Source organism: Sinohyriopsis cumingii, chromosome 5, assembly GCF_028554795.1.
Source record: "Sinohyriopsis cumingii isolate HCF-2022 chromosome 5, ASM2855479v2, whole genome shotgun sequence".
Lineage (NCBI taxonomy): Eukaryota > Metazoa > Mollusca > Bivalvia > Unionida > Unionidae > Sinohyriopsis > Sinohyriopsis cumingii.
In genome coordinates, this window is record NC_142965.1 from 95,979,639 (window position 1) to 96,051,727 (window position 72,089).

Here is a 72,089-nt window from a genome sequence, read left to right on the forward strand (position 1 = left end):
AGTTTGTTTTAAACACATTGACTAAATGATTTCAGTTCTAACATTTACTGAGACATTTAATAAAGCTTTATGAACACGCTTGAACTGATACAAGTTTCAAATATTTGACTCTAAATACCTCACAATTATCTGCTTAAAACCAAGTGTAAAGGGAACAGAAAATACTGTACTTGTAATCCATATATGTGAACATTTTAATATCATAATGCATATCCACAGTACCATGATCCTAAAATATGTGATCGGAGGGAATTTTACCAAAACAACTTTCCTGTATGCTTCCCGAGTAATTCTTTCTCTGTTTCTTTTCGGTCTTTGCATGTTAAATATAACTTGGATATTCCCTTCAATCACAATAATTTGCTGGATTTTCTGTACAATTAGCATCTTTGGGCCAATCACAATATCCATTACAATTGCCCCAATATTCAATCGTCTTCTGTTCACAGTGTCCTCCGCAGTCACCTTAATATAGAAAGTGAAGATTAGGAGGGCAATTTCGTTCGGACGGCCCTGTGGTACATGTTATGAACTTGTTGCAGAAAAACGGATGTTGATGGTGGCAACCACGTGTTTTATTCTGGCAAAAGTTAGCTGAAAGAAAAGAAAACTAGTAAACGTTTAAAATGAACACTATTTCATAGCCAATGAATGCTATCGAAATGTTTATATTTACTCCAAACTTTATAGACACTTGCCAGTAATATATATATATATATATATATATATATATATATATATATATATATATATATATATATATATATAGATATATATATATATATATAGAGAGACAGACAGACAGACAGACAGACAGACAGTCACAGAGAGAGACAGACAGAGAGACGGCAGACAGAGACCGACAAAGAGCCTGATAAGCAGACAGATAGAAATGATCTATTTCATCTATCAATGTATCTACTAAGAGATCGATACATTCTCGTTAATATATAGATATATAAATACTTGATCGATAAATGTCATTATATATATATATATATATATATATATATATATATATATATATATATATATATATATATATATATGCGTGTGTGTATGCAATATATACTATGTTTTAGAGGATATTTAAACTGAGAACTTGTTGCGTACAGATAATCATTTTCTAATGAATAGATTTTATCTATATTGTAAACTTGCGCATTCATTTTCTCTTAATTTCATGCTACTTATGAGCAGAAAAAAATTGTATCCTATTAATCATCATTATAAACAATCATATCGGCAAGCAATAACCTGGAATCACTCGGACGCAGAGAGTATTTGATATAATTGTTTTCCTGTTAGCCTTGTAGCTGCATCGAAATTTTTTTCTGTTCACAACATTAATTTTTGTCGTTCGTAACGTTTATTAGAGATTGTGTCTCCCATTCCTGGTCAGTTGCTTTATACTTAGTGCTGAAGTTAGGCCACTGAGTCCACTCCTCTGTTCCTTTTATCTGGTATTCAAGCATAATTGATGTGTTAGTACAGCCTGTAAAAGCTTCGCATGAGATCTGACCATGACTACCGCTGTGTTCAACTATTCCACCTTCAAGAACTCCCAGCAACGGCTCTTTCGGATAATCTGTAATTTAAAGAAACGACCATGACAGGGGTTTTGCGGATAATTATGAACACTGTAAACAGAAAAATATTTGATAAAAGTTTCTTACAAATTTCCAAAATTAATATGTCAACAATGAATTTTAATCAAACGCGCTTTTCAGTTATATTCATCGACTACTAGTTCCTAATAGACCAGTGTAGCGAACTTTGCTGTAATATAGACTGACCGAGATAATCACTACAAGAATGAGAAATAAACAAACTCATGCTGGTATTGCGTAATTATGTTTATTTACTACTTATTTCCTCCGTCGTATTATATCTATAGAATAAAGTAAGAATGTAATTAGAAATGAGTCTACTGCATAATGCAGATGTAATATTTGTTTAAATTCCTATATTAAAAGCATATAGAAATAAACATTATATACTCATTAAGACATTTTGACTTGTTTCCCCCCCCCCCTCAATTTCGAATGTGTTGCATTAAGACGGGGATATGTATTGCGTACGTAGACATATGAAAGGTAAATGTTATATAAAACAAAATGAGATTTAAATAAAGACAGATATATAAATAGATAAATACGGATAGATCTTCGCAACAATTGCAATGAAGAAAGAGAGAAAGGTAAGAATACAATATTTTGTAAGCATTGTGGAGTACCTATCACATGTACATAGACTTCATAAATTTGTGAGATGTCATTCATGGTTAGATTGATAATGTAGTATCCTTCATGAGCACAATGTATCTGTCCTAGGTGTATCTCAACAACAAGTGTGCCATTACTTAACCATGACGCTGAGAAACCGTTGGTATTAGGTAAGTCTATGGCTCGGATAATGTCACTCCAATTTACAAGAATTCGGGGACTGTCAACGGATGTTTTTTCGATCTTTAAGGATACATTGCTTGCGTTGGGGAAATTGCACCTCATATTTTGAAATGAGGTAATGTTGAATTCATACCGGCATGGACATTCCGCTGAAATTATGTATAGCTGCATAATTGATATCAACACCATAATTATGCAAAACAAACAATCTCTATTTGCTTCAGATGTATAATAGTCTTAAATGTCATCCTTCAATAAATAACATATGTGAAACATTAAGCCCAAGATAATTTACTAGTAATGCAAATTATTCAAACGAGAAAGAAATTATTAAACTGTACATTTTCATAAATTTCAATCATAGATAAACCTATAACTTTGTGTATGCACATATTTAAAATAATGTATTTATTGTAAGGAGAATTTCAATAAAACATGATTATTGTTGCATAATTTATTTTTAGTTACTGAATGTTTATTTAATAAGAAATTAACAGAAACGTGTATATATATATATATATATATATATATATATATATATATATATATATATATATATATATATATATATATATATATATATATATATATGTGTGTGTGTGTGTGTGTGTGTGTGTGTGTAATTGTATATATATATATACAAAGAGAGAAAAATAAATAATTGTGGAAAATTACATAAAACGTGAAGTTCTGAGCGATTGAACTTAAAACCGTTCTCGTCAGAGATAGCCTGAACATAATAGTTTCCTTCTAGATGACAATGGATTCTATAAATATAGACACTAGCTTGAATCTCTGTATCGTTTACGGAAACACTGAAGTTCATCTGGTCGTTGCCCACATTTTTCACTGTATCATCAGTCAGAACGCCTACTGTAAATAGGGTATCGTTCCCATACACCGTCTCTTTTAAAAGACGTATTTCCGTTGTGCTCGCTAGATATATCGTGTAATGCATATATCCGCTGTCTCCTCTTCGTATGTGATACACTGTAAATTAGATAAGTTTTGCATGGCTGTATCGTTTGTGATTAATACACTCTATTTCTTCAGATCGTGTTCTCTTGAAGATATGTAATTGTATATTATAATATGGGTTTTTCTTTATCACGCTATCAAATGAATAACTACCAAATCTCTTGCTTTCCATACGTTCTGTCAAAACACTCAGTGGTCTAAAGGATGTGTCATTCTGATTTGATGAGATGTATAATAGAGACGGAACAGATGTTTTAACAAATCTAAAAGGCTACTGAATTTTGCATGTCCTGATATATTTGTTAGTTCACACAATTTCATATCTTAATCACTGTTCTAACGTACTTGTGGCTCTGAACTTTATCATAGTATGTAGGGAATATAGACAAAACAATCATGCATTAAAAATAATTTATGAGATATGCACAAGGAATTATAAAATCAAAACGTTTCTGTTTATTTCTTCATCACTTGCAAAATCACTTGGCATATACGGATATGCTAAAGAAGCTTCACCTACATTAGTTCCTCTGCATGTAAATTATATATATATATATATATATATATATATATATATATATATATGTGTGTGTGTGTGTGTGTGTGTGTATACATACATACATACATACATACACGCAGAATTACTATAATTGCTATCATGATTAGTTTGATATACCAGAATAATATATATGTCCAAATGATGAAGTTGTTAAGACATATTAACATATTATACATGCTATGTTCAGTGACATGCATAAATACATTGTAATTAGGATCAAGAAAACGTTCATAATTCGCCAAAATCTGAATTGTGAAAGCAATATCATGTCTGAAGAAATAAGACACGCGTAATTAAATCCAAATTACATTTTATGTCAGGAAAATTACACCTCACATATGACTGAAACAATGAGTGGAAAACAATCTCTTTATGGATAACCTGACATGGTATAAACATGTGTTTCATGGCGGAATGATTATCATTGATATACAGAAGATGACATTAATTTGAATAAGATATATATAACATTGTGTCTAGATATAAGATTCGGTTCATCGTCTTATTTCATTCCTCGTACTTAATACTGCTAGACTACCGATGCTGCTAAAATGAGCATACATACATACATACATACAATTAGCCAGCCCTGGATAGCCTAGGTGGGCAGGGCCGCGGACATTGTGGGAAAACTAGGACGAAATTCAGGGGGACTACTGCTGTCAGGAAATTCACCGACGTTACAATTTGTCATTCATTGGGCTCTACTGGAATGTTTTTTCTAGGGCCCACTAAAGTCCTGTGCGCTGCCTTGTTGGTGGGTATAGACCCCACCACACATGAATTGCGAGTTCGACGCTCTACTAAGTGAGTAACAGCCGATGCCTCCAAATGAAATATTTTACTCGCACTCATACATATGTACATACAAACACACCGACAACAACACATGTAGGCACGTTCTTGCCTACTTGATAACTTATGCTTATTAAAGCATTCACGTTACTAATGGTATTCCTTTAAATACCTTGTGGTTCAGGCTCTGGTGTTTGAGGGTTACAACTGTTACAGTTTTCATCTGGAATGTAGATTTAGAATAGCGAAAATGACAGTTTTCCTGTATGATTAAACATTTAGGAAGTATAATAAGAAATTATGTAGTTTTAACACCCATTTTGCTAAATGTTATTGACGCATATCATTATTTAATAAATGGAGAAGCATTTGTATTTGCAAATACGAATTAAAGTTAAATATTGTTCTCATATGAAGGGTATCGCTGTTACTTGAAAATGCATAGATGTCGTATGTAAAGTTTAGATCTACCTTTTTCAACACTTAAGGTAAATGATAACATGTAAAATTTCAAAATGTCTTTAAACACTTAATACAAATATATGGTAACATGTACTTGTAATAAAGTAGAACTACTGTTGTGCGTGACTGGCAAAATAATACATACAAATAATAAATAACATTTCATATATATGTATTGGCCTTTTCATTGTAAAACAGCATGAACATTAAAGCATATAGAAATAAACATTAATTTGTTTTGAATTACATTAATAAAATCAAGAAATCATCATTTTCATACACAAAATTTGCCAGATGGCTATACCATTCCCAGCCAAAACAGCCAATGACAGAATCATTATTATGTAGATTCAGATTGCACAAGCAGTCTTTTTCTTGTCTTCCGGCAAAGGTTCTTCTATATGGGCATATTGTTCTTTGTCAGCCTAAGAATATATATATATATATATATATATATATATATATATATATATATATATATATATATATATATATATATATATATATATATATATAACATGGAACACATTATCGTCCGAAATCCATAAACAAGTAAAATGCATTATTTTAGAAAATGAGAACTTGGGTTCAACTGCAGGAAGAAAGAAAAATGTGAAAATTGCTATATACTTCCAGGTACAGTTTTAGCCTTGACTCTAATGTGTTCACATGGACTTCAAATTATTGTCATGCAAAGGATTTTCGTCATATTTCGAAATTGTTACAACATCAAAAGGCATGAAATCTTCTAAGTTTGAACAAGGTTCCTCTGAGACATTGTGTGCTTATATATCTTACATCGTCTAAATATATAGTTTGTCAGTTGATTTTTAATATAGCCACATATCAGGATAAGAGATTAAAACATAATAATTCCATTTATTTATTATGGTAATAGGTAAAATGGTCATGTTTATATTATTATTATTATTATTATTAATTCAGGAACGCTCTGGTGGCCTAGTGGTTAGAGCGTCCGCCTCGGATGCGGGAGGTAGTGGGTTCGATCCCCGGCCGAGTCATACCAAAGACTTACAAAAATGGTACTAACAGCTCCCTCGCTTGGCGCTCAGCATTAAGAGGTTAGTGTTAGGACTGGTCGGCCTGGTGTCAGGATAATGCGACTGGGTGGGACATGATGCTACATGTCTGCGGCATGATGCCCCAGTGCTAGACATCACTATAAAACTGCCACATTGTTTTGGAGCGGATAATTCAGTGATGTACGATTGAGACATTCTCCCATAATATCGTACCAAAATAAAAACTGATTTAGAAATACTAACCATTGCCGAATATAGAAAAATACAAATGTATCTAGTGAAAACGAATTTAGGATATGTTACGTTTGGTTCCTGATCTAAACATCTTATAGTTGTATCTAATATTAACAGCAAAACAGTTTGATAAAATATGAAAACTTACGTCGGCTTCACCTCCATTATCAGTTAAATAACCGCTACTGGAAGACATTGCAGACAGTATCAATTTTAACTGTAAAAAATAAATAAAGTTTTTGTTTGCATACATACCTACCTACCTACCTACTTACCTACCTACCTGCCTGCCTGCCAGCCTACCTTCCTACCTGCCTACCTATACATACATACATACATACATAGAGGCATGCATGCAGGCAGGCATGCAGAAAGACAGACAGACGGACGGGCGGACAGACCTACAGACACATGCATACACAAATAAATACTGTGAGGCAAACTGTTTTTAGTTGTCTGTGGCTTAAATGCAAAACATTATTGAAACACAACCACGTATCATTTCTTCAATAATATTGTGCAAAAGAAAACATACAAATAGTGAACCCCTGACCAAATAATTGTTGTAAAGTATATGGGGGTTCGAAAATTAAATGTTATCTTCGAAACACTTGAAAATCATGACATAATCAATAGTTATTTGTCATCATAGACAAATTCTGCACAGTAAGGCTAGACTTTGAGTATGCAAAATAAACTTGCAAAACGACGATAAAATTGTATTTAATTTATGTCCTCGATAAATTTAATTAAAATCAATAGTGGTTTTCAACAAACAGGAAATTCAACACTCTTTCCCATGCAGGTTTATCTCGGTTATTTACCAACCACTTGATAAGAATTGATAAATTTTTTAATACATTCAATGTCTTTGTATGTTGCTACGAAGCTCATTTATTGCAGTTTGCGTGCAGTTTATGCATAACATTCCAGACATTTAACTAGGACAAAATTGTCTCGTACGAGATAAACTTGACAATTCTGGGTTTTTAATTAATTAATGGATTTATTTTTGGAAAACCTACGGAGAACAAAGCATTGCAGTCATAGTGATTGAAGCTGTGCTGAAAGGATTTTCATAACCTCCATAGATACAGTCTGTGGGCTCTGAAATCAGTTGTCGTCGCAGCTCATTGAACGGACTAATGCAAAATAAGTGGGCAATACATACCATTTTCAGCAGAGTAAAACCATGACCTTGAGCCAGCACAAATAAAGACAAAATGTTAGGGCCTCGTCTCTCAGCAAAAATGAAGCTTTGGACTGCTACATTAGGCTGAGTACTCCCTGTAATTCATCGACTGCTTGATAAGATTGACATAGTTACTTTATGATTCTGCGTTGATTCGTGACAAAGCCTCCAAATCCTGAAGCTCTTGCCTCAGTCCGTTGCAGATAAATTTGCATGAAAATTACACAGAACGTTGGAGACATTCACATATAATGACCAATTGTCTTGAAATCGCTACATTTTGTATGAATGATGGGTTTCCTTTTTTAAAAATTCATCGCTATTTAAAGATTTTGCCCATATTATAAGAAGTTAAATAATATAAAATCCTTTCTATCGGGGATGGACGAAGGTAATGATAGAATATAAGACCGACGGATGATAGGAGATCACGAGAATCCTAATTTACGCATCACGATTTCAAAAGCAAATATTTCTCACAAAATATGTTAAACGGGAAAACCAGATATGCTCAACATTTGCTTATAAATCGAAATTCACGACGAAAGTTTTGTTTTGCACATTATTTACTCCAATATGAGAAATAAAGACCGTGAAATATTACCTCAATAAAATGTATTTGGACAAGGTATCAAATAAAGGAGATAATCTGCTATACGTAAATGGTTCTATTGCATATAAATGTTATTTATATTTCGAAATTTGTTTCTATTTACTATCGTTATGGTATAGCTTGTTATAAATTCGTAGAGTACCAATTGTCGTTGTTTTCGTGATTAAGCTAGACCGGGCAGTTAAAGTCGCAACGAAATGGGAAACAGTTATCCCTGTCGCCATTTTTAATGATAATCCACAGCCACCACCATTGGCCATGGTAAGGCATCAGCATGGTTTTTGGGGGGTTTCGTTCGGCCTTTGTGTTGTTTTTTTTGTTTTTTTACTGATCCTGTCCATAGTACAGCGTAATAGTTATTGATATACGTATCTGCATAATGAGGAACATTAAACTGATAAATTAATGATTAATCTGCTTGTAGACTTTCACGAACATGAAAGCTCTTAAAATTCGAAATATATGTGAAACGTGAAGATATTCAAAGTTCCAGAAAATGAAATGTTCTGCACATTTGCTTTTCAATTTATGCTTAATGTATCTCATGAAAATTCTTTCACCTTCCTTCATCGCATTATTGATAACGACACCATTCAACCGAAACTAAGTGTTCCATTGTGGGATTAAAGCATGTTTGTAGTGTTGTCTCTACTGGCTATTTCATTTGATTGTACTGGTAATAAACACTGTTCATTTTTGTCCTGAGCTCAGCGCCTCAGCGTTTGGAGGATAGGAGAATGGTATTTAGTCTATTAGAATTGGTTTAAACAGTACTTTCAAGACATAACTGGATATATATTCCGGGGAAAATAAGATCTAAGTGCCTTTCTCGAGGACACACCGTGGAGACGTCCCGGATTGGCCATGGCGGGTATCGATTTCGCGACCCTTAGTTTGCGAGTCTGACATTCTATCATCTTCCTCGGCTACCGAGACACTGTGTAGTCTATGGCACTTTAACATTACCGAACGGAAAGGTTTGAGATCTATGGAAATTTGAAATTAAGGCAAAGTTATGGAAGGTATGGGCTTTAATGGAAATTCAACATTAAGTCAACATTTTGGTGCGGTAATGAAACTATTGTCACACTGCTTTACAGAAAACTTTGGGGATGTATGGAACCTTTTGCAATTTAACGTTAAAGCGAGTACGCTATGGGATCAATAGAAATTTAACATACCGAATGGAACGGTAAGAGTTTTATGTGAATTAATCATTACGGAAATAGCGGTGGGTGTAATAGGGAGTTGGAATTAACGTTAGATTCTATATTAGGGTCAAGTGGGATTGAATATGGGGTAGCCAATACAGTTAATTATATAAACAACCAGGCATACAAGAAACGGCTGCGTGAAGATATGGAAATTGCAATTGTTGCTAACACGCCGTCGTACTTACCAAAGCACGTCCTTCCTGACCAAATACATATGGAAAAAAAATCAAATTAAAGGTGTTTCGATCTGATGTAGCCTGCGATATGGTCCATCATATCAGCTTTAATTAATGTGCTATTTAGTTTGCTGTCTTAGGTGCAAAGTTTTCAGCTTTCCTCAACAAAATGTAAACTCATAAATATCAAAATAAAATTTGGGAAAAATTAAAACCTGTTAATTTGGTATAACCTGGGGTTATTAGAACCACATGGAAATTAGTAACGGTAAAACATTTCAGCCCGAATTAACAATCCATTATTATGATTTACTAAAAACATCTAAAAACATCTAAGTAGTTTAGCAGGAAACTAATAGACTTCTTTACAGGTTTGTGTATCATGGATGTAAGGAAAAACCAAACGAAATTTTGCCCTGACGGATTGTCGTAACTGATGTGATTTATATATTTAATTTTGTTAATATTCTTAAACTTACATGGTTAAGAAAGATAAACCTGGCGTGATTATCTTGACTCCAAAATATATAATCTAATTATCTGGGGATACGTTTCTAAAGCAAATTTGAGAAATTGGGAATTATACATAGGCAGGGACACCCACATACTTAAATGTGGCAAACATGTAGTGATTAGGTATTAAGTTTAACGGATGTAGGCTAAAACATGTTTAAGATGTGAAATCCGGAGAGGTAGTAAGTGCGGACGCCCATGAAAATAAAGAATGTCTGCTATTGCTTTTTTTTTTCTTGGTGATCTTGGCTTTGTTTATATACGATTTAGACCAATAGATCAAAGTGTCTCTATGCAGAAGTGAATGTTGGTATTGTAATGGCAAGAGAGTGAAGAATATATGCTCAAGTAAAGAAAGCGTAACGATGACTATGACGATGACGGTAATTATCCAATTTCATATTAATTATAGTTTGTCCAATAACAAACAAACAAATACCTGCTACTTTTAAAGTAGTTAACACTCCATTGATGTATTCCTTAAGTAGATTCTAAAGAGAATTTCCACAAAACAAAATAACAGACAAAGGTTAACGATATATGTCTTTAAAATCTGCGTTAAAGCTTACACTAATTCATCTAATTAATGATACCAGCGATAAATAAGTTTAAATGAATCTTTTGTCAGATATTGAGCAGTGAGAAGTTTGTGCTGATAAGCCGTCTTTAATCCTGTCTAGCAATTTCCGCCACTGCCCGACATCGTTCATACCATGGGCAATCAAAAAGTTCCAGATGTAGCAGATCTAGTTCGTTCACTTAGCTGATGGGAAAATGTTATATAGCATTACTATCTTCATAAAATGTGTTATTCGACAGTACATTATTTAATAATAATAATAATAATAATAATAATAATAATAATAACATAATATATTAAGGAAAGAGAGCGAATAGTTTAGTCAAAACTTTCTTTCCCATCATGTGCAATATATAATAAATTCAAAACCTAAAATACAAATATAACAACCGAATCCCATTGCTTTTAGATGTCTGCACGTAATATTTACTCTCTGCTTAACTTACCTTCAAATGTATTCAGTAGCATAAATTTGCCACAAAACGTCTACCTGTTCTAATCATTATCCTCCAACATTCACCAGGAAGTCTAGCTTCACAAAGTTTGGTCGTGATATTAAGCTGAGGTAAGGGTCAAAGATCCAATGACTGGGTGACACACAATGCAGATAACATAACAAGTATTTCTTGGTTAAACGTTTGATGATAGGAGCGACACAGCCCTAGCACTGCACTCGTAATCAAGTATTATGCTAGTAGTCTTCGTGGAAACCAGTGTCTTCATATAAATAATCGTTCGTAATAGTAATATGCATATGCTGGTCACATCGATGACACAGCACGTTTGACCCTAGTACTCTATGCGGCATGTTGCAGTATAATCAAATGAAAACAAAACTGTATAGTCATCGATGCAAGTAGATGTGATTTAATTTAAGATAACCTATACTATATACTAACCATCATATTTAAAGGTCAGCTTCCTAAACCTAAAGAGATGTTTTTGCTATGACAAGAACTTAAATGTGATCATAGAAGTTATTTTGCAAGACATTATTTTTGGTGTCCTTTCAGATGCAGCCCATTATCGTATACAACTACTTTTTCATCTTGCACCTTTCTAGCAGCTGTCAGTTCATTGAGTGATTTGTTAGTATTATACACATTTATTTGTGTTTCTACTTTATTTTTCAGTACAATACTGATTAGTACTCATAATCCTACTTGGTAGTCAACATTTTAATTTAATTGATATTTATGTAGTAGTGACGATGGTAATTGTACGCTATAACGAAAATTTAAACCACAAATGTTCAATATAAGCTCTGTTTGCAACATTTGTAAATAGTCTTTGCATGCGTCGTTAAAGTTTACTTCTGTATGGTCGCATTAAAACAGGACGAGGGTAAACATGTCAAAACACATTTTACTGGAGTTACGAGTACAAGTGAGATCAGAAATATTTGCACAATGATTCATGTTACATAAAGAAGTGTTTAGCAATCAATGAAGATGTACTGTAGTGACCGTTTAGAGGGAGGGAAAACCCCATTGTTTGGTTAGAAAATATCTGTGTATATATATATGGATTAGTCAGTTACTCAACTGATCAAAATCAGATGGCAATCGGTTATGTGTCATGCCAGTGATGAAAAGAAACTCAAAACAGGTTATTGTTGTGACCAAGAACCAAAGCGTCACCTACCGCTCCGGTGGCCTAGTGGTTAGAGCGTCCGCCTCGGATGCGGGAGGTAGTGGGTTCTATCCCCGGCCGAGTCATACCAAAGACTTACAAAAATGGCACTAACAGCTGCCTCGCTTGGCGCTCAGCATTAAGAGGTTAGTGTTAGGACTGGTCGGCCTGGTGTCAGAATAATGTGACTGGGTGGGACATCATGCTACATGTCTGCGGCATGATGGCCCAGTGCTAGACATCACTATAAACTGCCACATTGCAGACATCGTAGCGATATGACTGAAAAATTGTTAAAGCTACGTTTAAAATCCAAATCACACACACACACAAAGCGTCACCTGCCATTAGATACAGTTTTGAATAGTGAATGACCCCTGACCCTAATAAAAAGGGATGAGACTCGTGTCGCTTCTCAAAGACACGCGCTTTTCTTCAAGGATAGCTTTAATTCACAAGGTAATAGCCGATAACAGTCACACTGGCGCAAAAGGCGACTTCAGTTTTTATGCTGCGGTAACAGAAATACTTTTCCCACCATCCAGCCAACTATTTGCTGCGACCCTCGCATAACGATAAAAACTGCATCGCTTTCGAAATTGATACATTCATACCTCCAAGTTATAATGTCATTTTACTGGAGTTACAAGTACAAGTGAGATAAGAAATATTTGCACAATGATTCATGTTACATAAAGAAGTGTTTAGCGATCAATGAAGATATACTGTATACTGCTGAAGGCAGGTGACCGTTACATGCAGGGAAATGGATTAGCAATAGTGACACAAGGTGACTTTTAACGAAATTTTATAACTCGTGAAATCTCTTTTTTTGGAATTTAAGTAAATTAGTATGTTTTGAAGTAAAGAGACTAAAATGGCAGTTACAGAATTAGCAGGAGTGGACTGTGGTTGAAAAAAAGTAGAATCACTGATATTATGAATAAATGATACGGTATTTAAAGTAACTGGTCATTAAATTAGTGTAATTCTTCTGTGATTGTGGCAGACTTGCTGTTGATTTGTGATAATGGAGATGATTTTTGGGCATTACACTCAGAAGACATATCAGCTCTAGTAATAGTAGTTGTAGTAGCAGAAACAGTAATAATGATGCAAGGTATATATATTTGTATTTTCGCACGTGATAAATTGATACCTGCCAACTTAATTAATAGCTCTCTGTGGTATAGTCCATCCCATATGAAAGATTGATTATCACTATACAACTATACAGGAGTTCAATGTACGTAGTAAAGAGTAAAGAAAAGGTACCATTCTGATATAAATATGCATACAACTTGATACGGTTATTCATTATTTTCAGGTGTAATAGACAATTATAAATATTTATTTGAATGTTTACACCACCTGGTAATTTGGTGTATCTATACACTGAATAAAATGTTTAACATTTTTGTATATGTACAGTTTCAAAACCGATAAAGATTAATAAACGTTCCTGCAATTTCAGATTACGTGAATTGGTTGACGATATTGGAAAACCATGGATATTTAAATAGGACGAACACAAACGCTGTGCAGTAACTAGCGATGGATTCCAAAGTGGTACGTTGACAACGTTGTATATAAGTATTGCACAAATATTGGGGTTTCTTTTAAAGTTGTTCTATCGACGTATATAGAGGTCGTTACAGGAGCCTTGTTCTATGTGTATGCAATATTTGCATTGACGAAGAAAAATATTTACAAATGAAACACTAAATATGAATAAAAACTTTAAAAATATTTTCTTCGTGCACTTCTAATGAGACGAAATGCTCATATAAAATAGAAAGAATTTTATTCTTTTAAGAACACGTCTTTCTTCGTATGCATGCACGCACGTGACGTTCATGGAAACAAAGATTATCATTCAGCTGCTTTGCCACAATAAGTTATGGCACAAGATGATATCTATTGATACTTAAAACTTTTATACATATTGGCGTTTCGTTGGATTTAGAGCAAAAATGATTAACGTACAATAACCTGGAATAACACTGCTTCATAAATTACTTCCTTAAATATATATTTATGCAAAGATATTTTTCAATATTCAAATCCGCAGATTTGACTTTAACCATTCATTTTACTTATCACTTTTGGAGAATACTTTTTCGATTATAATGCTAATATTTGCTTTATGATACTTCCTTGAAAGAGTGTGTGGCATTAGCATTGTTAGAATGTAAAACATAATATTATAAAATAAGAACTATTTGCTTCAATATTATATTATGTAACATTAATTCCTTTTTCTATACACATTGTTATTATTTCATGTAACGAGGTTAGTTCTTCGAGAATATAATAGCAAAAGGTAAAAGTCGTTTACAGATATCACGGGGTTTTGCAAAGCTCCATGTGATACGAATCAGAATGATTCTCAAAGAAAGAATCTTCTTTCTCTCTATTAATATATATGCATTCTTATATTTATACAACACTTTAAATGTTTATATAAAATTGGTTAATATGGTACTGCCTATCATTACTCTCCCGGCATTAAAGACATTAGTTGTTATTTGACTACTAACTGGCATTAACTTTTACACTTGTACTAACCGTCATTAACAGTTACTGCAGTAAAAAATGACATTAACTGTTTTTGAGGTACAAATGTTTAATATTGCTATTACGATGTTAATTTTATTTAGGCTGCACAAGGTTCATTTGGGGACTCCAATGACGGATCGGCCTATGTAAGCTGTCACAGATGGGTAATTTAATTTTTCATTATTTTTTTAGAATAGTAAGCTGTTGTTGTTGTTGTTGTTGCTGTAGGGTTTAACGCCATTTTTCAGCACACGATAGGCTATACATGGCGGCCAGTATTAATGGTGGAGGAACAACCCGGGAAAACCCGGCAAGAACCACCGACCCACGAGAAGCTACTGGCAAGCTTTCTCACATACCCACATTGGCCGAATCGGAGACTCGAACCCCCTCAGACAAAGGTGAGATGGCAATGATCTGTAACGGAGACCACTCGGCCACTCGGGGCCCCTAGAATAGTAAGCGAAACTGTAATATGATACACAAGTAGGTATAAGCAAATAAGTACATAATTTGCAATAAATGTAACGCACATGAACACTGAAAATAGGGGTGGTAAGATTATCAAGTTTCATCATAAATATTATTTGCATAAAAGCCATAAACTCTGTATTTTGTTATATATCAGTACTTGTATTTTACCAGATAAGTTTCTTTATCAGATATGAATAAAGAACATGCAGTTGATGGATTATGTTTACTAGCCGTTAAACAACGAAGAGAGATAATAACTTACCTCTCTTTCTCTGAAAAGGGGTGATACGTTATGTTAATAGGAAGACACAATAAAGCCAAAAATATATATCCTTAAGACTAGATTATTTTCTGTCGTTAGTTGAAGTCACGTGAGTAAATAAAATAAACTGCACATCAAAAATACGTTCAAACTAGACTTAAATCTTTATATTATTTATTTGGCTTTTTTCCAGAACTTCAAGCGGGAGGAGTCCTTAAATAAAAACTACGCCAGAAACTCATCTTTCGAAAACGTGAGCGATATATAACACTTTCCCTACTACATATTGCGCTAATAATTCACATGTACTACTTAATCGTCTGTTGGTGTGTTATGTATATATGATGCAAGCATATTAGTAGTGAATGGGGCCACCATAGCCTCAATGGGAATTAGCATTAAAAACACCCCCTGGGCCACTATAGCCTCAAGGGAAATTTAACACGGAGAAAAACCCTGGGCCACTATAGCCTCAAGGGGAATTGAACATGGGAAAAAGTCTTGGGCTACTCTAGCCTCAAGGGGAATTGAACATGGGAAAAAGTCTTGGGCCACTATAGCCTCATGGGGAATTGAACATGGGGGAATAAAGTGTGGGTCTATTTAGGGACAAGGGGAATTGAACATGGGATTTTTTTTTTAAGTTTAAAAAAAAAATTTAAATTTAAATTTAAATTTAAATGTAAAAAAGGGGTAGGCAATGGAAAGTCATTCTCTTTTCGAGAAATATGGGTGGCCCTGAAAAGGGCCTATGGGTTTATGTTAATGGATCCATTAACATAAAAGGCATCTGTGGCATCTTCTTGTCCTCAAGCTGCGTGTTACTCGAGGGCCATAAATCAGTGTCCTCTTGAGGCAAACTTGTCTTTCTACGTACACTCTTCGTATCCACAGACTGGTGTCTGACTTGTCGACAACGGTCCACTTGGACCGGACATACATGAGCATGTCCGTCCTAAACATCATGGAAGACACAAGGGTGGATGATTCGACTGTGGTCCACATCTTGAAGCGACGAGAACAGGTGAATCAATGCAGTGAACTGCGCTTATTTATAGGTAGAGGAAGGATTGAAACGGATTGAGTTCATTCACCAATCCGAACACGCGTTACAAAATTCAGTCAGCCCGCATCAATCCGAAGAGAGCAGTCTGTGACGTCACGTGGTCTATATAGATTCGCTAGCGCTTGTGTGCAGTCAATCTATGCGGCAGTGATTCAACATGACGGAAACTCAGAAAACGATCCATTGGGGTGCACCAGCAGGGGAGACTGCCCAAGGGAACCCGGACTTACTTTCAGAAGAGGTGAATTGGGATTTTGTGGATTTTCTTACCTCGCAAGAATTTGTTCCGGAACCTTCGTTACCTTCTTCATTACCGCAAGTGGAGAATTTTAGACAGAGACAGAAAGAAGAATTGGAGAAATTTATACAACGACAAAAGGAAGCGGAACAAGCTTTTCTCCTACAGCAGCAAGAAGAAGAGGTAAGAAAAAAACAACAGCAACAACAGCAAGAAGAAGTAGCAGCAAAGAAACAAGAGGGTAAAAATCAAACAGTCACGGTACTGTTGGACATTTTAGCGGAGTTAAGAAGTCTGAAACAAATGTATCAGACTTCTTTATCACGACCGAAGAGAATACGACCTTCCCGAGCTAAACACGTCAACCCTGTGACTAAGCCTACCGTACCACCCTTAGTGATTTCAACCCAATCATCATCAACATTACACAGTTCAGAAGTAGGCCTTGGCCGTGGCAAAGGCTTAATGCAGTTAAAGTTGATCGCTTGAACTCACCCCTACACCAAAATAAAAAGGCCCTTTTCAGGGCCACCCACATTTCTCGAAAAGAAATACAATTTCAATTTGCCAATAACTCAAAAAAAACAGCCCATTTTACCCCTATAGTACGTGTCTTTATATGAGTGCGTGAGTGTAGCTTCTTATTTTAAAATCAAAACTCAAAGACACTTACCTTATATCATTAATTTATTCTTTTATCCATTGTTACAATCCAATTCACAATTCATAACACAACACTTTAATAAAAAGTTCATTGACTTCTTCTGTTTCCTTGTTTAGTCTCTCTGTTTTTTGAATTTCTTCACCGTCACACTCTTTTCCTCTTCTTCTTCCTCCTCGCTTTCTTCCCTTCTTCATTTCTTCTCCTGTTTCTTTTTCCTCACCTGTCTGCTTTCTTCCTCTGAAGAATCCCTCTCTTCCTCTGAAGAATCCCTCTCTTCTTCTGAAGAATTCCTCTTTTCTTCTGACTCCTCTTGTTTCTTTTCTGGGCAATCTGGAGACCAATGTCCTTTTTCTTGACAATAATAACAGGTATCTTTACTTTTGTCTTTTTTAGTCCCTGTTTTTTTTTTCTTTTTTGACGGTCTGGACACTCTGAAGACCAATGCCCTTTCTTCTGACAGATATAGCAAGTATCTTGACTTTTATCTCGAAAGGATGGAGAGTAGTCCGTGGGCTGGTCTGAAGAGAATTTTCTAATGACCCCTCGCAAAGCTCTGACGAAACGTTCGATTTGGCTAGTCTCTTCCATCGTTGTGCTCGGCTTGAGAGTGAAATGAATAGTGAAAGGACAAGACACACACCCTTATATATACGCTGGTCTGCCATGACTATAAATTAGTCTATGGTGTTTAAACTTGAGTCATTTGACGTTTTGCACTCAAGATGAAACGATCCTATTCATTCGAGAAGAAAGATGAAGAAGAAAGTAAGAGGCAGAAACGTGATCTATCGCCTCGTACCAGGGCTGAAATCTTGGCACAAATTCATGCCAGTGATTTTGAAGAGGACATGAGTGAACCAGAATCCGAACCCTCTAAACCAAGTTCACCATCCTTAGTCAACCCTGAAAAATACTATTCCATTCGAGAGACCGAAAAGCGCTCCTCTAGAAAATTTAGAACCACGGCTTACACCTACACGGTGAAGTTTAAAGATTTCAAGTCCGACGTACCATTGGAGAAAGCAGAAGGGTTTATCACTGGTGTGTGGGATTCTTTGCTCACCGCACTCAAGCGACAATGTCAACCCAAAGAAGACGATCGCTTGACACTATCCATAGATCACGACGGTTTGAAATCCCCTGTTTGGATCGAGTTTAGCAGACCCGCAGAATTGACCGCTTCCAAAGTCATGGACAAGATTCAACACGTACAACAATCTAATGACCAGTTTGACATCACCGATGGTAAAGCCACACTGAAAATGGCCCACGTCTCTCCTCCTCAAGGGACCGGACGCAAAAAGATCTTATTGGTGAACGAGCTTCGCAGCATTAAGCGTAGCCTTGTCCAAATTCACAATCCAGATGTGTTTAGCTCGAGCCATCGTGGTGGGACGAACCTATGCCAACAAGAACGACAAGGCAGAATGGAAAAGAGCCTGGAAAACTATTCGACAATCGGACCGAGCCAAACAACGAAACGAAGCAGAACTCCTGTTGCAACAAGCTGGCCTGTCCAAAGACACACCCTGTGGCATTCCTGAGATGCAAAAATTGCAAGATGCCCTAGCTCCACGCTACACCTTGAAAGTGCACCCTCAAGAAGTGCGCGGACCTCTGTTGTTTCGAGGCCAAGATTTTAAGGACGGAAAATACATTCACCTTTATCATCACGATGACTATTTCGATACCATTACCACTATCACCGGATTCCTGGGATACAGATATTACTGTGAGAAATGTGACCGTGGTTATAATAATCGAGAGCAACACAAACATTGTGGAATGAAATGCCCAGGATGTTTGGCCTCTCCACCCTGTCTGAGCGAAGGACAAGTGCCTTGTTCAACTTGTCTGCGCACGTTTGTCAGCCCTACCTGTTACCAACAACATTTGAAAACACAAGGTTCACAGAAGAAATGTGCTTGTCAACTGCTGAGATTGTGCCCTACATGTGGACAAGGCATACGTACCAATAGTACCAAGGCACACGTATGTTCAGGGAAAAAAAATGTCACATTTGTCATTACATCGTGGACTTGAAACACCAATGCTACGTGCAAAAATACCAACCCCCACCAGAGAAAGAGGATGGTCACAAGAAGAAAAGCAATTTCATCTTTGTTGATTTCGAATGCATGCAAGAGACTGGCATTCACATTCCTAATTTCTGCGTGGCTCATCGAGCGTGCGAGAAGTGCATTCAAGAACCTATCTTCAGTCATTGCCCTCACTGCAGCAAGATTCCTGGAGTACGTGAAAAAATCTTTCGGGGACCGAACACGTTAGCCGATTTTGCACAATGGGTCTTAGACCCCATCGACAAGACGTGGAGCCAAGAGGACATCGAACGTTACGGAGATTGTCATCGTCATGCCACGGTGATGGCTCACAATTTCTCCGGATACGATGGACAGTTTCTTTTGAGATACTATACGGAACAAGGCACCGAGCGTCCTAAAGTGACTTTGAACGGAGCCAAAATCATTTTCATGCAAGTGGGACAAGTACAGTTTAAAGATTCGATGAGCTATTTGGCCATGCCATTGAGTCGAATGCCTAAAACGTTTGGAATGACAGAAATGGCTAAAGGGTACTTTCCACACTTTTTCAATACGGAAGCCAATCAACATGCCGTTCTACCCCATTTACCTGAGGCTCACTATTACGACCCCGACAACATGCGTACCGAACAACGAGAAGCTTTCTACGCTTGGTACCAGGCTCACGCCTCGGACCCTTTCGACTTTCAGGAAGAAATGCTAAAGTATTGTCGTTCCGACGTGGACATTTTACGGCGTTGCTGTGGAAAATTTCGAGAACTGTTCATGGAACACGGAGGGGTCGATCCTTTGAAAGAAGCTTGCACCATTGCCAAAGCGTGTTCCTTAGTGTATCGACAACGATTCATGCCTGAAAACACCGTAGCTGTCATCAGCCCTCAAACGACCAACTATGTCAAACGTCAATACTCGGTCAAAGCCCTACGTTGGTTACATTACTTGTGCGACAAGGAAGACAAATGGATTCAGCATGCCCGCAACGGAGGGGGTGAAAAGACCATCGGAACGTATTCGGTCGATGGCTGGGACTTAGAAAACCCAAAGATCGTGTACGAGTTTAACGGTTGCTTATTTCACGGATGTCCCGTCTGTAACCCTGATCGTAGCACTAAAAATCAGTTTTTACAACGAACCATGGAAGACTTGTACCAGGACACATGTCAGCGGCGCCTAAAGTTGGAACAGGAAGGATACCAAGTGGTGGAAATGTGGGAACACGAGTACGATCACCGTATGAAAACCGATCCCGAGTTTAAACGCCTCGTGGAAAGTTACCAGTTCATGGACCCGCTGAACCCGAGGGATAGTTTGTACGGAGGAAGGACCAATGCCACCTGTTTGCTGTACCAAGCCGACGAAGAGAAAGGAGAAGAAATCAAATACTTGGACGTGTGTTCGCTGTATCCCTACGTGTGCAAATATTGTCGCTTTCCTGTAGGGCACCCGCAATTGTTAACGGAACACATCGACCTGAAAAATATTCGACAATACGAAGGCTTGATCAAGTGTAAAGTTTTGCCTCCCACGAACCTATACCATCCCGTCTTACCTCACCATTGTCAAGGCAAACTGATGTTTCCATTGTGCCGTACTTGTGCCGAAACGTGCAACCAAGACCAACCTTGTCAGCACACCCAGGAAGAACGTGCCTTGAGGGGAACCTGGGTCAGCGTAGAATTGTTCAAAGCTCTGGACATGGGATACCAACTGTTAGAAGTGTACGAAATTTGCCACTTTCCCAAGACACAACAATACCACAAGGGTGACCCCACTCAGAAAGGCATTTTCGCCGACTACGTGGATGCCTTTTTGAAACTGAAACAAGAAGTCAGCGGCTATCCTTCCTGGTGTCACACTCCCGAAGACCAAATACAATTCAAAGAGAAATACTATGAACAAGAAGGCATCTCTTTAGACCACATCGAGAAAAACGAAGGCAGGCGATCGTTTGCCAAAGTGATGTTAAATTGCTTGTGGGGTAAAATGGCACAACGACCGTGTTTACCCAAGACGGAATATTTGACAGAACCTTCCCGCTACTTCCAGATGATTCACGACAAAACCAAATACATGAAACACGTGGACGTCGTTCGCGAGAATTTGATCTTGGTCAATTACGAAGAAGATCTGGACTTTGTACAAGACGACCCTTTTGGAAATGTCATCATTGCGGCTTACGTGACAGCTCATGCTCGCTTAAAATTGTACGAAGCTTTAGAACTGTTAGGAGAACGCGTCCTGTACTTTGACACGGACAGTTGCATTTACATCCATCACCCGAGTCAACAGCACCCTAACATCGAAGGAGACCGTTTAGGAGCCTGGACAGACGAACATCCCGACGACAAGATTCTAAGTTTCGTCAGTTGCGAGCCCAAAAATTACGGCTACGAATACCGTGACAAACAAGGAGAAGTGCACACGACGTGCAAAGTGAAAGGACTGACTCTGAATTATCGTACCAGTCGTGTGGTGAACTTTGGGGTATTGAAAGAAGCCTTGCAATCGGGAGAGGATGAACACTTTAAAGTGACCACCTATCAACCCAACAAGATTGTACGTTTATCCACTCACCACATCGTCAGTCGGCCCTTGGAAAAAGTCTATCAAATCGTGTACCAGAAGCGAGTTCGACTTCCCAATCATTTCACCTTACCGTATGGACACGTCGGTATTGGTCTGTATATAAAAAGGAACCCTAGGCAAGACCGATAGTTCATTGTGACTACCAAGACTAAGCGAACAAAATGAATACTTTCAGAGAAACACAAAACAAGTTGTTTAGAAAGGCACAATTCAAGTGTGAGGCTTCTGAAGTGGAATGCGATTATGAGCCTTGCGATGGGTACGATGCTGTACGTTGTGACCTTAGCGATGCCGTAAAGCATCATGGGAACTTTGTTCTTACGACCCCTATCATGGAAAGTGATGCTGTGCGTGTCAAACCTGAGGGATGCGAAAGTGATGCCGCTCGTCCTCTTGGACATTTTACTGGGTTTCGTTTTAAAGGGGGATGTTCACCTTCACGTCTACCCCCCTACGGATGTTATCCAGCCCTGAGCAAACTCCTGCCCATGTCACTCAACCCTCATCGAAACGAACCTGTGAAAGACGAATATTCGTTTCCTGTGCGTTTGTCGGAATACTGCGACTTTGAAAATCGTCTTCAATCGTTCAAAGGAAAATGGCCTAAGTATCTGGGAGGACCGACCCCCGAAGAATTAGCCAGAGCCGGATTTTTCTACTTGGGCGAAGGAGATAAAGTCAAGTGCTTCAGTTGCGGTGTGTCACTTCACCACTGGGAACCACAAGATTCGGCCTAAGTAGAACATGCTAGATGGTCACCGAATTGTCATTACTTACCCTTAGTGGGACCGAGACATTAAAGTAACTTACCATGTCGTTGACGAAGAAGAAACCAGATTGGCTAGGAGTCAAATGTTGGACATCACCGAGACCAGTATTTAAACTTCATTTCAAAAACGATATTGAATCATTACCTAAAGAACTGCAAGAGAAGATTTACAAGGAAGTTTGGCAGGGACTTGCCAGAGTGAAATCTCAATGGGTCACTGTAGAACTTTTGTGTCGAGAAATTCATAAGAGGAAAGTGAAAAAAGTCAACCAGTGTGTTAGATTTCTTTGGGTCAAGGGTGCATTCATCCTATTATATCGCTTTAGACCGTTAACATCAAAAGAGTTCAGTGACATTCTTGGACGTTACCCTGCATGGCAGTGGTCAGAAATTACTCACTATGTGGATTACTTTTGCTCTAGGAGAAGATTGTGAATTGTACGGACTGACCTATTCATGAATACTTTACAAGAGAACATTCGTGCTTTGCCTGTGGAATTGAGAGAACGCATTTACCGAGAGCTGGTCAAAATACAAGTGAAACGTAAAGAACAGTTGCATCCGTTACGTCACCAGATCTTTAACCACTGGTACCTGAATGGTATAAGAGGACTGATTCGTCAGAAATTTTTTCAGTGGTCAGACCTTGTTGAACACTTTCAGTTTGTGAATGATGATGAACTAGACGTTCGTAATTTTGGATACTTCGAGATTCACTTACTGCAACGTATTGAGGAAGACGAGTTAAAGGATTACCAACATTTGTTACATGGAATCTGCTTAGAGAAAGACGAAACATCTAGACAAACTCTGACGTTTCAGTTACAGTATGTAACATTTAAATTCCCTACTGGAGAACGAACATGTCTAGTTAGAAATTACCTTTATTGCTTCCGAAACAAAGAGACTATAAAATCAAGTTGCCGTGCCACGGATTATGTCACATATTATTGAACAGATTCCGTGGAAGGAACTCATTGACCATATTCAAACCGTGGATCATTACCATCGATTATTACAAGAACTGTATCCATTCAATTTGGGACGACAAGTGGTGTGTGTCTTAGTGACCTGTTTTCTGGGATTTCGTTTACCAGCCGATTCTTTGTGGACTCTTTACGATCAGTACTTACCACCTCAATGGCCTTAAATGGTCACGAAAAACTCCTTTTGCTCAAAGCCTTGCGTTTTCATCTGGATACTTCTCGACCTCAACAGGAAAAAAAGATTCGTCAACTTTTAGCTACCCAAGACGTGTATGACGATGTGTGTGTAGCTTGTGACTTACATCCCCATTGGACAGATGTCCGTGCCTGGAAAGAATGGGGTTTTGAGGCTTGGACCCAAGAAGTGGCCCAGTATGCACGAGAGTTGTTCAAGGAAAAAAGTTACTTTTCAACCCGTGTTAGTGACGGTGCCAGAAGAACCCGTCACCCAGGACAGGACTGTCGTGGACAGGCCTGAAAGACCCTTTCGGGAGGACACTTGTGTGACCTTACCCCCTACTATAGAACTGGTTAGAACATTACCCAAAACATGTTGTTGTACAGACACTTGTGTTTATTCCACGTTAATGGTTATCATGTGCCTTTTATCCTTGTACTTAAGCCTTTGGCTTTTATGTATTTTTGTCTTTCGTATTCATGTTTGAAAAAACATTCAATAAACGTGTTCTGAAAAAAGTATATAAACTCTTGTCTTGTTTGTTTTCGTGTCACAAGTGACATTTCTCACACTATGGCTACCTCTGCTGTCTCTGCTCCCTCTTCCTCTACTGTCAAATTCATCGACGAACACTTAGATCGTGCCTGTCGGGAGGCTTTGTATCTTCGCCATCCTTTTAACATGCTCATTGCTGGACCTAGCGGTTCAGGCAAAACCGAATTCGTCAAACGTTTGATCGAACATAAACATCATTTGATCGATCGGCCACCTCAACGGATCGTGTGGTGTTACAAAGAGTGGCAATCGGCGTACAGCCTCTTGCGAGAAAGTCAAGGCGATTCCATCGTGTTTGTAGAAGGCATTCCTAAAGAAGACGACGGCATTGTCTCTGACTCCCGTCAAACCCATTTGGTCATTTTCGACGACATGTTAGGAGAAGACGAAGAAGAAATTAAACTGTGGTTTACGCGCAAACGGCATCACCGTAATGCCAGTGTCGTTTACATCACCCAAAATTTGTTTCAACAAAGTAAAGCCCATCGTACCATCAGTCTCAATGCGCATTACGTGGTCTTGTTTAAAAGCCCTCGAGATAAATCGTAAGTGCAAGTCTTAGCCAAACAGTTAGGAACGCCTTGGCTGACTCAGGCGTACGACGATGCCACTCAAACGCCACAGCCTATTTACTCGTCGATTTGAAACCTACGACCCCCGAGGATTTGCGATTTCGTACCCACTTGTTTCACCACTGGTGCCAAGACGGAGGGCCTGTCCTGTACACGTCTCCGACCTCGACTTAATTTCACTCCACATAAAAAAAATCTATAAAAACCTCAGACCCTTTTTCGTCTGTCTCACACAACGTCAACATGACGTCCCTTCAGTCGCATCTTCCCGTCAAATTGATTCGTGCCTTGTATGGCATCAGTCGAGAAAAAAATCCACAAATACGAGCTCGTGTCTTAGAAGCTAGTCTTAAAGAAGTCTTACGATGGTTCACGGTGACGGCACGTCAATTACTCCAAGGAATCATTCAGATTCCTCATCAAACCAAACGCTTTTTCGATCGAAACAAAGTCGCTTTGGTACAACTGACCGATCCCCGCATCGATACTCAAACCAAAAAACAAATCATTTTGAAACCTGGAGGGAGCGGTACTCTAGGAGGGGTCATCATTCGCTCTCTCTTAAGATGGGATCCTAATGCCCCCAAACTTCTCCCCAAGAAAAAAGTCCAACGAAGCCCCAAGAAGAAAAAGACCAGGTCCCCAAGAAGAATAACTTCTCCAGTGGCAGGACCCTCCTCTGACCAGACACCACCCCGGAAAAAGAAAAGAAGCCCCCAGAAAAAGAAACAGAGAAAAAGTCCCCAGAAAAAGAAAAGCCCACAGAAGAAAACTAGTCGCAAGAGAGGCACTTCGGCCAGGACGCAACCTTACACTCGCAAACCACGACCAGCCACGGCGGTGACTGCGTCTCCAACATCCTCACGTTCATCCACTTCTCCGTTGATGACACCAAGAACTGAAGAGTACTTGGAGACGTTGATTACACCAAGAACTTCTCCGTTGATGACCCCAAAAAGAACTTCCCCAGTGGCAGGACCCTCCAATTTAGTGGCAGTGGCTGCTGCTCACAAAGTACCTTCTCCCAAAATCAAAGTCCAAGAAAGATCGGGCATGTTACAAAGTTTACTGGATTTGTCCAAGCAAGAACTGGCTCGATTTAGTCCGTTACGTACCCCTGTACGTCGTGTCATGCCTGTCCTCAAACTAATACGACGTAAAGACAATCAGTGGCGATGCGTTCCAGTATAAAAAAGGCCTGTGACCAAGTCGGGGGTATCAGTGTTTTTTTGGTGCTCCTGAAGACTCAAAGATGTCACCCTCCAGAAAACCCCAAGGAAAGAAACGGAAAGGACTACCACCACGTTTAGTCAAACATGGGGACATGTTATCTGTCCTGTCCAAAGCTTATCCACCTCTACGAAAAAAACTCATTCAATCGGCCTCCAAAGAGGTCATCGATACCGTGTGCGAATGTTGTTTGAACGTTTTGAAAGGCACGATCCCTTTGTCCAAACACCAGAAACAATGCTTAAGCAAACATCGTCACGTTCTTTACCAAATGGTTCAAAAGAAAATTCCCATTCGTCAAAAAAAGAAGACGTTGGTCCAACGTGGAGGTATTTTACCTCTCTTGTTAGGCCCCTTACTGAAAGGAGTCTTGGGAACCATGTTGGGAGAACTGGTGGGAGCAAGATAAAAAGGCCTCGGAAGTCCCAAGATCTCAGAATCGACCCCTGACAACCCCATGGAAGGACGAAAACTGGCTTTAGTGCCTTACAAACGATGGATGGAATACCATCGGTGGCAAGAACAACGCACCCCGCATTTACCTCCCAATCCCCATTTGAACGAGATGTCCCAGTTACAACACGCATTGCAGTCCTTGATGGATCGCCAAGATTTGTCCGAAACAGAAAAATCGCAAAAGTACGGTCAACTCTTGCAACAACTGCAACTCTTTCACCAGAAAGCTTTAGACGAAACAGCTTTACCCACTCTGAAAGATTTTAAGACCTTGATGAAAAGTCCAGCACCATCACCAGTACCAGTACCAGTACCACCACTACCAGTGACCAAGACAGAAAAAGGAAAAGAAGAAGAAGAAGAAGGGTTTCAAACTCCACCAGAAGAAGTACGCAAGTTAACAACACCACATACCTCCAGAATTGGATGGATTAAAAAGATGATGGCCACCCCTTCTTCATCACAAGAGAAAAAGAAAGTGAAGACAGGAGTGAAACAAGAACCAATATGCCCCGCTCAGACATCCTCCTCTTCAACACCTATTGCCGGTCGCACACGCAAAGATTGCAATCCAAGAAAGTACCCCAAGAGAAAAAGAGTAGCATCCTCCAAGAGTGGGTGTCTTATTAACACACCAACCAACACAAAAAATAAAAAATGGAAAAAGTCTTAGCCAGCATTTACTACGATCCCTCGCATCCTGCAGGTTACGCAGGAGTTCAAAAATTGTATCGTGCTGCCAAAACTCGACTGAAAAGTCTCCGTTTACCTCAAGTGCAACGATGGTTACAAGAACAAGCTACCTACACTTTACACAAACCCATTCGACGCAAGTTTGCCAGAAGTCGCACCCGAGTGGAAGGCATCGAACATCAATGGCAAGCCGATTTAGCCGATGTCTCTCATTTGGCCAGCTACAATCGTGGCTACAAATATTTGTTTTGTGTCATCGACGTCTTTTCCAAATTTGTCTGGGTCGTGCCCTTGACTTCCAAATCGAGCAGCGAGTTAGTGCGAGCCCTGCAACGAGTGTTGAAACAAAGCGGTCGTCACCCTCTTCGATGGCAAACGGACAAAGGCACCGAATTTCTGAACCAAGCTTTCCAAAAAGAATTAAAGAAACGTGACATTCATTTTTTTACCACCGAGAATCCCGAAACCAAAGCCAGCAACGTGGAACGTTTTCAACGCACTTTGAAAGAACGCATGTGGAAATATTTTACGCATCACCACACTCTGAAGTACATCGACATCTTACCGCACCTGGTGCAAGCGTACAACCAATCTTAACATCGAAGCATCGGACGTGCCCCGCAAGACGTGACTCCCGAGAACGAAGTGCTGGTGTTTGAGCGCCTGTTTGGTACGTCCCCGACGAGGGCTGTCCCCAAGAAAAGTGGAATGTTGGCCGTAGGAGATTGGGTGCGCATTGGCAAAACCAAACGCACTTTCGACAAAGGTTACTTACCTAACTGGACGACCGAATTGTTTCGTGTCACTGGACGAGTGCATGGCCGTCATCCTACCGTCTATAAATTGGAAGACATGAACGGAGAAGTGCTCAAAGGAACGTTTTATTTGCCCGAGTTACAACGTGTCACCAAAAAAGAAGACGTGTACGACATCGAAAGCATTCTCGAACGCAGAACCCGTAAAGTGGGCAAACGACGTGTCAAAGAAGTCAAAGTACGTTGGAAAGGATATCCACCCAGTTTTGATTCTTGGATCGACGCTTCGCAAGTCATCGACTATAAAAAGAAGTGACCATCATGCCTTTTCACACAGACGCAGCTACGTCGACCACTCCTCCTTCACCCAGTTCTTCTGTGCAAGATTTACAAAAACAACCCTTGTGGGTGTGGTGTGGAGAACGTGTGCCTAAAACGCAAATCGTCTTTTTCTGCCAAATCTTCGTGGTGTATTGTGTCATCAGGGCAGCCATTGCCAATTTGAGTTTGCAACAAGGAGACAAACAATTGTGGACCATTTTATTGAGCAGTTGCATCGGTTACCTGCTTCTCAATCCCTCCCTGAAATTCTCCTCGAACGGGAACCACGGGAACCTTGTGTCCAGTGCCAGTCACCACTCCAACCACAACCACAACCAGAACCCCATTTTGGGCGGAGACACGCTTATGACGTCCAGTAAGCCCTCGGACAGCCACAGAACTCTGGAATTATGAGTCACCAAAACCAATTTTACTTAACCTTACCCAGCGACAGTTCCATGGAGATGTTTCCCCACAACACGTTGTGCTGTTACACGGCCAAATTACCTCAGGCCATCCCCTTAGATCACGAAGCCCATTGGGAAGTGGCTTTAGTAGAAATGATTCACCCTACACAAATCCAAAACATCACTGAAAAGCAAAACACTTTTGAGGTCGAAATCCTGAACCAACAATTACAAGAATCCATCAATGAAATCGGGTTTCCAGGCGACGTAAAACCAGCCAACAATCCACTCTTCAGTATCTACACCTTAAAAATTCCTTCAGGGTTTTATTTTAGTGGCCAACATTTGGTGGACGCCATTGCTTCCAGGTTCGAGTTAGCCTTTAGCAAAGCCCAGAACAGAATCAAAAAAGTGTCACCCTGAAGTACCATAAAGTGGCTCGTCGCTTACTGATGAAATTTCAGGACATCCAAACGTTGTCCATCAGTTTTAATCGTGACTTGTTTGATATTTTAGGTGGAGACACAAAAATGGCTCCAAATTTTAAACCGAAGATCAACAGCAATACGGAATTTTACAAGTTTTTTCGATTCCCTGTAGAACTGAACCAAGGACTGAATTTGATGTTCGTGTACTCCGATGTGGTGGAGTATAACGTGGTGGGACACACCTCTGTGCCGTTACTGCGTGTCATTCCTTTCAAAGTGGATAGTACCACGACCAGTGACCAGGAAGGTAGAAACACTTACCACGTCCACCGCGAATTTGTACATCCTCACTATTTGCCTGTCAGCAAGTCGTATTTGAACACGGTCAACATTGCTATAAAAGGAGATCTGGGACAAAATATTCCATTCACCAAAGGAAAATTCACGGTGAAACTCCATTTTCGAAAACGGTTCTCTCACGACTCGTAAGTCATGTATCCAGTGTACCGAGGGGTTGCACGACAGCGAGGACACGGTTTAGGAGATATGTTAAAATCGGCCTTTCGTTCGGTGGCCCCGGTGTTGAAACCGATGGTGACACGCGGTTTGCACGCCTTGAAAGATGCGACACTGACGCAAGGCAAAGAATTTCTCCAAAATGTCATCATCGACAAACAAAACCCCAAAGAAGCTTTCATGAGGGCAGGCAAAAATGTCTTGCTGCAAACGGGTAAAGACCTTTTGGGTCGCCGAGACACACCTATAAATGCCCTGCACGCTACTGAGACAATCATTCAGCAAGGACATTGCAGAAAGAGACGACGAAGAAAACACCCTTTCACCAGACTTCAAGCTAGAAAGGCCAAGAAAAGAAGAACCGTTCGAGACTTAGACGTTTTCGATTATTGAAACACAGAAAAAAAAATGATGCACCGAGAGTCTTGCGCTTGTTCCAAGACGGAACTGGATCTGTTTGCCATGCCACCCACCATGATGACCATGCAAGAATCCCAGTGGGTGGAATTTCACCCCGTCTCCTCATTGACCGATTCCGCTCCCATCGAGTTTGAAATCAAAGGACAACCCGATGATTACATCGATCTGAATAGCAGTTACTTGTACCTGAAAGTCAAAGTTCTAGATAAGACAGGAGGTGATATAGACACTGAAGCAGTGGCTCCCGTCAACAATTTCATGCATTCCTTGTTCAGTGGAGTGGACTTGTACTTGAATAACAAACTAGTCAGTAGTAGCATAGATACTTACCCTTACCGTGCCTACCTGGAAAATCTCTTGACGTACGGAATAGACGCCAAGAACACTCATCTCAATGCCTGTGTGGTATGGGAAGCTGACGAAGCAGGACAGTTTGAATTATTGGAAACTGATACAACTGATAAAAAGAAAGAATACAGAATCATAGGACTCAACAAAAGTTTAGAACTGATGGATCGTTTGCATTTGGACATGTGGTTGCAAGAGAAATATTTGCTAAACGGGGTGGATGTCCGCCTGAGACTGAATCGTAGCAGTACCGCTTTCCATTTATTGGCTGATGCTGACGAGTACAAAACCAAAATCCAAGAAGCCAGACTCTACGTACGCCGTGTGGAAGTGTTACCTAAAGTGGGAAACGACATCAGTCAGACGTTGAGCAGAACGACCGCCAAGTATCCCATACGACGTGTGGAAGTGAAAACCTTCACCATTCCAAAGGGACAGCGATCCATGATCGAAGATCATCTGTTCCAAGGACAGTTACCCAAACATTTGATCGTTGGTATCGTCGAGAATGAAGCCTTCAACGGAGCTATCGCTAAAAATCCTTTCTACTTTCAACACTTTGGCGTGTCCAAGATCGAAGTCAGTCGCGATGGCAAGACCTTGTGTACCCGACCTTTTGAACCTGACTTTACCAAGAAGAATTACTTGAGATCGTACTTGTCCCTGTACGAAGCCACTGGTCAGTTAGGAACCAATACCAGTCACGGTATTACGTACGAGGATTATGCAGGAGGCTACGCTTTGTGGGCTTTCGATTTCACTCCAGACCAAGGCAGCGACGAGGGACATTTCCACCGTATAAAATCTGGCCAGATTCGTGTGGAAATTCAGTTTAAAGACCGAGTCCCTGATGTAACGGTGAACGTCATCCTGTATGCAGAATTCGATAATACGATAGAAATCAACAGTTTGAGAGAAGTCATTCTAGACTATTAGAAACTATGGAAGACTGTTATCCCTCTTTACCTAGTGGAGAAACTTTGGAGATGAAATGTGAGGAGACCATGGAAAAAGAAGAAGTGATCATGATGAAGTCAAGATGGCCAGATCAAGAAGCCCATTTAGTCTCCTGTTTTGCCAAACACTTGGTTGAAAAAATGACGCAGTTGATCAAGAAAAATTGCTATGGATGTCAAAACGATCATCCCAGTCAAATTCAACACGATAAATGCCTGATGTTAAGTCAAGAAGAAAAATTGGACGAATATCTGGACGAAGCTTGGAGTCTCATCTCGGACGAAGACGTGTGGCACCAGCGGTATAAAGACTTGCGTGAACATTCTTGTCCACCATTAACCACTCAAGAGATCCATCGTATCGAAACTCTCCTGAATCAGAGTGAGGAGACGAAACGAAGAAACGGTTATTTGTCAGACATTTTCAAGCAAAAAGTCAGGATCGAATTGACGACTTATTATTACCTGTGAAGAAGAAGAAAAAAAAACACACAAAACATGGATACCTGGGAACTTTATTACCTTTTGAACCACAGTTCGTATACGGCTTCTTGGAATCCTGTCGTCTGTGCTAAAGATGAACTCCCTCATCGCAAACCTAAAGACCATCAAGCTTACGTGATCAACACGGACGACAGTCATCTCCCAGGAACCCACTGGGTAGCCGTCTACTTTCTTCAAGAAGGATGTGTGGAATATTTCGATTCGTACGGATTGCCCCCTTTGGAAGACGATATCATCGACTTTATGAGAAGAAATGCTCAAACCACCCGACTCAATAATGTGAAATTACAAGGCACAGATTCCTTGGTGTGTGGACAATATTGTGTGTATTTTCTGCATCATCGCAGCCTGGGCTATTCCTTAGAACATTTAGTGACTCATTTTGATCCTCGTTCTTCTTCATGAAACGATGTGAAAGTAGATCGATGGTTTTGTGACCATTATGCTTATCTTTTGTCTCAAGCTAGGAAACGTAGTGTCCATCAATGGCCTAATGATTTCCAACAGTGGAAATCACAATTTCATTCACAACGTTGTCAGCCCTGTTTAAGGTAGACTATAAATTGAAAAAAGTGTTTGTGATTTGAAAAAATGTTTGATGTTGGATTATTGCTAAAAATGTTAGAGTTGTTGTTGGTTAGTGTTAAGTGATTTTTGAATGAAAAATGTTGTGTTTTGAAAAAAATGCCTTTGTCTTTTGTTTAGCTATAAGAATGTTGCATTGATGCTCTTTGACTTCTCTCTATCCCTCTCATGACACTCATTGAACGTTGCGGCTCGAAAACCGTGTGGGGGATGTTTTCTTTCACGTCCGCGCTTTGACTTTAAGAACCGGGTTGTTTCCACTCTAACCATCCATTGTCTACTCATCCTCCTACGAAGATGTGCTCCAAACTTGCTAAGCTCAACGAAGCCTACGTGAATTTGCATAGGGTCAGACACAGTCTGATACCGAAGCCAGAAGAAACAGAGAATGTGAGAATGCTAAAAGTCACTGAAGACCTGATAGAAGAGCTCTTCAGAGAAGAAGTGAACAGGGAGAAAGAAGAATGGACAGAGAAGTACAGACTTCAGAGACAGCAGCAACAGCAACAACAACAACAACAACAACAACAACAACAGCAGCAGCAGCAGTAACCTGAACCTGACAGAGGCTTTGTCGATTGTCGTATCGACACCAAAGAGTTCTTCTTCTCTTTCCGAAGAAGCAGACCTATCGCCAGAAAGTCTATCTTCAGAGGACATCGCATTCTTAGAAACTAAAAGATTGCCATAGCAAACAAAAAAAACCAAAAACAGAACTTTTCAGGGCTACCCAATACTCTAGAAAAGAAATAACCATCAATTTGCCAATGTGTGTAGGTAGAGTAGTGTGAATATAAACACTAACTCTTTTTTAAAAAATGTGAGGGTATGTGTTTGTGTGTTTGTGTTTGTAACAGCTCAAGTAGGTTGGTGTGGATAGTAGATTAATATGATGTTTGTTTTTTGGCTGTTTGAGGTGTGGGGAGAGTAGATTTGGGGTTGGATTGCTTTGCTTTTGATAGTCTATTAAAATAGTTAATGAAAAAATTTTTTAGAATAGGAATGGGTAGCATAAAAAAGTGAGTGAGTGTTTCTTTTAGGTCCGCGCGTTGTTTTTTTGTCATGATCTAGGTAAGATCAATTTTATGTTTTTTAGGGGGATGTTTTCCATCACGTCCGCGCTTTTACTATAAATTGAAACTCGTTCGGCAGTCCAGCTACCCTTGTTGATTGATCAACACCAGAATGAACACGAGACTGACGAAACTGTTGGAACTTCATGTGCATCTGGAATATGCCAGGCGCCTGTTGAACGAACTGGCCGCGGAAGCCATTGTGGAAGAGGGAAGGATGAGAGAGGAGGAGGAAAGAAGAAACAAAGAAGAGGAGGAGAGAAGATACAAAGAAGAGGAGGAAAGAAGATACAAAGAAGAGGAGGAGAGAAGAAACAAAGAAGAGGAGGAGGAAAAGGAGAGAAGAAGAAATTTCAGAATCCCAGAAACCGAAAATTGGGATTCTGAAACCACATATCCTGCCTCTGCTCTCTCCCCGAAAAAAGTAAAAAGCAACTGGGGAACAAGATGTGTATGTGGCGCCAGGCCTGGAAGGTGCCACCATTAACCAGGTGTCCATGAAGTTCAAAAAAAAACAGCCCTTTTCAGGGCCACCCAATACTCAAGAAAAGAAATAACCATCAATTTGCCAATGTGTGTAGGTAGAGTAGTGTGAATATAAACACTAACTCTTTTTTCATAGTGCGAGTGTTTGTGTTTGTGTTTGTAACTGATCAAGTAAAGTTTGTGTGAATAGTAGATTATGGGTTTCTTTATTGTTTCTTAGCGTATGTGAAGAGTATAGTTTGGGTTTTATTATATGAAATGAGAAAGTAGGGGGATGTTTTCCTTCACGTCCGCGCTTTCACTATAAGAACCCACAGTGTTCGTCGTTCGCACCATTCTACGGAATAACGGAAAGAAAATTGTAGCTGTATCTGACCTGTTCAACAACTTAAAGGAAACATACTATTGGATGATAGACAGTGAATATGTAGTGGAAAGAATTGAAAGAGAATGGAGGATAAAAAACAGTCTGGACCTTGCTAACAAACTAAAAGTAGCGAGGGAGAAGATAGAGGAGTTAATAGAAGAAGAAGTGAAGAAGTTGAGAGGGTTAATTAATCCTGCATATGTCAAAATTGGAATGTTAAAAGAGGCCTTGGATAATGTTGTAGAAGTAAGGTGCTTTTTGGAAGGAATGGTGAAATGGCTAGATTGGCCCTTTGTCAAAAAAGGTCTGGAAAAGCTGAAGAAAGCTGAAGAATTAATAAGAAAAGTAATGGTGGAAGAAGTAAAGAAGATAAAGGAGACATGGAGTAAAGAAAGAAAGGATGAGGAAAACAAAAAGAAACAGGCAGAGTTTGAGAGGCTGAATCAGAATTGGATAAAAGTTCAGGAAAAGTTTAGAGCTCTAGGCCATCCTGACTGGATGCCAGAAAAGGAGAAAAAGAAGACAGGAATAGTGACAAAAGTGAGAAGATGGTTGAAGAAGTGGAAGTGTTAGAAGAAGAAGAAACCCAAAGGCCGTTTTCAGGGCCACCCATATTTCTCGAAAGGAGAATGACTTTCCATTGCCTACCCCTTTTTTAAAAAATTTAAAAAAACAAACAAAAATCCCATGTTCAATTCCCCTTGTCCCTAAATAGACCCACACTTTATTCCCCCATGTTCAATTCCCCTTGAGGCTATAGTGGCCCAAGACTTTTTCCCATGTTCAATTCCCCTTGAGGCTAGAGTAGCCCAAGACTTTTTCCCATGTTCAATTCCCCTTGAGGCTATAGTGGCCCAGGGTTTTTCTCCATGTTAAATTTCCCTTGAGGCTATAGTGGCCCAGGGGGTGTTTTTAATGCTAATTCCCATTGAGGCTATGGTGGCCCCATTCACTACTCATATTTACTTGACACGGGCGCTTAAGGGGTATATTTCGTTTAGTGGCTGAAAAACTCTTGCAGGAAGCCACGTATCAAGGTACTTGAATTTTTGTACATACGAGATGAAATATAACCGTTGTTCACCTGGAGAAAGCAAGTTCTTCTTTTACTGTATGCTCCTACTTACTGGCTATCAAAATGTATAAACCGATTGGAGTAACAGATTTCATACTGCGTACTGAACAATAATGAAAATGGTTTACCGTTATATTTTGTTATGTTTAGAAATATTCGCACAGAAGATTTCAGTAGTAACACAATTCCCCTTCCTAATTCATGATAGACCAGCACATAATAAATGAAGAAAGAGTATAATGACACTGTGTGATTTGAACATGGTTCGCCTGCATGCGAGGCGGTCACGTTTAACACTGACCATTCAAGCGGCTAAAGTTAGCTCATATTTTTGGTCATAATGCGATTGGCAATTATTGGCAAGGCCTTGAAACAGTATTTCTGGTAATCCAACGCAGTGAATTATCAAAAGTATTTCTATTGAGAAATTAAGTAATTCATGATCCAGCACAATATAATAGGATTTGCTAAGAGATAATTAGTTAATGTGTTGTTTCCTGCAAATTTGAATTTATTAATTTTGTAAGAAAACTCTGTTAAAAAGTTGTTTAGATTTGTTAAGCAGCAAAGGTTCAACGTGATTACCCCACTTGAAATATATTCATACATGATAATCTATCAGCATTATTTAGAGCAGCGGCATAACTACATAACACATAAAGTTAAACAACCGCGAGACAGAGAGCTAACGAATGTGTAAAACTCATTTTCTACATTTCAGCACTTTCTTGTACATGACCGATTTATATGTGACGAGTGATCAAAGAAATTTATGAAAAGCATGGAACATGTTTGTTAAGAGCAAACGCATGACAATTAATTTTGTATCATTTCTTACATTTTTGCTGTAGCTATTAGCACGTTAACCCCTGGAGCTTTTTGTCATTTTCGCCTGAAATTCGAGTAGGGAACACATTTTGAAAGCTATTTCTGAATACATCCTAACACATCAACTTCCATGTGATTGTAAAATAACCTAATGCCTGGTTGTGTTAGAAACAAAGTTTTTCATGGGCTATCTGGCTTGCGCATGAGCATAAGGTTAAAAGTTGGGGGGGTTTCTTGTTTTTTGTTTTTTTTTGGTTTTTCTTTTTTGCTTAACGGACCCATTTTCGTATCAAGATCAGTCTTTATTCCAAATGCCCATCTTATCCTACATTTTGCAAAGATTCATCTATGTGTTTGCAGTTCATACAGGTCTGCCTTAGATCTGAGACCAAAAAGTCTAAAATCCGGACACAAAATGAGATTCCGACCACGGGAGAATTTTGGGTGTAAAAAAGTCGGGTCCAAAAAATGAGGTTTCTCCCACTGTATTTTGTAGTGCAACTAGAACTTCCAGATTTTTTTATATCATTGTAGAGACACATCTATCTTCCGTTCTATAATACCACCCACTTTAGTGTATCTTACATGACCTTGACGTTACAGAGCTCGGTAGTAGGCTACTACCTCCTGCCACGTAACCTCGTCAGCACGGAATAATTGTGTTAATACGCCAGTGCAGCAGAGTTATCTGTATAATATATATGGTAGATTTCTACGATATCGTGGGTTCTTTGAAATTCACTTTTGCAAATTATCGCCCTACCCCATGTTCTCAAATAAAATCTATATCTTCTTGAAATCAATATCACTGCAACCAATCGGTTAGCCAGTTTGTGATCTGATAATGTCTAATGATTTAATGCAAAAGTCTGATCATCTGATTAATATATTAGTCAAGAAGCAAGAGATCGATTATATGGCAGTAAGTAAGAGTCCAATATGAACGATGTTAATGTTGTTTTCTGGTGGCTTTCGCAACTGACAGGAGTTGACTTAAACATTTTGTTGCACACGATGTATCTCATGTTAATGTGCCCATTCTCACCGACAATTCGAGCGCCACTCAAGTCGCAAATAGTTACATATGCATTGTTTAAATTCTCTCAGATATGTTCCTGTTGTTTGAGGATACGGGTGACAGAATGGAAGCCATAAAAGTAGCATCCCATTTTCAAATTGATTTAAAATTTGAGCATATATATATATATATATATATATATATATATATATATATATATATATATATATATATATATATATATATATATATATATATATATATATATATATTAAGATCCTAACATATGTATGTCATTGAATAAATGTTATCGGTATTACCGCGATATCAGAGTAACGCCTCGTGAAAAAGCTGGAATCTACATCCGTTTGTTTATTGATAGTTTCCCACAAATATATCATATAAACAAGAGATAACATACATATAATTTAGACCATCGGACACCAAATAAACGTACATGATATCTTGAAAGTCTTTATTTACTTATTCGACGATCGCTAAGATTAAGACACACAATACCATAGCGCTTCCAGTACACGTCTAGTTCAGTAACCGATATTGGTACTTCGATCATTTCAAGCAACAGATTAACCCCAACGCCAAAACATAGGTCAGAGTTTATGTTTTTTATTATACAAGGTGTTGTTCCATGATCCTGTTTAGCAGCAGCTTGAAAAGATTTAATTTTTAGTTGAATAGTAGAGCATGGTATGCTTGACCCGTCACTTACATATACATGAACTGCATGTCGGATAATTTGGCGTTTCTTTTGCTTAACGGTTTGCCTGTTTAGTGTTCCATTTCCATCAAATAGTTCATGAAGTTATACTAGAATCTGATCTTGTGCCAAAATACAGCTGTCTTCTTTGCCTTTTGGTCTTTTTATTTCTTATTTCCTTTGGTTATTTTCCGATGCAGAAAAGGGAATATCCGCGATTGTAGTTCATGGTTTTATTCATCTCTACTCTATGATCCCTGTCATTTAATTATTACTTTGACTACTACGTTTCTGATCAATGTCCTCCAAAATGCAAATTAAATGAGATATGCATTAGATATTGTAAACATTTTAGATTCTTACAAAATATGAATGCATACATAAACGATGTATTTTTGCAAATATACCAGTCACAAACGATTTTTCCTGCTTTTTTATCTCAAATAAGTTAAAGTATTTGAATTCAGTTTCTTTAAAAAGGGAGTGTAGAATTAAATTTCAACAGTTCATTCACTGTCACAAGGTGATGAAGCAGAGCAAGCGGCAATATTTATAAATAAACATGTGGTTGAGACGAAAGCGATGACAAAGACTGCATATCTGCTTTACCACCAGTGATTGTCATCCTGTGCATATAGACTTTATCATATATGGTATGTTTGTCTTTGAAATGTTTTGCACGGACAAATGAAATCAGGGATGTCGTCTGATCTGATCAAGCTTCAGCCACATTATGTTTAAGTAATGCGTTTAGACTTGGATAAGTTTACATTACATAACAATCCTATCTATCCTAAACAGACACTGGAGTAGCATAACATCACTATGATTCATATCGCTATCTCATAATAAGGTTATCAAGTTGTAAACTAGTTAAGTAGGGCTGGCTTTTGCGATGTTGTGTGAATATTTCACAAAATCAACTTAATATTGTTATTATTCCCAAAATACTTCTACAGAGGAGACGCAGCCGAATTATTACACAACACGTTAAACTCACTTCTTGCAGGAACTAAACAGCTTCAGTCTAAAATGTAACTTGATAATTTCATAGGCTCAGGAATCAAAGCCATCTACCAACCAGGAGTTACATATGCTCCAACACAAAAAAGGGAATCAGTAAATATAAGGCTTTCGGAAAATAATCTTTCACTCATCCCGTGTACCACAACTAACAAATATTTTCCCTTCATTAAAATTATATGTTATCAGTCAAAGCAGAATCACGTTTTAAATTGAGAAAATCCACATACTTTGTTCAATATTTCTTTCAAAGTTCTTTATATGTATTTTATCAAAGGCAAAATATGTTCACTTGATAATAATAGATTCCACATACCTTCGTTTCAAACAATTTCATCATAGTAGATATTTTTTAAACTATTGAAAGGTACTAATCAATCTATGGACGAATTCTGTGCCATCATTTTCTCCTTTCTTCTCAGCAGAGTGATTCTAGTGGATATTTGGAGGTTCGCCAAACAAGAAATGTAAGTAGTTAGAAATAGATCATGTAGATACAATCTAAACTCTAACAAAGAGATGAAGATTGCATACACATGGATTTTGCTTCCTCTTCTATTCGCTAATCATGAGGTCTTTTGAAACTATACCCAGCTTCTCATATTGTACAAATTATGTGTTGCTTTACGGGAACTAATACGTAACAAGAATATACCCACTGTTACTAGCAAATGATTTTGTCTTTCGTCCTGTAATGTTAATATATATACATGCCAAAACGTTTATTGCGTCATTTGACTGCAAACGTAGATAATTACATGCACTAACGCACTTGACAGTTTTTAAAAAGTTTTCAAAATTCTGACGTAAGTGCTGGATAAATATATATATATATATATATATATATATATATATATATATATATATATATATATATATATATATATATATATATATATATATATGTATATATATATATATATGTATATATATATATATATATATATATATATATATATATATATATATATATATATATATATATATATATATATATATATATATATATATATATATTGATGCAAGGCGTCTTGTACCTATTATATCGTTGATTTAGACGTCACAAGCTACATAAGTGATTGAACAAAACCATGGAGTATTTTTTCAGGGGCTTGACAGTTAAGATTAATTTTGAATCATTTTTTTTTTGGTACAGTTTATTGTATACAAATGCCGTATGATTGTTGATATCATATTGATGTGCTTTTAAAGAACAACACAACAACAGCAACAATACCTACTTCCACTTCGTCTTCTACTTCTAGCTACAAGTTGCCACTACATATAATGCTAACGCCAATATATGTTACTTCCAATTAACTAAGCATGACTGCAGTCGTCCCTTCGGGTTCCTTTTTATTAGTTAACCGTGGGGAGAGTAACGGACATCAAACTTGTCAGTTAAAAGTATGGTCGACTCTGCCTGTCAGACACTTTTGGGGTTATCTCTTTTTCAAACTGAATCCACTTCCATTGTTCCTTTTCCATTCAATAGTTCATGAATGTTTTGCAATTTATTTTATGTGGGGAATTGGCACTTCTCTTGTTTTGTATTTGAATTTGTTTTCTTTTAGTTTTTTAGGATTGGTTTACTTTTTGTTGTTGGTTTCTTTCTCATTGACTGTTTGCTTGCTTTCTGATGCGGATAAGTGGATGCCCATGATTTTAGTTGTACAGTTAACATTACCGTTCAACTTTGCTCTTACATTCCACCCATCTAAAGTCTGTCTTACATTCCACCTACCTAAAGACTGTCTTACATTCCACCCGTCTAAAGTCTGTCTTACATTCCACCCATCTAAATTATGTCTTACATTCCACCCATTTAAAGTCTGTCTTACATTTCACCCATCTAAATTCTGTCTTACATTCCACCCATCTAAAGTCTGTCTTACATTCCACCCACCTAAAGTCTGTCTTACATTCCACCCATCTAAAGTCTGTCTTCATTCCACCCACCTAAAGTCTGTCTTACATTCCACCCACCTAAAGTCTATCTTACATTCCACCCACCTAAAGTCTGTCTTACATTCCACCCACCTAACGTGTGTCTTACCTTCCACCCACCTAAAGTCTGTCTTACATTCCACCCACCTAAAGTCTGTCTTACATTCCACCCACCTAAAGTCTATCTTACATTCCACCCACCTAAAGTCTGTCTTACATTCCACCCACCTAACGTGTGTCTTACCTTCCACCCACCTAAAGTCTGTCTTACATTCCACCCATCTAAAGTCCGTCTTACATTCCACCCATCTAAATTCTGTCTTACATTCCACCCGTGTAAAGTCTGTCTTACATTCCACCCATCTAAAGTCGGTCTTACATTCCACCCGTCTAAAGTCTGTCTTACATTCCACCTACCTAAAGTCTGTCTTACATTCCACCCACCTAAAGTCTGTCTTACATTCCACCCACCTAAAGTCTGTCTTACATTTCACCCATCTAAAGTCTGATTTAAATGTAATGGTCCTAATCAACATCCTGCAAACTTGTTGAGACTTGCACTATATGCCAAACTCAGCTTAGATCAATCCGAATAAAGAAATGTAAACCTAAAACATGGAATTGTGCAAACATTTCAGTCACAACTAATCGTCCCTTTTTTCTACGTTTAAATTAATCAATCATTTCAGAAATCATTGATGTCCTTAAAATAAGAATTATTTTTAAAATCATTCGTGTTTTGTAATATCTTACGAGTTGCATTATTATTATTATTATTATTATTATTATTATACGAATTTAATCATCGAACATGGAGTCACTTCTTTCTTTATTATCACATTATATTTTCTTCACGTATGTGCATTTTTCTCAGCTAGTTATTATTATCATTTTGCTTGTTTTGCTTTGAACTCTTTCACAAAAGCAATGCAATCTGGCATACTGGTGTGTTTTCTGATGTTGTTAAAGCCATAACGTGTTCTGTGTTTGGTGAATATGAATCTCACTGAGCTGTTTTTATTAAATGTACGAAGGGGTACCAATTAAAGATTCCACAGCTCGCTCGTTCTAACAGTATTTCATGGTCTCATAATGTATTTTAATGATGTTGAAGAGGAAGTGGCAACTAAAGAAAAAAGTGATTAGAAGAAGATAATGTTGTATCTTATAACGAACAGATGATTTAAGAATTAGTGAATTGTTGAAAACCGCTTTAGGCAAAATCTCAGATGTATCATCTGTGGGCACCATCTTTCGTATATTGTTTTATTTTCTTTGAACACTTTTACGGAAACACATGACAATTGGAGTGTGTTGTGATTTAGATTAAGCCATGGTTTGTTTGGGTTATGAGTGCAGGGTATCGACATTCTCAATATGTAACAATTCCATCTACCTTACATGGACAACTGTTCGTTATATGTCGTCGTCTCATAATGGTGTTATCAAATTGAAAATTATCGGAGAACGTGGGTTTGCTATTTTTGTGTGAGTATTTCATGACAAAGGTCCATTTAATGGTGTTATCGTCGTGTCATACATTAACACTTTCAATACACACTCAACGAGGTGAAGCAGTTAAATAATTGCATTCAGAAAGTTTTATATTTACTAGTAATCTACAGAAGAAGCGTTTCAATAAAACACACCACTTGAAATTTGTATAGGTCCAAGAATCAAAGTTATGCACGCACTTGGAGTTTCAAGCGATTCAACACAGCATCGATAATGTAAGTAAATATAATGTCCTGTAAAGATAATGTTCCTGAAATATATTCACTAACCACCTCGCGCTCCACATCATACAAATATTTTTCCTAAATGTTCACAATTCGAAAATATTAGCTAACTATTACCACAACACACCCTATATATATATATTGGAATACATGCGCATTTTTAGATTATTATTTCACGTGATGTATTGTATGTATCCTACACCATAGCAAAGTATATAACATTATATCACATATCCTATGTTCTAAGCAAAGGATTCATCAGGATAGACGTTCATAATCATTACTCAACGTACTATATGTTGTTTGATTTTATATATATATATATATATATATATATATATATATATATATATATATATATATATATATATATATATATATATATATATATATATATATATATATAAATGTTATATGTCTTTCCTTTCTTCTTTGCAGAATGACTCTGGTGGATATTTGGAGGTTCGCAGTGCAAGAAACGTAAGTAATGTGAGAAATGTGTAACTGTGAAGCAGACAAGCTACAAAAAATTTGAAAAACACGAGCACTATTAAAAACGTATCGAGCCTGTCATATTGTTTAATGAATGTAGAGTTTTAGGGATATGAATGACAATATTAACTGTTAGTAGTAATTACTTTGTCATTCACTCTGATACGTGAATATTGATATTGCCAACGTTTAGTGCGTCAATGGACAATTAATGTGAACAACTACAAGATTTATGTATGTGGATATATATATATATATATATATATATATATATATATATATATATATATATATATATATATATATATATATATATATATATATATATATATATATATGCATTGAGGTAGGCATGATGAGTAAGACGAAAAATATTTATTTGGTGATTAAATTGTACATACAGTACACAAGTCTGTTCCTCTTACACGTGAAGAAAAGAGTGGTGAATAGATAACCTCTAAGGAAAACCCCAAAGTTTCCACAGAGATATTGCAAGCTTTTGTCTGAGAATTTGCTGTAATGCCTAATGTCTACCATCAATACTTTCAACGCTGAATACGAGTAATATTCATGATAGAGATTTCAATAGTCTGTTATGTTGCTTTAAACATTAGCTTACATTCTAACACTTTGACCGCGAAAAATACAAGCATCTGAAATACTTAATTTCTATAACTATTTTTGACGACTTCATTGTATCCAGATTCATATGGTTTCTTATGTAATATGATTTTACCATGCGCGAATAATTCCCTCTAAGTTCATATAATGTGTTAATATTATTACGTATAAACAATAAAATAATACATTTTTCCTGTATGTTATGTTTAGATTATTACATGTTTAATAATTATGTCATAATAATAAAATTAAATAAGGTATACAATGTAAGGGAAAATATAGTTTACTAAGCAAATACCCAAATACTAGACGTTACATTTTTAAGATACGGCCTGCTTTAAGGAATGTACATATTTCTTTATGCGTGAAGGTACAAAGTGTGCTAATAATTTAATAATCTAGTATCATATTTCATTTTCATTTCACCATGAAAATATCGTGTCCAAATGAATTTATCCTCATTAATTCAAAGCAAGCCTTAGCTTTCCGGACGAATCAAGTTTGTATGTTGCTACTCTTCCGTATAGTGTCCTTCTCAAAGTAATGTCCTACACTTTTTCAAACGTGTCTGTTTACATTTCACTGAAATGAAGTGTCAATCCAAATCAACGGAGACCGAATAGTCTTAGATATAGCCAGCATTGCCACAATCTTTTCTCAAAACGTCAACATCTTTTATATGCCCGTTGGATAAATATGACGTTCTTACGTAATCATATTTTAGACTAACTTAGTTTCACATTTTGTTCATTTTACTTCTTTTATACTACATAGATCATGACAAATGCGATGACTACTTGCACCATCTGTCTTCCTACTTACACCATCTGCCTTCATTTTTCATAGACCTGATGATAACATTCTACCGTCCTCCCTGGTACCCCATGACCTTGCATCATATTCCATCTGGACGTATCAGTCCCTAACCCTCCACCTTTATCTGCTGCTAAGAGAAACCTCCGTTTGATAAATAGAACCAAACTAATGCACGACATCCACGCTAACCTAACAACTTGCTTACCTCCTACCGCAGAACAACTCAATAACTGCGTGCGTTCATTGCTTGACAAACATGCCCCAGCTGCAGAGTATCAATTCAAAAGTGTTCTCCATGGTATAGCAGTGTTAGGGACCAGCGTCGCACTGCTAAAAGAGACCACCGTAAGGCTGAGAGGCTCTGGCCTTCCACCAGACTCACTATTCATAAGCAAATCTATGAAGTCGCTAAGAAGAATGTCACAAATATAGTCCATGCAGCGAAATCAGCCCACTACACTACTAAGATCATGGACAGTTCCGGCTGCAAAGAGCTCTTCGAGATTAGTAACAAGCTAATGTCAAGGAACAAATCTACACCACTTCCAACTACATTCTCTCGAGTCGTCTTTCCGGACATGTTTGCAAATTTCATCCGTGACAAAGTACAAACCATTAGAGATAAGCTTGACACCACAATTTCAATAGACTCGTCGTCACCATACATTTGGGATACAGAATTTGAGAGGCAACCATTGGCAGCATTTGAACCTGTCTCTATGGATTTTGTACGTACAATCGTGATGAAGAGTGCACCGAAGTCATGTGAACATGATCCAAATCCAACATCACTGCTGCTTGAGTGATTAGATCCAGTATTGCCTTCACTAACTGATGTTATTAATACCTCTCTCTCATCCGGGGAATTCTCATCATTTTTCAAAACTGCCATTGTAAAGCCTCTGCTGAAGAAACCAACACTAGACAATAACGATTTAAAGAACTACCGCCCAGTTTCTAATCTACCATTCATATCAAAAATCTTAGAAAAGGTTGTTCTATCCCAGCTTGTATCTCATCTAAATTCAAACAGTCTTTTTAGCAATGTACAATCTGCATATCGCCCTTGCCACAGTACTGAAACTACTCTTCTAAAAGTAGCTAATGACATTCTATCTGCGTTGGACAGCGGAAAGATTACAGTCCTCACCCTCCTTGATTTGTCTGCACCATTTGACACAATAGACCATGAGATATTACTTCACCGTCCCCAGCATGTATTTGGCATTCATGATACAGCCTTACTGTGGTTCAAATCCTACTTGGTCAACAGGACACAGATTGTATCTGCAAATGGAATACACTCTTGCCCAGTTGATCTATGTGGTGTTCCACAGGGTTCTGTTCTTGGACCTGTTCTATTCATTTTGTACACGCAGCCGCTCTCAAGTGTCATAGATCATCATCCAGTGTCTCACCAATTGTACGCTGATGACACCCAAATATACAAATCTAGCCACCCAACTGAAGTTGATGCTACCATCCAAGGTGTAGAGAGGTGCATTTCTGATGTGAAATCATGGATGACATGTAACAAGCTGCAGATGAATGATGATAAAACTGAGGCCATTCTGATCACAACAAAAAGACATTCTCATTCACATCCTTTACCTCAAACAAAAAATATCAGGGACGCCAACATTAAATTCACACAATCAGAACGAAACCTAGGTGTTACTCTGAACAGTACTCTCACATTGCACCAACATGTCATGAACATATGCAAGACTGCATATCTTGAGCTGAGATGCATCAGCTCAATTCGCAAATATCTTTCAGCTGATGCCACTAAAACACTTATGTGTTCATTAGTACTTTCAAGACTGGACTATTGTAACTCATTTCTGACGGGTTCATCTCAATATCTACTCCAGAATCTTCAAAAAGTTCAAAACACAGCTGCTCGGATCATACTTAGAGTACCACGATCAGAGCACACCTCCCCGCTGCTCTGTACCCTACACTGGCTATCCATTCGATCCAGAATCAAACACAAAATGTGTTCTCTGTGCTACGTTTCACTGTCGGACTCTAGTCCAACATACCTATCCGATCTCACCCATGTGTACACACCAGCAAGATACTTACGCTCCTCTTCTGACAATCGTATACTCATTATTCCTACTATGAAAACAAAGTCATATGTGCAGCGTTCTTTTGCATATCAAGGCCCAGCAACGTGGAATGAATTGCCCACTGAACTTAGACACAAAGACACAGTGATCACATTCAAGAGTGCTCTCAAAACTCACTTATTTCGACTGCAAGAACAAACTTAAAGACCTAATAATGTTTCCTACCTGAAATATACTCAGCATGTTTTTTATTTTTTAATGTTTTTCTAATTTCATAGTGTTTGTTTTTGTAATAATATTATTATGTTTTTTATCTTATAGGTGTTGTCTAATTTTGTAAAGCGCTTAGATCTTCTAAAGATTAATCGCTATACAAAGTCCTCATTATTATTATTATTATTATTATTATTATTATTATTATTATTATTATTATTATTATCATTATTATTATTATTTATTATTATTATTATTATTATTCATAATATGTCATTATTAGTAGTCCTAGTAGAAGTACTAGCATTATATTAAAACTTGTGCTATATTACTTGCCTCAGATTATGAAATTGTACAATATTAGAGAAACGACGTAGTCTACTTAGGAAATTATATTATGTTATAGACATAAATATATGTTTGTAGTAGAACAATTCACATCACCGAATATTTGTGTTCCTGCAAGTGCCAAATGTATGCTTGTAGTTAAATGGAGAATGTGTGTGTAGATACAATTGTATTGTAAATTTGTAGTGTTATACTCTACGCCATTACACCAGTTTGAAGCCTTTTTTTATACTTATTCGTTACTTTAATATGCGTATATGATTATAATTTATTCCGAGGTTAACACTGTCATATATTTGTCTTACATCAGGTTGACGATGGATACCTAACCTCCTTGACAAGTGAAAACGTAAGTACGAGTAAGGATTTAATTTCTGATTAGTATGCTTAGAAGTTATGAAGCATCCCAAGGTTCATCAGATTCCAAATGAGTGTTTGGTGAAATGTTTCTCATTTGAAAAACTTAGAATCTTTGTTTGACAAATAAGATACGGTCAGTTTGTACTATAAATGAACTTTAAACAATGTTGATATAAACAATGAGTACATTCGTATAATGTTAGAAAACATGATGACTAGCATTCTCGCCATATGTAATATTGCACTATATTTCGCGGGCGAAATTCGGTAGAAAAGAATGCACTTGAGTTACAAAACCTTCGTTAAGTATGCAACTAATGTCACTGTATCGTGCCATAATTTTGTATGCAGTTTTATAAATAGTCCGACTTATATCTAATTTTACCTAAAATGCCAATATTGATGACTCATATTCACGAAAGTCTGGAGACCTTTTCATATGTCCTATACATTTCATGTGTCCTTCTCTAGCATTTATCAAATCAGCATACGTGTTATTTATTTATTCAGGAAATAACTATACTTTTCAATCCAAATGGCGATTTGGTCGACATGCATGGTTACCTCAAGATCTATGACGAGAAGCCAAACAATTCGTTTCAGGTAAATATCATCATTTGTTCCAAGAGTAAACAATTTTATAAATATTTTAGAAACAGAGAAATCTATGATAATAAATCCTCTCGTTATTCATTCATTGAAAGGGTTACATCGATGCAAAGAAATACAGATTATTATTATTATTATTATATCTTTCCAGGGTCACTTGATGTCAATTTTAGTTAGTGTATTTTATTGGGGTCGATCCATTTTCATGCTTCTACATCATAAGGACCTTCCGCAAAAAATTTTCTTTGCCCCAAAGTGCAGTTTTTTTTGTTGCTGGACTGAACACAGTTAACCTGTCAACTTCAGGTAGTCCTCTTATTTAGTTTGTATGATCTCTCTCTCTCTCTCTCTCTCTCTCTCTCTCTCTCTCTCTCTCTCAAATAATGCACAGAGGTGAGATATTTTGATGTTGTGCTCTTGCTTTCAGCGTGGTGACCTACAGTTCATCCTGCTCCGCTAATATTACCAATTCCTCTCTTTTATTTCTTAATTTCTATCAGCAAGAACTCCCAAGCATAGCATTTTTATTACGAAATACTGATGCAATGTATCATAACTTTATTAGGATGGTCTCTCCCTACACCTCCTCGTCTAATACTTCTTTCCATCGTTTGCTTTGAGAATGCTTCCTTCTGAAATTAAGGATATGAATTCTTTCTCACTTTCCATTACGTACTTTAGTGAACTCGTCTTTTGTGCCACACAGTCAAACCTATTCAGGCTTCTCTCTCAAATCTCCATGTGTAGCAGCAAACAATGCACATAAGCTTTTCCACTCATAGCATGATGCATAAGCTGTGTTGTTTGTCTGTCTGTCTGTCTATATATTCCAACTCGATTGGTCAAACCTGTGCCACTGTGCGACTGATGATAGGATTCTGCCTAAGGTATCTGTGATTGAGACTAAATTAGCTAAATGAAGCTTTAAACCGTTTTCATACACCCAGCATGTAAAATATTGTTTTTCTTTCTTTCAATATATTTCATACTGTCCCTTTCTTAGTTATGTTTTGCTTTAATTATCTATCATTTGTTTCAATCCCCGGTTGTCCAGTGAATTCATGTCTTTGTCTTTTCTACTTTTGTACTTATACCTGCTCACTGAATGATTTCATATTCCATTCACATGTCCGTAGTGGCAAGTCGTATCGTCTGGACCAGTATCGTGTCACATAAAAAGTATCAGATGATGTAAGAACAACATGTGATTTACCTCTGTGGACTTATTCTGCCCTTTGTTGCATCGTCACTTCGCAATATATTGGTAGTAATAGCTAATGTTCTTTTTGTTATTATTTAATAATACTTTTGTTCTTGTCCCTGTAGATGCTGCAGCTGTTCCTGGTTAACATTATTGTCATCATTGTACTAATAATGCAGTAGTTATATAGATAGAAGGTTAGATAGATAGATAGACAGACAGACAGACAGATAGATAGAGAGAGAGAGACAGCTAGATAGATAGATAGATAGATAGACAGATAGATAGGTAGGTAGGTAGGTATGTAGATAGATAGATAGATAGATAGATAGATAGATAGATAGATTGATAGATAGATAGACAGATAGATAGGTAGGTAGATAGATAGATAGGTTGGTAGACAGGCAGGCAGGCAGGAAGTCAGACAGGCAGACAGACAGACAAATAGAGAGATAGATATATAGATAGATAGATAGATAGGTAGGTAGATAGATAAATCGATAGATAGATAGATAGCGATAGATAGATATATAGATAGATAGATAGAGATAGATAGAGAGTATACTTTTTGACCAAGAATATAATCGTTCTCGTCAGGAAGCCAACCTCAACATCTTTAAAGTATACATATACAAATCCAAAATGCATGTGTATCTGTAGATCATATTGTTTCAGTCTATCTCAATTTAAATTATTTCGACGACTATCAACAAAAAGAGTCATACTCCATATTACTTTGCCTTACGGTTTATTTCCCAATCTAGGGAGAACCATATCGTGTGCCCTTGCCTACGAAGAAGGTAGTAGTATGCATTCCAAAGGCAAGTAACATTTATTACATGTGTAACTAAAATAGTATTCAATTTTTACATGGTTGAAATATTATGCTAGGCCATAGATCCGGTTACTAGGCAGAACATTCACACGATTCTGCCTCGGTTACGAGTAGCCAACGCCTAGCAACACTGGATCAGACACCATCAGTCATGTAAAGACCAAAGCTGCAATTCTGCTGTGACTTTCACACTACCTTTGTTATTTGTGGCAGACGTTTTTACTCTTGAAATAGGTTTCTCTTCTGTAAACGAACATTTGTTTATCATACTTTAATATTTAACTACCCTTAGTTCAGTCTGACGTTAGTTTAACGTCTACGATAATATTTCGGTTTCCTTATGAGTCACTGCATTTAAATTTCAAACATATGGAATAGATTATAATATATGGGAGCTGTTCTGTTTTGTTTTGTTTGGAGGGTGGAAGGAGTGTTGGAGTTTCATTCTCTTCTTTTCTTTTCTTTCTCAAATGTTGATTATCTTTAGTGGCAGTATTAGGTTTTCTTAGATTGCTTCAGTCCTTTAACGAAATTTCTTGCCTAAGTCAGACAGGAAAGAGTACATAAGGGTTGCTAACATCCAACTTCTACCAGCACTGGATTTTGTATATGGCCTCCCTTGATAAGTATTACTCAAGAAAATTTAAATGTATATGTGAGATCTTATTGACGATATTGAAAGAAAAATAAAGAATACTAAATTATTTTGCGAATGCTTTGTTTTGTTACTATTTTCCTGAAGACATTTCACGCAATTGTCTTAGACATTGCATCTAATATGCCAGGGGCTAAATCCACCAGAATATATTACAAATAATCTATTTTCTCATGTTGTCAAGTATTGCAGTCTAAGACTACCTTTTTATTGATGCAAGATTTTTTATAGGAAAAGTATGAAGGTTTGAAATCATCTAATATCCAAATGAAAATATGCATCGTCGTCCTGGCTGGTGTCATTTTGGCCGCACTGTGTGCATTTCTGCTGACCTGGTTTCTGATTCCGAAACCGAATGGTACGTTATGGGATATCATATATATATATATATATATATATATATATATATATATATATAGAGAGAGAGAGAGAGAGAGAGAGAGAGAGAGAGAGAGAGAGAGAGAAATCAAGACAGAACGAAAGAAAGAGAAAGAGAGAGTATTCTAGTAGATATTAATCAAATAGTTCCTAAAATTTTCAAAATAAACGTATCGCATCATTTGAAAAATTTAAGGAGACTCGATATTCGTTAGTTGTGTATCTTTTTCAATCCCTTTTTGTGTTAAGCATTTTGATGCCAAAAGTATAAAGCTTGCTTATTTGATATAAACCTGATTTATACCTTATTAAGGTAGTTTAATAGTTTTCGCATATTTTATTTATTTCTTCTTTTTCTTCTCTTTGCAGATTGTCAGGATTGTCCCCATAATTGTGGGTATCATATGAAATACCTCAGAACTTCGCTACTCCAATTTGTACTTACTTATAATGTCATTGATTTTCGTCTTCTTCCTATACAATATTTTATTACCTTTGCCCGTATTCACTGTTCAACTACCACCTCACAGGAGAACTGCTGAATTTAAATGAAATAACTTGCCCATCAAAGTATTATTGGCCGTTTTGGGATGGAATCATGTAGTAGATTTCTAGGAGGAGGCAATTGAAAATATGATCATAAAACAAGTCTGTGTTTTATAAATAGGACTAAATATTACAAACTTTGATTCGAGACCAATTGTTACTACGACTTAAATATATCAGTAGTAAACACGCCATATAGTGAAGACATCAAGGAAAATGTATCCATATCATTTTATACGAAAAAGCAATAAGTGTACAATCATTTTCGAACAACCTTAGTAGTGATTTTAAAGCATTGGCACGCAAGGTGGGAATAACTTGTAATGCATCTATTTACGTTAGCATTGCGTTTTGATTACTTATTGTAATTTGACATCCGAATACAACAATTACAGTTTTTGCTTACATTCACTGACTACTCGTCTATACGTGTTTCTAATTTGTAATACTTGCACATGATACATGTCCATTTAAAATCCATTTAGTTGTAGTTATTGCCGGTCACCGTTTCTCGCATAACATGCTCTGATCAATAGATCTTATGTGACATTAATATGACATGATGTGTTACCTTCAGATTCAGCGTTTTCTTGCCCATTGATGTACAACTTCTCACTGGGTGAAAATGCTTCTATCCGCTGTGTCCTCCCAAATTTAACCAACTACACCAACCTTGTCGTTGATCTATACAAAACCAAAGTAAGAAATCAAGATAAACGGTTACTACAGGTGGATGATGTATATAGCCAGGACTCGAAAACGACCGAATCAGAAAGAATTTCGACAAGGATATCATCATCAAAAGAATATATATCAATTACGATTGACATACATCTAATACAATGCGATGATCACGGATATATAACGATTAACATTTCTGGAGGATTGATTGTATTCATCCGACTATACGTTACAGGTAATAATATGTTCTATTGTTACATATATAGTGTTGCCATCAGCATCAGCCTTTCACTTCAATCTCGATCTGCGAAATTCTGAGCAACTTATTCAAATTCTATAGTTTTATTTACACATAAACAAACATTACTGTGATATGATATGCTATTAGACTCAATCTACATTTTTGACTAATATTGCCAACTTATTTAATTTATATATATTATGATCACATTATTGGACATTCAAAATTGCCAGGTGGTCAGACTTGTGAAACCGTGCTGACGTGCCTGCCAATTAAAACTAAAAGGAGCTAATGTATGTATTCAACGGTTTACAATTCTGCAAGGTGAAAAATAAACAACTCAGTTACACATTATTTTAAAAATTTCTGATCTGTATTTAGAGATTATGAGTCTAATGCTTTTACTCAATAGAAATTTATTAATTGATTTGTTTCGCAATTATATATATATATATATATATATATATATATATATATATATATATATATATATATATATATATATATATATATATATATTTACATTATATTTTAGTGCCGTTTTCGCCATGTCCCCAAAACGCCCTATTTCAATGGAATATGACTGAATTGATAAGCTGCTCAGCATGTGTTGGTAATGCGACTTGGAATATGACATGGTATATAGAAGACAAATCCAGTTACATTCCAGTTCTGGAAAAGTCCGCGTTCTTCTTAAATGGATCGAACAAAAGAATAGTGTCCTTGTTGGAGTTTGCTTTCGGTGTTGTTCATTTCAAACTGTTGAACCAACGGGTCTTTTGTTCGGACGGTGGAATGTACAGCGCTTCACTATACATAGATCATGTAGAACACAACTTTACGACCATTGTTGATGTACATGGTTGGTATTTCTTGTTTCCACATGCAACATTTTTATGGTGATGACATGACTAGCAACGTAGATTGGCATAAATGTTAAAATAAATAATACTCGTATCATCCTTATATATATTCACACTGGCACTGTCAAGAAAAATGTTATTGTACTCTTGAAATGAAAAATACTAAACATTATTGAACTTAAAATGTGCAACCATTACGTGTAAAGTATTAAATTGTATTACTTTTATCTCTGTAAAACAACGCGACATACTGCCTTCCCAATAAAGTTAAGTCACAACACATTTTGAAATATTACCTGTTTTATGTCGGAATGTCAGACTTACTTGCAGAAGGGAGACAACCTTGAAAATCATATAACTTGCCTTGACTTTTTGTGTAGATGACTCAAGAACAGCCACAGATTTGTGACAACTCTATGACAGCAAGTTTATATTTAATAGAAACGGATAACTATATGTACTTAGTCAATCACACATATACCTTTTAAAATCATCATAAACGGTCTCTTTTCCCTGAGGAGATTTTATTTCATGTCAAATAATTAATAATGAAGAGAGAGAAAGTTAACCAAAATCTTGTTTAATTAGGTACGTAAACTTTATATTGGTAATTCATAACGTTGAATATCTCCTTCATTGTACCGTTATTATTAATTACTATCTTCTGGTGATATACTGGTCGGCCCAACACATTCTTACCTCGGGAATAGGTTTATTAGTCAGTCACCCAATACTTAACTGTTGTATTCTTTACCTTATAATAATTACGATTGTTGTACTGCAAATATATAAAGGCGTGAATTTGAAAAATTGATCTGAACAAGACATCCGGTGTTATTGTCCCCAAAATAACATCCCGTTGGCAATGCAATTCAATGAGATCTCATTGAAATACTTCTCTGCATGGATCTCGTACATTATTCAACATGCATATCAAATCGGAATTCTTATGCATATTGGATTCCTGATTTAATTTAATTGACGTAATTACTGCTATATATGCAGATATTAAGCATGACCGATTGTCTAGAATTATGATGATAAAAATCCGAGGATCTGTTAAACTTGTCTCTAAATTCTGGATTTAGTCCGAAACGGGCAACAAATCTCATTATACACCAAGGCCTAAACCTCGATGAGCACGGTAATTTCTATTATCCGAATTCATTATCAGCGGTATCTAAAAATTTTAATTGTCTATTATTGACAAGAATAATCAAAGCATTATTTTTTCAGGGTCCATAGAATCGTGTAATATTTTGTGGGAAATAAAGCTGATAGATTTTTCCAGTAAAGCATGCAGCTTTTGCATTGGTGAAATTGAAGACTTGTTAAATATCAGCATAGCCCAAGATAATCCCGACATGTCCAAGTCAGAGTCAATACAACTATTGCAAGGGGAATACAAGGTAACAACATTTAGAGATTTTTTAACGATCGAAACAAACCTACATGCAGGGATGGTAACCGTGTTATTTAGATGGTCACGAGTGCAGTGCATTGATAACGGGATCTACAGAATCGAGGCGAAATTCAAAAATGGAATGGTTCAACGAAACATTTCCATTGCAATCAATGATATTTATTTCATTAATTTCGTTTTTATCTATTAATTCAATTTTTTATTTAGTTATTTATTTCTTTAGCTATTTATTTCGTTAGTTATTTCCATTGGCTTGTGTCTTCTAGCTTTGAGTCACATTAAAGTTGCTTCGATTTTGTTCGTTCAGATGTGATTACAACACAGTCTTAATGTATCATAATATTGATATTCCATTTTCAATAGAATGTGTGTGTGTGTGTGTGTGTGTGTGTGTGTGTGTGTGTGTGTGTGTAGTAACAACTATTGCTATAATAATGACTCACAAGTCAAACCTTATTATGAATGCAATCGAATAAACACATTATTTTCACTGCATAGTGTTGGTTTCTAACCAAATCAAGAAATAGTTAACAGAAAGAAAGAAACGTTATTTCATTATAATAAATAGTTGATATAGATTAATTGTATTCCTTGCATATTGATAAGGAAGTATTAACCTGTTACACAATGTGTGCGCTGAAGGATTGTAGAAAATGTGTATATGACACTCATAACATAAAGGTGTCTTTAATGTAATACAGAGCTTGAGTTTCTCAAACGTCCTAAGATTGTACAGCAAGATGGCGTTTATGGTGGCTTTGCTGATGGATTCAACCTATCTCTGAAGTGCAATGTAGAGAACATCGGTTGCAAACAACATGACATATATCTATCCTTACTTGACCGCAACACAACTGCCTCATGCAGAAATATTAGATTGGGTACTGAGAACATCAACGAGAGCTATGCGTGTTCCTTGGCATGGACCGAGCTTAATATATCACGTGACTTAAATGGCACATCCTTCTATTGTGGATACAACTATACACACCATAATGGAACACTTCTCGTGTTTCGAGAACAAATACACGTTTTTGTGATCCCTGGTGAGTATTAAGATCTGAAGATGTAGGCACAATTATTGAGATGATAGAATAGAAACATTTTAAGCAGGGGTAGAAGAGTTTACACATATAACAACTAAGTAACATCTAGAACATGCAGGTTAATGTCATATTCCTTTGTTGAGACTTATTTGTTCCATACATGTGACAGTTACTGGCAGAGATAATATATAGGGTTCTGATTACTGAAAATGTTAATATTTCACACAAATTCCATTTTTATCTTAAATTCTCCTCAAAGCTTGTCTTCGTAGGAATTATGTGCTACATTTATCTGAAGCGAAATCATATGTTCAGTCGATACTTGGTCATTCCATTGCAATCTCTCTCTCTCTCTCTCTCTCTCTCTCTCAGTTTACAAATTTTCATCTCAATTGTTTGGATGTATACATAGCTCCTTTCTTTACTTTTCTTCGTGCTGTAAGTTTCTTACTGATATTGTTTTGCATTAAAAATGATCAATGAACCGTAAACAGCGACTGACATGGAACAAATATTCAGAAATGTTCGTTTTAAAAAAGTATTTATATGAATTGTTTCATTTGCTTTGTAAAATGGCAATGTAATAATTTGAATAAATTAGAGACAATTCTTCTTTTGCACACACAGAAAACTAATATCAAAATTGGTAAATCCAATTCTAATTTTATCCTTAATTTATTATAGAAAATAAGACGAGTTCAAATTAAAGCTATCATTATATACGATAATTTGTATATGAAAGCTACATTAGGCGTTATCTTACTCAAATAATATGGATAAAAACAACAATATTATTGGCAGGTACTTTTTAACGGAAGACACGTTTTTTTTAGAAAATACGTAACAAAAAAAAAATATCCTATTTATATTATATTCAGGTAATTTGTGTAGAGGCTATGAAGCAAAGTGCCAGAGGCCACATCCACTCGGTGGAAGATTCTTCATAGAATGTGATCCATTAGTTTACAACAGACCTTGGGAACGCCTTTGTAATGAACCATTGGTTTTCAGACACGGCCCAGGAGAGTGCGAAGGCCATTGCGATTATCCGTAATAGCAAATACCGAATTTTCTGCTGAACAAAAAACAAAATGTCATGATCTTTATCGGGTGAAGAGGAGAAAATAAATGAAGCATTCGAGTTGGACAAACGAACACGATGGCTGATCATTATTAATTGTTTGAGGAAATTAAACTATATCGCATGTTTCTAGAATTATTGTCACATTTGTCAAATAAATGCGATACGGATTTAAAACTGACATACCAGCTGATCTCTTTCATTCATTTCAAATTAAGTTATAATGTTCCCGTTTTAATCGTTATATTTCGAAGTCCATACATTTCCATACTTATTTACAATTTTATCAGATTAAAATCAATGTGCAACTATCTTTACTTTAATGTGAAGTCATGATTGTTATCCTTGCGCTTGAACATGTATAAACGTTATATTTACAAATATATCACATATGTAAGTGATTTTAGTTGATAGATGGGCGACAGGCTTCACAATATTTAGTGGGAAGCGTGGAGATATAACACGTGTAAGTACAGATAGGTAATAACAATTAGTTCCTTATGAGAACGACACAAATTTCCACTTTTTTGTCCTACTAGCAAAACTGTGTTATGTCATGATAGCCAGTAAAATACAGGTCGAAATACTGTAATTAACGACCATCTAACATGATATATTAAGTCTTACAGTTTCAATAAGAAGTAAACAGAATTAACAATGACCAAAGTATTTTTGCAAATCATACTTTTACTCAACATGCTTCATTGGAAGATTTTGTTTTGTGTCCAGTCTATTAAGGGCGTCACCGGAGAATATTAGCATAACATGAACCTTAACCAGATTTTATTATACAAGATTTCCTTCTACTTTTAGATATTGGAATTAAAATATTCAGTGGCTTTCAGTTTTGCCTGATTATTCGATAAAAAATATGAATGAACAGAATGAAAAAAGACATTTTATATGCCAGAAGCAATCTAATACTTCTTCTCTCAATATATGTATTTATGTTTGAATCAGCTGTGTGATGGTAGCTTGTATAACAAAATGCATAAATAATATAAAAACGTGAGTTTCTGCATTTGCCCCTTTTCATTCCCATGGAGCATTGATTTTTCTTTCCTAATGTAATTGAAACGTCTTCATTCTTACACATACATACATACATACATACATACATACATACATACATACATACATACATACATACATACATACATACGTACGTACAAACATACATACATAAAAGCATTTGATGACAACTGAGTCACGGACTAATATTTAAAAAAATATAAAACATAAGATTTATACAAAAAAGTACATGTACAATTTATTATGAAACTATACATGAAACAATTTTTTAAATATTCAAGTAACATTTTATTAACATTTTCAATTTACGGAATTTTTATCCAGAAAATAAACATTATAAAATATGCATTTTACAATTAAATAATTCCAATATAGATATAATTTCTAAAATACAATACATAAGATATAATTATAAATATTAACTTACAAACACCTTCATATCTCTCTCTCTCTCTCTCTCTCTCTCTCTCTCTCTCTCCGTCATGGTATGTTTCATGGTATATTGGTATGAGTCCACGTCTCAAACGTCAAACAGTGGAGTGGACGGTGCTAGGTGAAATTCATCCACAAATGATATTGTTCATAAAACTGATGTGAAAGAGGATGTGAGAGAGAGAGAGAGAGAGAGAGAGAGAGAGAGAGATGAAGCAAAATAGAAGAATACTGAACTCATTACTACCACCATCGTCATCACGACCGTGGGAATCCAGTTAACCCATTAAATAAAGTCACCTGTAATATCAAAGGTTAATTTTAATGTCTAACCTGCGCGCAACTTGTACGAAGGAAATGTTTAATGACCACGAACACTGTACGATTCAAGAATGTCATACCTAAAGTTCCCCTGAGATTTTGGTCGCCTTTGTTATTTAACATTTCCATATATGTTTGTTAAAGTGTAAACGACAGTATTATACCAAAGTGATAGACACAATTAGTATTTGTGTCATAGACCAAATATATAAATTTTAAATATATTACAAAAACGAGTCTCGGCTGCTAATTCTCTTACTAGGTATCTAATATTAGCAATACCATTGAAATAAATTTTAAAAATCCGGGCATTTACACTTTTTTAGAAATGAATGTAGTGAATCTATCTTATAACACATACAATGTTAAAAAAAGAAAAAAACATTGAAACAAAAACCTTTCTTTGAAGAGCTTTAAAAAGGTAGTGTTCACTCATATATTTTTTTTTATCTACAGTACGGCGATATCCTTAAGCTCCTAATTGCTTAATAGGCCTGATTTTCTCGCCAGCAACATAGCAAGCCTGCAGCATCAAAATCTGAAATATCATACAAAATCTGTAAATAATCAAACTGCGAATTAAATGCGCTATGGTCAATACTTATGAAATATTTAACAAAAAAAGACAAATATGCATGAATAAAACTCGAAACTTCTGAATCAATTCAGATAAAAACTTTCAAATGGTATGCTATTTATGCTGAAAAATAACTTCATTATAGTTTTCTTGCGCAATTTTATGTACGGAATCTTGTTTCGACATTCTTTGAAATTTAATGTAATTCGACGCAAGTGCACTCTAAGGCGTGTTTTTAGTTACAAGAGTAGTGTCGATCGCAGTCAGATCTCAACATTTACTGCCTTGATTTTTTCTGTGTGGGGGAATAACATCTTCTAATATCATGGAATAGGTACAAAACTGTACAAAATAACTGTTCCCATTCAACCAGAGGAGTTGACCCCGCAGTATTGTAATAACCTTGGACTAGACGCATTTGGTTATAGCGCCTGGTTTTAAGGAATTCTTAGATTTTTGTGATTACTTGTTTGATTATTGGAACTCGGTGCAATGGAAATATTCATTTTTCCGAAGTAACTAGTCAATTACTAGGAGCAAACACCACAGAGTAAAGTGGTAGTGAGTTTCTATGATGCCATGGTTTATCTTTAGTAAATTTAAGTCAGAGCCGCATGAGTGTCCCTGTCATTCCATAGTCCCTATTCAAATCTAGTGATATACATTTGCTGTGTGGCGGCAAGTGCAGTATTTACGGTAGGAGACTGGTGAATTACAAAAGGGAATAAACAAGAAGGGACTCGGCAGATACCGTTCATGTCTGCATGTTGGCAAATGGGATGAAATTTTACAGGCGAAATGTAACCCGAAACCATGATCCGACTGGCCGAAGGTGGCGTAGTAAAAAATAGTTCCCTGTGTAGGGGATAACTGCATAGTTTCTACGGCGTGAATTGTTGACGGTGAGGAAAACTGATGAAAAGGAATTATGCAGATGTGTGGTGGATAGTCAATTGGAAAGTTGTGAGATATGTGGTCTTGCATTCATTACAGTATAGTCTATGTATAGAATGGACGGTTTGGGGATGGTAAAGCTATACCGTATGATATCAGTCTCATGTTTACATCATTTTACTATTTAAGTAAAGTACATAATTTTTCATTATTGGAGTGAAGACGTCATTTTTATTATATTAGTAAAGTACATCATTTTTACTATTTGAGTAAACCACATGATTCTTGTTGTCGTTTGAAAGTATTGTTGAACATTAGCCTTTATCCTTGTACTATATAAGGTCATTTACTTGTATTCACCTTTATGTTACATTATTAGGTTCATGCGGATTGTTAATTTATACAACAATTGGATCTTATATACGTATGCAGTAATCATAAATCATTTTCTTTTCATTTGAGTCATCCATCAATAAACATTGTATTTGTATCAACCATCATAAGCGTGCCGTTGTAAATCCGACCCCAAGCCGGTTATCATTTACAGGTATTGTACTTTTATTCTTTATATATATATATATATATATATATATATATATATATATATATATATATATATATATATATATATATATATATATATATATATATATATATATATGCGCCATTCAATTCTTGTAATATATATTCCCAAAGCCTTCTTGATTTGAATCAACCGAAATGGAAGTTAGTCGTCAGTAGTATATGGGGTCACCCTAGCGTCAAGGGGACTTACCATGCAAAAACAGTCGATGCACTCTGGCGTCAAGGGGATTTGATCTTGGTCAATTACGAAGAAGATCTGGACTTTGTACAAGCCAACGCATTTGGAAATGTCATCATTGTGGCTTACGTGACAGCTCATGCTCGCTTAGAATTGTACGAAGCTTTAGAACTGTTAGGTAATCGCGTCCTGTACTTTGACACGGACAGTTGCATCTACATCGATCGACCAGGTGAGCAACACCCTAACATCGAAGGAGACCGTTTAGGAGCCTGGACAGACGAACATCCCGACGACAAGATTCTAAGTTTCGCGAGTGGCGGTCCTAAAAATTACGGCTACCAATACCGGGACAAACAAGAAGAAGTGCACACGGAGTGCAAAGTGAAAGGACTGACTCTGAATTATCGTACCAGTCGAGTGGTCAACTTTGGGGTATTGAAAGAGGCCTTGCAATCTGGAGAGGATGGAAACTTTAAAGTGACCACTCACCAACCGAACAAGATTGTACGTTTACCCACTCACCACATCGTCAGTCGATCCCTGGAAAAAGTCTATCAAATCGTGTACCAGAAGCGAGTGAGACTTCCCAATCACTTTACGTTGCCGTACGGTCACATCGATATTGGTCAGCATATAAAAAGGGACAACTTCCAAGAACGACACTTCATTGCGAGGACAAGCGACGAGAAAGATGAATAACTCTACGCAGAAGAAAAAAGAGAAGGAACAAACATCATTGACATCTTTCACCACCATACCGTCACAGCAAAGTGCGTTCAAGAAGGAAAAGGATTCAATAGACCTAAAGGAGTATTTTAGCATCCAAATGACTCACACAGCGACCTCGAGAAAATTTAAAACGACAACTTACACCTACACGGTGAAATTTAAAGACTTCGTGTCTGACGTTCCAGCCGAGGAAGTATTAGGTTTCATTACGGATCTACTTGACTCACTGTTAGAGGAACTCAAATGTCATTGCCAAGTCAAAGATCGAGGTCGTTTGAGCCTATATATGTACCACGACAGTTTGAACTCGCCTGTATGTCTCGGATTTAGCACACCTGCAGAAATAACTTCTTCCAAACTTTTGAGGGCTATTGAAGACGTGCAGTCGATGAGAGAAAAATTTAACATCACCGAAGGAAAAGTTTCTATTCATATGGCATTAGTTGTACCTCCATGGGAAGAAGACGATGACTGCTCTTCATCCGCTTACCGATAAGTGTACCTAGCACGATGGACGTAACAGCAGATTTACGAATGAAAGGGAGTACGTGATGGGAAACATCTATCCTGGGACACAAGTGGTAGCTGACCGGATTTTAAACAGCGTGTGTGACGGATAGAGAGACAAACATGAATTTTCTCTTATATGGTTGTTTGTCACTTGTTTTGGTTTAGCTTTTTCTTATAAACGAACATTTAATGTAAATTTGTCGCATATGAAGTGATTTTAGAAAGGAGTAAACGTTAATTTTAAACATTAGTTTACTAGAGTCAATAACTAAACAACTCGTAAATAGGTTTGTTTTATGTCCAAATGTTTATGTATTAAATGGATAGTGCTTAGACCAAAGCACAGGCCAGAGAGCCCATGTGTATACTTGAATAAATGTTTTGAACCCATACAACAGACTTTTCTTTTTAGAGTCTCTATTCTATCTGTGAGTCTTTCTTTAGAATATTTCTGTCCTCTTTTTGTGTGTTTGGATGTGTATTTGTTTGTTTCTATATATCTATGTTTGTCCCTATCAACCCTTTGTCCCTACAAATACATTTCACTCTATAAAAGGTGTTGACTCTATAAACCTATGACGTCAACAATGTTTAATTCCCATTGATCCCCAGGTGGCATTCCCATGTTCAATTTCCATTGATGACAAAGTGCAAACCCCATAGTTTAACGTTAAAGTCCCATTGACGTTAAAGTACCGATCCTGTTCAATTTCCATGTTAAATTGCCCTTGACGCTCTACAGTTCCATCCATGTTAAAATTCCCCATGTTAAATTCCCCTTGACGCCAGAGTGCATCGACTGTTTTTGCATGGTAAGTCCCCTTGACGCTAGGGTGACCCCATCTACTACTGTCGTCATCTGAAGCCACCGGCTGTAAACACTTCTAACAAATATGCTATGTATCTAAGAATTGCTATAGCAGGACTAACGATAAGAGTCTGATTTGTTTACGTGTCTTATCGTCTTAATGCTCAATTATTTCTTGATAAGTGGAAATATACAACTTTTGATTTTTTCCTGGTAATGAAATTGTATAGGCTCCGGATAATTATTTGTTTCTTGAGTGATTTGCATCAGTTATGTCCTTTTATTATTATTAGTAGTAGCAGTAGTAGTAGTGTTCTTGTTGTTCTTGTTGTTGTAATTATTATTATTTTATTTTTATTATTATTATTATTATTATTATTATTATTATTATTATTATTATTATTATTACTATTGTTGTTGTTGTTGTTGTTGTTGTTCTGTACCGCTCCGGTGGCCTATGTGGTTAGAGCGTCAGCCTAGGATGCGGAATGTCGTGGGTTTGAACCCCGACCAAATCATACCAAAGACTTATAAAAATGGTACTTTAAGCTACCTCGGCAGCGTTCAGCATGAAGAGGCCAGTGTTAGGACTGGTCGGCCTGGTGTCAGGATAATGTGACTGGGTGTGACATGATGCAAGATTTCTGCGGCATTATGCCCCAGTACTAGACATCCCTATAAGCTGCCACACTGCATAGCAAAGCTAAGTTAGAAATCCAAATAACAGACACACAAATTATTAATTTAGGAAACGTCATCGTGATATGTAGGACTAACATATGCTTGATTTCTCTGACATTCAATATTACACTGTATTTACCTATTTATTTCGCAGTACAAGAACCTTCGCCTTAAATGATATTCAGCACAATGCTAAAATCTCTTTTCTACATTTTCAGAAAAGGAACATGTAACTCTGTAAATCTCAGTCGTTGAGACATTTATTAAGTATTTGTAAAATCGATATGTTAGATTCTTTTAACTTTGATTCAATATCATTACTTAAGTCTATATATATATTCATCGCAGGTTTAATCTTTGGGCATTTGAGTATCGTTATCAACATCAACTCTCTGTTTCATTTTAACGCCATGGACCGAAAATTCTAGTTTACTTCAGATAACCTAAAGGTGTTCTGTGAACTTTGGGAAAGTGTTTCATCGCATAGATCTCGTGTTGCTGTGGAGAGCGCATCCTTCTGTGTTATGCAACGCAAAAGTTCGATATACAATAAAGTGACTCCTACGTCTGGAGGGACATGTACATTTCATTTATCTAAAGTGTTCATTTCATAATATTTTCCTCCAATCGGTTCTACACAAATATTGTAACGGCGCAAATTCAAAATGGTTTACCAACATTTCGGGCTAAACAAGCTCTTTGTCAAGGGAAAAAACACTTACACATACAAAACAAACATTTCACATGCTTTGAACAAAGGACGAAAACGCAGCATGGTGAGAGATCAACGCCATCTACGGGACTTTGTAAATTTTATTTTTACTGTGATACATAATCAACCAATGGACTATAAACGGAATAGTTCAGATAATTTGATTTCTTTCTCCGATTACATCCAATCAAATATGTATATTATGTTTAATCTGTATTAAGTCATACACACTTTTTGATTGGTTGCGGCAACTGTGCAGTACGTACAGAATCTGAACCATTGATAATGATATAGGTTTCCGTTGGCCCAGTTATGCATTAGCTCACGGGCTTTCCTTCACTTCCGTTTTTATAACCCGTCCTCTTCTTTTTTTATCAACATTGTGTTTTATGGTAGCAAGCATTCCCTACAATAATCCCATCGCTAAATACCGAGTATTGATTATATTTTCATTGTTGGTGCTTGTCATCGTTGAATTTCGGATACATGAGAAAATATTAAAAAGAGGCGGTTCATTTAAGGTACTTTTCTAAAGAAAAGTCATGCCAGTCTTCAAAGATTTTACTGTACCTACAAACGTTTTAGGATATAAAAATATATCGTGATGATATCTGGCAAATAACTCAGTGATACTTGAAACCAGGTATGTCATAAACTTTCATTTCATCGCAACTAATTTTCTAGGTCAAATTACTTGTAAAAATATGATTTACTACACTGCTGAAAATCACCCGGAACCGTGATTTACGCCTACTGTTGCGTTGCATCCATCCACGAACACACATAACATATAGTCTAATGCTCTATCCCTCAACAGAGAATAAAACTTATATATATATTTACATATATATAGAGAGAGAGAGACAGACAGACAGACAGACAGATAGACAGACAGACAGAGAGAGACAGATTGAGAATCTTACACTACTCATGGCAAAGTGAAATTACACGCGAAAAATCTAAAATAAACAGTGGTGGTCTTTTTAAGGAGGAGTCTATTATGGATATTCGTCGTTGTTTTATTGTTTCTATCGTACCGAATGTGCTCTCTTGTGGTGCTTCTGCAAAGCATCAATCCCCAATGAAAAAGTGAATATGTATCTTATAATAAATACGTGAATGTTGGGTGTTGTTTGAGCGAAATGCTTCTCCATTTTCGCCTGAGTTATTACCTTCATCGCATATATTGAATTTACCCCAACATTACATTTATATTGTGGCATTTGTCGACGGAATAGAATAAGATTCACGCGTTGAAAGAAATTCAAAAACCTTTTTCCTATTTTTCAAACTTTCATTTTAAATCTCTGTCATCAGTCTCTAATTGTCCTCAGTAGAAGACGAGAGATATGCATTACTATTGTTATTACGATGCTAGATTAGAGCGAGATGAAACTTTGGCGTTCGTTGAGCAATAATGCATATTTTCAATTCATACTTTGAAACTTTCTTTCTAAATGTTCTTGCTCGATTGGATATGCTGCATATATAGTACTTTGACCCTTTTTCTTTCTGGCTCGCCTTTTAAATTTTTCACTATCATTCTCTCTTTTACTTTCATATTGTTTCTTAGAACTTAGGCTCTAAAAATTATTGACTTTTATGACAATATTGTTTGTTTTCTTCACGAATACTAGAGAATTGTGTACTCATTAAGCTTAGTATTCAGTGTACTCCAACTGTCTGCAATGAGGTATTGCATATTATGCACGCAGGTTTCCAGTAAAGGTAAAACGAAAGTATGATAACTTGTGAACTCCGCTATTTTCTGACTCAAACGTTATTTGAGTCTTGAGAACAGAGGCAGTATTGTTGGACCTTGAGCTTTTTTCGGTATCCTTGATGTATCCCATCAGTCACAGTAGGTGTAATGGTTTTGTAGTAATGGAAATATGCAATAGGTACAATGGTCTTGTAATTATGGGAATATAAAATAGGTAGAATGGTCCTATAATAGTGGGAATACACAACAGGTAAGATGGTCTTGTACTAATGGAAATATAATATAGGCATAAGGGTCTTGTAATAATTGGAATAACAATAGGTATGATGGACTTGTAATAATGAGAATATTGAAAAGGTATAATGGTCTTGCAATAATGGGAATATACAATAGGTATGATGGTCTTGTAATAATGGGAATAAAAAATAGGTATAATGGTCTTGTAAAAAATAATGGGAATATAAAATAGGTATAATGGTCTTGTAATACTGGGAATATACAGTAGAGATAATATTCTTGTAATAATGGGAATATACAATAGGTATAATGGTCTTTTCATAATGGAAATATACAATAGGTATAATGTTCTTATAATAATGAAAGTATACAATAAGTATAATGGTCTTGTCATAATGGAAATATTCAATAGGTATAATGTTCTTATAATAATGAAAGTATACAATAGGTATAATGGTCTTGTCATAATGGAAATATACAATAGGTATAATGTTCTTATAATAATGAAAGTATACAATAGGTATAATGGTCTTGTCATAATGGAAATATTCAATAGGTATAATGTTCTTATAATAATGAAAGTATACAATAGGTATAATGGTCTTGTCATAATGGAAATATTCAATAGGTATAATGTTCTTATAATAATGAAAGTATACAATAGGTATAATGGTCTTGTCATAATGGAAATATACAATAGGTATAATGTTCTTATAATAATGAAAGTATGCAATAGGTATAATGGTCTTGTCATAATGGAAATATACAATAGGTATAATGTTCTTATAATAATGAAAGTATGCAATAGGTATAATGGTCTTGTCATAATGGAAATATACAATAGGTATAATGTTCTTATAATAATGAAAGTATGCAATAGGTATAATGGTCTTGTCATAATGGAAATATACAATAGGTATAATGTTCTTATAATAATGAAAGTATGCAATAGGTATAATGGTCTTGTCATAATGGAAATATACAATAGGTATAATGTTCTTATAATAATGAAAGTATGCAATAGGTATAATGGTCTTGTCATAATGGAAATATTCAATAAGTATAATGGTCTTATAGTAATGGGAATATACAAGATCAATTATTCTGTAAACAAGCAATGTTTTAAACATCCTAGAAAATCATATATATAAATTTAATAAACTTTGGATAGAAGAGAGTTAGTTATTATATGATCAAAAAATCATGATAAAGGAGGGAAAGTTACTTTTATTGTAACTCCTTTTAAGTAAGTAAAATTATTTATGATGAAGGAGGGAATGTTGCTTTTATTGTAACTCCTTTTAAGTGAGTATTTTGTTGACACTTAATTGTAAGGCTTTCTTCAAACATATAAGTCTATTTGGCTGTTATCAAATTATGCAAAACTCGCTAGACCAGATGACCTATATTAATGTAAACGTGGTAAAGCCAACGCCAGCAATACAATATAATATACATTATTATAAGACCATTATACCTATTGTATATTTCCATTATTACAATAATATAGAAGTTTATTCCGCATCAGGATTAATAATTCTCTCTCTCTCTCTCTCTTACACACAAACACACACACACACACACACACTTATTTAGTGATATCCAAAGTTCGTCATGACAAGCACATTACCGATATCACCAATATCGTTTGTTTCTCTTGCGAATTTTTATAATTGAATAATTGTGTAAGGATCAATACCTTGATAGAGGATTGTCGTTCATGCAGTTTTTCAGACCCTATATTTTATTTTACTTCCAGTTATTTCAGTGCTTTCATATATGCTTGGCGTTATCTCTTGTTAATTATTCGTTGTCCTTCCTTGAATCCTAAATACTCCTCCCCATGTTCGTCACATTTTAATGTAATGTCTCCCCAGCTCAAGTGTCTGCTATAATCACTGACTCTAAATTCAGATAATATGGTGTTCTGGTACCAGACTGAGTTAAGAAAACCTTCAAGGTTTTAGACGAGAATTCCATTGAATGTCTTCTTCATTTCGAGATATTGGTTCATCGTTACTTTGACGATTTAATAAATCTTTGCGTTAAAGATCTCTTCCTCGAGAATTTTTCAATTTGTGGCTATTGTCAAACTCGTTTGAAACTAAAAGGGTGTAAATATTTCTGTTGACCATTAAATATATGTCTATACCTATTTGGTAATTAGTGGAACTATATAGTTCATAGAAAATATCGTCCAGTTTAACTAAAGTGACCATATAGGCATCGACATAAGTATCAAATTTTCACTGACGATGAAGGCTGACGTCATACACATATACATTATACTAAACAGTGTATTTTGTTAAAATGGTGACCTTTCTGTAACTAAAACACAGTGGTTAAAAATGTATTGCAACAAATAATATCTGATATTTTAAATAGACTATTATTTTCTATTTCACGTGGTAAAAATAGTTCCAGGCTGTGTGTACGATTCAGACAGTTTATGTGTCCAACACGGAGATACGGACTGAATAGTTGATAAAGCATGTAAGATTAAATGTTTATGTAATAAAATCAATGCTCCAAAATAGGGACAAATTTTGATACAGTCAAGAAATTGATTTGCTTGTACAAAAATCCTTTTTCTACTTTTTCCATCATACGAGTTGGAGAACAGGGAATATATACAAGCCAACAATTCATTGAATAAAAGTACTTCTGCGATTTCTATTTCAGAGTCCCATGGATCATTCTAGAATATCTCAATACATTAACACGACAAAAACAAAGCCAATAGTGAATATAAGGAAGAAAGACTTCATCCACAGATCCTTTTTCTTTATCTCTTTCAATAATAGTTTTACCCTAAAAGAGCCATCTTGTCCGGAAAGGTAATCTACGAAGTTCGTATAGTCATATAACAGGTATTAACAAATACAATTTCATATAAATTTGACATAAATAATGAAAAGTAATGGTACAATATTATATACCATTCATTATCCCTGAATTATATTACATGTTTTTGACAAGATGCATTCTTCCTATTCATACTCTTTTGCTAATGGTTATGTAATGGCCCAGATAACCGTCGTAAGATTCATTAACATATTTCTCATCGTGTGATATTTAGAGATTTTCTATCTCAAAGTCTATTTCTTATTTTGTATTGTCCTGATCCATTTATCATTACGTTTTTCATGCATCTTCACGATGAGTATTTTTCAATGTGTCACATAGACTGTAGTTGGCTTAATAGTTCCACATAACGAATTGTTGTCTAGCAAGTTATATGTATCTGAATTTATTCCTTGGTTGTATATGTCTTTGTCAAAATTTATGCCTTGAAAGGCGAGTAGAAAAGAGTGAATATTTTCCCAAAGAAATAGAACAAACTGAATGAAAAAGTTGTCTTTTCAGGCAACCATCTTCAAATGCTTAACTCGAAAATATTATCTCAAAGTTTGTACTTGCCGTTGTTCCATATTTGGTGTTATTTGAATTAGCACTAGTTAACATATTGTCACGTACAAGCAGGTTTTGCCATTGAATATTTGCATGTACCACAGATTTTGCATCAACTGAAAAAATGCTTAGGTTTTTATTTTTATGGGGGGGGTCTTTCTTTTTTCAATCGAACGCTAATTCATCAGTAGTTAATCTGCAAAGCTCAGGTTTTGATTTTGTTTACGTTTACCACTTTACAGTTCACTATATAGTTTCAGACTAGAAGATTTGTCGAGTTTGAGAATGCAAATAAATATCTTATTGTTTTTCTCACAACGGTGAATATTGTTATTTTGCTTCGTGAAAGGCTTGAAAATTCTATTCTTTAACATATACTTGTCAATAGAAATATCAAAAGAAAATATTTCTCATTACTTACGTGCATGCTAGAAAATAATAGAATAATATTCGTTGCAGTACACCCATTCAGCAAACAGAAAAAGTTCCTGTATGGAAACATAACAGGAACTAATCTCATTAATTGTCCAGTGAATGCTCCTTACAATGTCTTATAAGCGAAACAAGTCAATCAATATAGTACGTTTTGGAATAGTATCGGTTTTGTAACAACCATAAACATACGAATACAGTGAGGTCGCTTAAAGTCCTTAGAAGCGATTGATGCAAATTTATGCTTATCAAAAACAACATGATTTGTAAACCTCTATGCAATTTATATATATATATATATATATATATATATATATATATATATATATATATATATATATATATATATATATATATATTCCTGTTTTTATCAATTATTAATTTTATATTTATTTATAAACGATTAGTCATTATATTTTCTTGCAAACGAGTTCGATATTTATTACAAAAACCTAATCATTGGATGCTTTATAAAACAACATGTGAATTGTTGAATTATCTTTTACATACGCCAAAACGACCATGTAGAGTCTACTTTATTTAGCTAAAAGTTGTATCTTCAATAAATATTCTTGAAAGAATTAATCTATGAAAAATAACCTTAGGTTTAATAAATTCTTTTTAAAAGATGTCAAATCTAAGCTTTACTGAGAATATTTGATAGCATATCATGTTCGTACTGACCTGGTACAAAGACACGCGTTTATGCATCTTTTCACCTCAACGCATTTTCTCAATATATTTATTTTAAGCTTATCTTGTAAAAGGAGAATTTAAGCTTCTTGCATCTTATCTTTTTTAACATCCTAGTTATGCCATGCCACGAATGGAGTCATCATCATTCTATAACATAATTTTGTTATAGTTGCACCGAAACCAATTTAGTGGAAGACATTTACCGATTGTGATTTTCACGTAGGTGCAATACAAGTGTAGTATTCTTCTTTTGGGACTTTCAGTTTGATATGACTTTATTTCCTCAACAAATACCAATCACAACGAGTTTTCGGGAGTATATGATTATTATCGAAAGTCATTTCCGTCGTAGTGGATACATGCAGCGTGATAGGCTCCTT

At 36.4% G+C, this 72,089-nt stretch overlaps 2 protein-coding genes and 1 long non-coding RNA gene across 4 annotated transcripts in view; 2 read left to right on the forward strand and 1 right to left on the reverse strand.

Annotated features, from left to right (window-relative positions):
- LOC149799813 (uncharacterized) overlaps nucleotides 1-11,303 on the reverse strand; it is a 13,378-nt gene extending 2,075 nt beyond the window's left edge. Inside the window, exons 1-8 of one of the 2 annotated variants that reach the window (XM_089959227.1) lie at nucleotides 11,214-11,303; nucleotides 6,628-6,696; nucleotides 5,483-5,627; nucleotides 4,913-4,963; nucleotides 3,084-3,398; nucleotides 2,237-2,557; nucleotides 1,258-1,588; nucleotides 1-594 (exon numbers count right to left, since the gene is read on the reverse strand). The exon at nucleotides 1-594 is cut by the window's left edge and continues 2,075 nt beyond it. In XM_089959227.1, the coding sequence (XP_089815353.1) occupies nucleotides 1,347-1,588; nucleotides 2,237-2,557; nucleotides 3,084-3,398; nucleotides 4,913-4,963; nucleotides 5,483-5,540 (987 nt within the window). In that variant the 5' untranslated portion in view covers nucleotides 5,541-5,627; nucleotides 6,628-6,696; nucleotides 11,214-11,303 and the 3' untranslated portion in view covers nucleotides 1-594; nucleotides 1,258-1,346. Of the gene's footprint in view, nucleotides 595-1,257; nucleotides 1,589-2,236; nucleotides 2,558-3,083; nucleotides 3,399-4,912; nucleotides 4,964-5,482; nucleotides 5,628-6,627; nucleotides 6,772-11,213 lie in introns of those variants that run through there. The other variant, XM_089959228.1, reaches the window with a different exon arrangement.
- Nucleotides 11,304-13,123: 1,820 nt separating this feature from the next.
- LOC149799814 (uncharacterized) lies at nucleotides 13,124-48,211 on the forward strand. Its single transcript, XM_089958286.1, has 8 exons — nucleotides 13,124-13,189; nucleotides 13,874-13,968; nucleotides 15,060-15,122; nucleotides 15,888-15,947; nucleotides 40,001-40,045; nucleotides 43,193-43,255; nucleotides 43,703-43,744; nucleotides 48,140-48,211. The coding sequence occupies exons 2-8, from the start codon at nucleotides 13,954-13,956 to the stop codon at nucleotides 48,209-48,211; spliced, it is 360 nt and encodes a 119-aa protein (XP_089814412.1). The 5' UTR covers nucleotides 13,124-13,189; nucleotides 13,874-13,953.
- Nucleotides 48,212-52,844: 4,633 nt separating this feature from the next.
- Nucleotides 52,845-55,714, forward strand: LOC149799815 (uncharacterized). The gene is made up of 3 exons (XR_016420922.1): nucleotides 52,845-53,329; nucleotides 53,871-54,197; nucleotides 55,435-55,714. It is a non-coding gene; the product is annotated as an uncharacterized LOC149799815 (long non-coding RNA).
- Nucleotides 55,715-72,089: the final 16,375 nt, after the last annotated feature.

Excerpts from the sequence above, each read along its gene's own strand:
- LOC149799814 (XM_089958286.1), top strand. Across the intron at positions 15,948-40,000 it reads GAAACTCATCTTTCGAAAAC|CAGAGTGATTCTAGTGGATA; the intron begins GTGAGCGATATA and ends CTTTCTTCTCAG. Across the intron at positions 43,745-48,139 it reads AGGTTCGCAGTGCAAGAAAC|GTTGACGATGGATACCTAAC; the intron begins GTAAGTAATGTG and ends GTCTTACATCAG.